At 36.8% G+C, this 71,068-nt stretch overlaps 8 protein-coding genes across 13 annotated transcripts in view; 5 read left to right on the forward strand and 3 right to left on the reverse strand.

The window, feature by feature from the left end:
* Positions 1–1,556: 1,556 nt before the first annotated feature.
* Positions 1,557–2,501, forward strand: LOC131368343 (olfactory receptor 52K2-like). The gene has a single exon (XM_058414402.1). It carries the CDS (start codon positions 1,557–1,559, stop codon positions 2,499–2,501), a length of 945 nt encoding a protein of 314 aa, XP_058270385.1.
* Positions 2,502–9,193: 6,692 nt separating this feature from the next.
* lipt2 (lipoyl(octanoyl) transferase 2) lies at positions 9,194–11,795 on the reverse strand. 2 transcript variants are annotated; one of them, XM_058413031.1, is made up of 4 exons: positions 11,679–11,757; positions 11,191–11,306; positions 9,588–10,075; positions 9,194–9,502 (listed from the first exon to the last, which is right to left on the reverse strand). In XM_058413031.1, the coding sequence occupies exons 3-4, from the start codon at positions 10,030–10,032 to the stop codon at positions 9,276–9,278; spliced, it is 672 nt and encodes a 223-aa protein (XP_058269014.1). In that variant the 5' UTR covers positions 10,033–10,075; positions 11,191–11,306; positions 11,679–11,757; the 3' UTR covers positions 9,194–9,275. The 2 variants fall into 2 exon arrangements, with proteins under 2 accessions (XP_058269014.1, XP_058269015.1); XM_058413032.1 differs by lacking the exon at positions 11,191–11,306 and having other exon boundaries at positions 11,679–11,795.
* A 4,180-nt stretch (positions 11,796–15,975) lies between these two features.
* Positions 15,976–22,304, forward strand: rnf169 (ring finger protein 169). The gene is given in 7 exon segments (XM_058414328.1): positions 15,976–16,008; positions 16,011–16,413; positions 18,514–18,587; positions 18,689–18,775; positions 19,212–19,321; positions 19,424–19,523; positions 19,704–22,304. Coding segments are annotated over 7 exon segments (1,992 nt in total). The 3' UTR covers positions 20,889–22,304.
* A 1,049-nt stretch (positions 22,305–23,353) lies between these two features.
* spcs2 (signal peptidase complex subunit 2) lies at positions 23,354–26,268 on the forward strand. Of its 2 annotated transcripts, none has more exons than XM_058414575.1 (5): positions 23,354–23,502; positions 24,147–24,230; positions 24,323–24,482; positions 24,888–25,023; positions 25,122–26,268. In XM_058414575.1, the coding sequence occupies exons 1-5, from the start codon at positions 23,464–23,466 to the stop codon at positions 25,306–25,308; spliced, it is 606 nt and encodes a 201-aa protein (XP_058270558.1). In that variant the 5' UTR covers positions 23,354–23,463; the 3' UTR covers positions 25,309–26,268. The 2 variants fall into 2 exon arrangements, with proteins under 2 accessions (XP_058270558.1, XP_058270559.1); XM_058414576.1 differs by having other exon boundaries at positions 23,429–23,502; positions 24,150–24,230.
* Positions 26,269–33,042: 6,774 nt separating this feature from the next.
* Positions 33,043–52,049, forward strand: abcg1 (ATP-binding cassette, sub-family G (WHITE), member 1). Of its 2 annotated transcripts, none has more exons than XM_058413103.1 (15): positions 33,043–33,181; positions 34,088–34,331; positions 39,186–39,303; positions 40,061–40,193; positions 40,592–40,642; positions 41,984–42,129; positions 43,678–43,801; positions 44,397–44,511; positions 44,719–44,864; positions 44,992–45,093; positions 46,978–47,146; positions 48,051–48,151; positions 48,947–49,105; positions 49,200–49,318; positions 49,512–52,049. In XM_058413103.1, the coding sequence occupies exons 1-15, from the start codon at positions 33,122–33,124 to the stop codon at positions 49,738–49,740; spliced, it is 2,016 nt and encodes a 671-aa protein (XP_058269086.1). In that variant the 5' UTR covers positions 33,043–33,121; the 3' UTR covers positions 49,741–52,049. The 2 variants fall into 2 exon arrangements, with proteins under 2 accessions (XP_058269086.1, XP_058269087.1); XM_058413104.1 differs by having other exon boundaries at positions 49,252–49,318; positions 49,512–49,753.
* A 1,457-nt stretch (positions 52,050–53,506) lies between these two features.
* On the forward strand, positions 53,507–65,479 carry pgm2l1 (phosphoglucomutase 2-like 1). 3 transcript variants are annotated; one of them, XM_058414504.1, is made up of 14 exons: positions 53,508–53,827; positions 56,192–56,359; positions 56,737–56,843; positions 58,808–58,892; positions 59,004–59,087; positions 59,263–59,456; positions 59,529–59,718; positions 60,227–60,324; positions 60,694–60,874; positions 61,312–61,405; positions 62,259–62,388; positions 62,620–62,809; positions 63,692–63,825; positions 63,927–65,479. In XM_058414504.1, exons 1-14 carry the CDS (start codon positions 53,726–53,728, stop codon positions 64,027–64,029), a joined length of 1,860 nt encoding a protein of 619 aa, XP_058270487.1. In that variant the 5' UTR covers positions 53,508–53,725; the 3' UTR covers positions 64,030–65,479. The 3 variants fall into 3 exon arrangements, with proteins under 3 accessions (XP_058270489.1, XP_058270487.1, XP_058270486.1); XM_058414503.1 differs by having other exon boundaries at positions 59,263–59,718; XM_058414506.1 differs by lacking the exon at positions 63,692–63,825 and having other exon boundaries at positions 53,507–53,827; positions 59,263–59,718.
* A 119-nt stretch (positions 65,480–65,598) lies between these two features.
* LOC131368399 (olfactory receptor 4S1-like) lies at positions 65,599–66,537 on the reverse strand. The gene has a single exon (XM_058414509.1). The coding sequence runs from the start codon at positions 66,535–66,537 to the stop codon at positions 65,599–65,601; it is 939 nt and encodes a 312-aa protein (XP_058270492.1).
* Positions 66,538–70,608: 4,071 nt separating this feature from the next.
* Positions 70,609–71,068, reverse strand: part of LOC131368311 (olfactory receptor 4B13-like) — a 939-nt gene continuing 479 nt past the window's right edge. Inside the window, exon 1 of the mRNA XM_058414329.1 lies at positions 70,609–71,068. This exon is cut by the window's right edge and continues 479 nt beyond it. Coding sequence (XP_058270312.1) covers positions 70,609–71,068 — 460 coding nt within the window.

Here is a 71,068-nt window from a genome sequence, read left to right on the forward strand (position 1 = left end):
GCGTGCTAGACGACCTGCAAGGGTACCTGACCACACCACCAGGCACAGGCGTCGGGCCAGGGAGCATTTACACTGGACGAGGGACCAGTGGGCCTCAGTGCTGTTCTCTGATGAAAGTCGATTCACGTTGAGCAGAAATGATGGCCGCCAATGATGTTGGAGACGTCAAGGAGAGCGCTATGCATCAGCCAGTGTTGTGGTGGTGTTACAGTCTGGGCAGGTGTGTCTACTCAATACAGAACTGCCCATTACCTTGTGAATGGTACAGTGACAAGCCAATACTACCTGAATAACATCATTAATCCAGTCATTGTGCCCCTGCATGAACAACACAGGCCTAATTTCATCTTCATGGATGACAATGCTTCAGCTCTTCGAGGTCGCATCATTAGGGAACGGCTGCTGAAGGCTGGGGAACCTCAAATGGAGTGGCCTGCACTTTCTCCAGACCTGAATCCCATAGAAAACCTATGGGATCAGCTGAGTTGCCATGTAGAGGCTCGTAACCCTGCACCCCAGAACCTCAATGACCTGAGGGCTGCCCTTCAAGAAGAGTGAAATGCCATGCCTCAGCAGACAATAAGTCGACTTGTGAACAGCATTGTTACAGCTTGAGACGTCGTTGTCAAGCTGTAATTGATGGTCAAGGGCACATGACAAATCATTGAGACATTGACATTTTTTGTTGTGGTATACCCACCACTGTTGTTGGCTTTTGTTTCAATAAATTGTTTGAGATGAGGAAATCACCATTGCATGCTTCTACTTAAATGCCCTACTTTCATGATATAATATCACTGTAGTGAGAACTTTTCCATAAATTTTACCCAAAAGCCAAATATGCTTAACTTTTTGTGAGTAGTGTATATGGATCAAAGGGAAAGAATGGATTAACAGGGCTTGTCCATCATAGTTCCATACAAGGTTCAAAATAAAATATAGAACCACACGGGACTGAGAACATTGGTGTACAGAGACCAAGGCAAAGTTGTTTTGCAGTGTCCAGAAGCAAAACAGGACACGTCATAAGCAATTATAAAACCAGACACATCTATGCATCAGTGCTACAGAAAGGAATCTATGCCAGATTGTCTTGTTACCACAGTTTAGAGCACATTATATGTCTAAATATATAGCTAACCTTTTTCTCTGAAAATGATTAAGAGAATTGTTACCTAGCAATACTTAACATGCAAAAGCTTTCTATAAACAACTCAATTATCTTTCAAATAGCACTGTTTAAATAGCATGAAATTATAATTCTAGATTAATATATTAATAGTTTTGGCCAGACACTGCAATTATTATGTAATTATTTATCACTTGGAAAACAAAATATTTTATGATACTGGTGAACCCTGAAGGCAGTGTGTAGCATGCAAAGTATTTCTGACAAGAAATTTAATACAAAATTCATAGAACTGTAACGATGACAAATTAGAATTTCGTAGAAGTAATTCATAAGACAATTTTCAACTTTTATGATTTCCAGATTGTTCATATATTTACATATGTGGTGGCTGATATAATTTTTTTTTATTTGCAGTCTTAAGATAATGTTGACTCCTGTACAAAATGTTTCATTCACAGCTTTTACACTTAATGGTTTTCATGATTTGGGAGAATGGCGGCCCATCCTAACCATTCCCTATCTTGTTATGTTTTTATTGTCTACTACTGCAAATCTCACAATCATATATTTAATTACATCTCAGAAGGCTCTTCACTCTCCTATGTGTATATTAATTGGTCTTATGGCAGTTGTGGATCTCTCTATGCCGATACTTTGTATTCCACATATGCTGCTCAGCTTCATATTTAACTGGAAAGGAATTTCACTAGAGGGCTGTTTGGTGCAAATGTTTTGCGTTTATTTTGTTGGTACGCTGCAATCTACTATACTGCTGTGGATGGCACTGGATCGTTTTTTTGCTATATGTAGACCTCTCTATTACCACAAATACATGGAAATGGCAAATTTTCTAAAGTTCACTATTTTTCCAGTTATCCGAAATTTGTTTTTTATTACCACAATGGTTTCTTGGGCTGGAAAATTGACCTTTTGTGCAACAAATGAGATGGATCACTGTTTTTGTGAACACATGGCATTAGTTCAGCTGGGATGTGGAGATATTTCCATTAATAATGCATTAGGACTTTTGGCTATTTTTTTTACAATAACTGCTGATTTTATTTTAATTACAATATCATATATAATAATACTTTCTTCTATCTTGAGATCTGGCAAGGCCTGTTTAAAGGCTGTTAACACCTGCATTACTCATATAATTGTCATGACAGTTAGTCTGACTTTTGCTTTAATTGCCTTTATGTCATACAGAATAAGAAACAACTTCTCTCCCTCCATCCGTGTCTTCCTGAGTACAATGTACTTGCTTTTTCCAAGCTGTTTTAATCCAATTATTTATGGAGTAAGAACCAAAGAAATAAGAGAACAGTTTCTGAAATTCATGAACCATTTGAAAGTTTTTCCAAGGTAATCGTATAATGTATATAGTATCATGTGTTAAATACCCTTTAAAACAACCAAGTTACTTTATGATAAAACATCAGTCTTGTTTTTTATAGAAGTGGGTTGTAATTTTAAAGGGTTAAATTAAATTGTGAATAAATAACTAAACAAATGAAAATGCTTACAAATGACAGTGAATGCAATTTCATGCAGTGGTTGTTGTATGTGGATTGATTGAAACACTGAAAAAAGTTCGAGAACTTGTGTTGCAGTTTCTATGGCACTGGACAACAGGTAGGGGCAACAGCTAATGTGCAGTGCATCTTTTCATACTGTTGCTTATGCATCATCAGAGGGCAACTAATGCTGGAAAAAGTCCACAAATGCCAACACCTGGCTAATGGTGTTCTAATTATGATCCATGGACTGCTGGGCACAGATATTTGTGGCATTTTGATAAGCTTGTGCACTCCCAACAAAAGGGGAATGCTCTATCCCCTGTTCTTGCTTAGCAGAATTATCAGTGAAATTACTGCATCCAAATGTGGATTATTGATTGCTGGTTGTTGAAGGGCCTGAGATCTGAAGATGTGCTGATATTCACATGCAGGACACATGCAAGAACACTGAGCTTTTTCCTCTGTTTTGCTCTGCCTGAGTGAGATGTTATCTTCTTGTTTTGTGACCACAATCTTGCTTAACATTTAAAATATGTTTTTAAATAAAGCATTTTTTTCTATCCCAGCCTCAACACATTCTTGTGTTTGGTTTGTGAAGTGTACTGAGCTTTCAGCAGCCCAGTGTAGCTACCTAATGGTGATAGCCATACATTTCTTTAAATAAGCAGACTCAGAATTAATTTAATAATAATTAATTTATATTAATAGTCGAGCTCATTTTAATACCATGATTAAAATATAATTAATATAATTTAATATAAATAAAATCTAAATAAAAATCAATCAACTGCAATTAATCAACTATACTGCTTAATTATTATTATTAATAATAATAATAATAATAATATCAACTTATCCCAAGGTTTGAATTGACATGCTCCATCACAGTACACACTATAATGTAGTCTTTAAAATGCAAGAAAAATCTGCCAAAGCAGTCATGTGCTTTATATGTGTCACTGTGCATGCAGGTCCAGACCACCAGATGGAGCCCTCGCCCGAGCTTTTAAGCAGCGTCCTCCCTCTACTGTACCTGAAGTATCGTTTCCTAGTGTCACGTACCGAGCCTTGATTATTGCCTGATTTATCTTTGATGTGTATGATCCTTGCCTGTTTGCTTAGATTACGAGTTTCGGTTTTGATCGCCTAGTGTTTTGCTTTTCCGGTTTTGACCCTTTGCCTGATTACCCGTTGACAATTCTGCCTAATGTCATCAATAAATATCTGCTTATGGATTCAGACACTCCTGCCTCCAGCGAGTCCTTACAGGATACTTCGCCTGACATGAGTCCAGCATATGAGAGCTGCTCTGTGGCGTCAGCGCATCCTCATCCAGGCCTATCAGATGGAAGTGGATATGCTAAAGGCCGCCAACTAACAGCTCCAACAACAGCCGACCAGCCAAGGTACTGCTACCACACCAGCATCCGGTTCATGCAATGAGTTACCATGCTTCGCTTTATCGGAGAAGTTTGATGGCTCCGCCGACCAATGCAGAGGATTTCTACGGCAGTGCGACAACTTTTTCCGACACCAACCGGAAGCCTATGGCAGTGAAACAACCAGGTGTGCATTTATGTTGTCCCTTCTCATGGGTAAAGCGCTGGATTGGGCATCGGCTGTCTGGGATTCAGACCCCCAGGTAAAAACGTCTGCTGATTACTTCGCTAACCAGATCAAAGTGTTCAAATACCCCGCGGGGGGCAGAGACATTTCGGTTCAGTTACTGGAGCTGCGCCAAGGCTCAGACTCAGCTGCCGAGTATGCCATTAATTTTCGCACACTAGCGGCACAATCTGGGTGGAACGCACCTTCACTCATGGCAGTGTTTCGGGAAGGACTTAACAGAGAGTTAAAAGCTGACATGGTGTGTAGAGAGACCAACGTCTGTCACAGTATATTACCACAGCCATCCGCCTCGATAACCTGTGTCGACAGCACCAACTCCCTGTCGCAAAGTCACGCCGCACGCTTGAACAACACGTTTCTTCCAGATTATTCTGAACCAATGCAGTTCGGAAGGGCATGAGTTTCCGCGGAAGAACGAGAACGGCGTGTGCAGCTCTGGCTATGTTTCTACTGTGGGAAAACTAGCCACAGGGAGATTCAATGCCCTGAAAAACCCACCACTTCCAAGGTAGAGACCCAAACTCTTTCATGCAAAGTTTCGCTCCCTGTTTGTTTATCTGTCACTGATTCCTGTTTCTATGCCACAGCATTAATCGACTCTGGCTCCACCATGAATCTCATAGACCATAACCTGGTTCAGCAATTCCATATCCCCATCATTCCCGGCACACCTCCATTGAAAGTCACTGCTATTAATGACCAGCTGATTGGAGAGGGCCTGATTCACTACCAAACTACTTCTATGGCTCTATGGATTGGGTTATTCCACCATGAAACAATCTCGTTCTTCATCATCAGCTCTCCATCTAACCCGATCATTCAGGGGCTTCCCTGGTTACAACACCATGACCCTCTGATCTCCTGGAGAGAGGGGGACATCCAGAGATGGTCTGCATATTGCATTGAGAACTGTTTTTTGTCTCGCCCATCAAGTCCGTGCAGATCTACCTCCATAGAGAGCCCATTCGCTACTGCCATAACTACACTCCCCAGGGAGTACTCTGATCTCCAAGATGTGAAAAAGCAAAGAAAAAGCAGCCAAGCTACCTCAGCACGAACCCTGGGATTGTGCCATCAAACTCCTCCCCAATACCATGCCTCCCAAGAGCATAGTTTATCCTCCCTCCATACCTGAAAAACAAGTCATGGAGGAGTACATCCAAGAAGCGCTCGATGCAGGTTATATCCGTCCTTCCATGTCTCCCACCGCCCCAGGGTTCTTCTTCGTTGACAAGAAAGATGGAGGCCTCAGACCCTGCATAGATTACCGGGGACTGAATGCCATCAGTTCCCTACCCCTATCCATTACCACTGGTACCTGCAGCCCTCGAACAACTTCAAGGAGCCAAGGTCTTCACTAAGCTACGTAGTGCATATAATTTGACACGGATCAGAGAGGGGGATGAATGGAAGACAGCTTTCCACTCAATGCCATACGGTCTCACGCATGCTCCTGCCGTGTTCCAGTCCCTCATCAACAAGGTCTTCAGAGACAAGCTACACCGCTATGTAATCGCTTACATAGACGATATCCTAATCTACTCCCCCAACCTGGAACTACACGTCACTCATGTTTGAGCTGTTCTCCATCATCTGGCCGCCCATCACCTGTATGTCAAGCTGGAGAAATGCGAGTTTCTCCCTCCATCTGTCCTCATAGCCCCTGTCCAATGGAATATACTACGGGAGATAGAACAGGCCCAAAGCTCAGAGACACCACCGTCCATCTATCCACCAGCCAAGATGTTCGTTCCCACGGCTCTTCATACTCGTGTGATCCAATGGGCTCACGAAAGCCCCAGCACCAGGCACCCAGGTATACAGCGGACGACGCAGTTACTAAGGCAAAGATTCTGGTGGCCATCCCTTCCCTGGGATGGCGAAGAGTTCATCTGTTCCTGCGCCGTATGTGCTCAAACACGAACCAGCCGCCAACTACCTGAGGGCCTCCTTGAGCCATTACTTATTCCCCAGCATCCATGGTCCAACCTCTCTGTAGACTTCTTGATTGACCTTCCAGAATCCAATGGTTTCACTACAGTCATGGTCGTTATTGACCGGTTCTCTAAAGGCTGCAAACTAGTTCCCTTGAAAGGGCTTCCATCATCCATGGAGACTGCTCAGGCTGTGTTCCAGCATGTGTTCCGAAATTTCAGCCTGCCAGAAGACATCGTGTCCGATCGTGGAACACAATTCACGTCCCATGTCTGGCAAGAGTTCTGCCGGCAGCTGGGTATCAACATCAGCCTGAGTTCTGATTACCACCCACAATCTAATGGCCAAGTGGAACACCTCAACCAGGAGCTTGGGTGGAGTGAGTTCCTGCCCTGGGCTAAATATGCCCAGAATTCCCTATGTCACTCCTCTACTGGGCTGACCCCGTTCCAATGCATGCTGGGTTACCAACTGCCGCTCTTCCCCTGGTCAGATGAACCCTCGTTTGTCCCTAGTGTGGATGAATGGTCCAAAAAGAGTCAGGAGGTCTGGGAAAGGGAGCATGTGAGACTCCAGCTTGCGGTAAGAAGGCAGGAGATTCAAGCTAACCGCCGGTGACGCCCTCACCCTGCTTACCAAGTGGGCCAAAAGGTATGGCTTTCAACCAAGAACTTGAAATGGAAGTTACCCTGCAAAAAACTCAGTCCCAAGTACATCGGCCAAGTTAAAAATCATCTGGCAGATTAATCCTGTGTTTTACCGCCTAGATGAACACGTTGGGTGAACGCCACTGATATTCTGGATCCTGCGCTCACCGAGGAGTTTCATCCCGACTTCCCCAACAGACCTGCCCCTCGCCCGAGGGGTCACCCACAGTGTAGAACACCAGGTGGTGTTCCTAGAGGGGGGAGTGCTGTCACCGGTTTCTAGGGCTTTTAAGCAGTGTGCTCCCTCTATTGTATGCGAAGTATCATTTCCTAGTGTCACGTACTGAGCCTTGATTATTGCCTGATTTATCTTCGATGTGTATTGATTCTTGCCTGTTTGCCTAGATTACGGGTTTCGGTTTTGATCGCCTAGTGTTTTGCTTTTCCGGTTTTGACCCTTTGCCTGATTACCTGTGTTAAGATGTGTGATATGTCCTTTAGAGCCACTTTTGCCTAGCAAAAGATGTCTGAAGTCAAAAATCACACTAACCTGACTTTAATTTTGCTTAAAAGAAGGAAACACCAAAATCATGCCAAATAGCAACTTTACACAGCTCATCATCATCAAATCTCTGGCCATTTAGGACAAGACAAAACACTAAACCATTTAATGATCCATTTGCTTTGTCCAGGCATTTGTTGAAATATACACAGGTGGTATGTACATGCCACAAATAACAGCTGGTGAGTGGTCCAGGCACCTCAAGAGCAACTGCATCCTTTGCCACTAATCACGGTCCCTTTTCAAAGACATAGCATGGACCTCTTCGAGTTATTAGGATACTCCTAAGATGGATTGTCTGGAACCAGAGGTGCCTAATAAAAAGAATCCAATTCACAAAACTTTCTACCTTCTATCAAATGAAACTGTAAACAAGCAATGTTTCAAAACAGCAATGTCTTCCAAATCAAGATACTATTCAACTGATAAATGTCCCGTCTAATAAAATCTGATCAGATTTACTTCATTTTTTAGACTTGTTAATTCGAGCAAGATCAGAAGGCAGTAAAGCAGTGTTATTATTAGAACTTGGCAAGTAAAAATTTCAATTATTACAAAATGAACTTTATTACTGACTTTATTCCAAAACTTATTAAGACTATTTCTATATATTTTTCACTCATTTCCTTAATCCACACTTTGAATTGTCTCATTCTATTAATATAATTAATATAGAATATAATTGTGAATTTTATTCATTAATAATTTAATGAAAATCAATAAAATTGTGAATGAATTGTGAAATTAAATCAAGGAAATTTTGTCATCTTGTTTGTTGGAATAGCAATAACCTACAGTAGTTGAAGTCTGGAGGAAATAGCACTCTGGTAGGCATGGGCAAGAATAAGAACGTTTACAATTTATTGTACTGCTGCGCAATAGAACCCAACACTCTCCAGAAAACCTCAAAGAGGAAGAGCCCTGATCATTTGTTGCACCAAGTTTTTATAAACATAATTCAAACACAGACAAAGCAAGAAAAACATAGTCACTCACTGGCTAGACGGTTCAGGCCTTGAGTCTTGCCACCACGTCTCCGGAGCATTCTGACCCTCTATCAGCTCTCACAAACACCTAGTCAGAAACACTGATGGTCCAAACTTCTTCCTTTAAAATTTTCCATTACACTACTTCAACCTATTTTTTTATGATTTAATAATTACTTTAATGTCACAATCATAAAAAATAGTTTTAATGTATACATAATGTTAGTGACAAAGAATCTCCTGAATATATTAGAGAGCATGACAAGAGAATAAAGTCATAAAGTGTCACGATGACACCACCAGAGGTGAAGATAGAACAAAAGCACATGACAAAACAAGCACAAAACCATGACATAAAACCTGTCCGCCAGATGGCCCTCTGGTGGTCAGACGGGAAAATGTCCAAGCAGTCCCTGACATAAAATGACCTCCGGTCACATATCAGATGGGAATCTGTTCTGTATGTTTAGATAATCAAGGCTCCAAATAGATAAAAACAACAAATACGCACAAACTACTAGGGGAAAAACAGAAACCTTAGTAGCAGTAATAAGTCTTGAGTAGTCTCAAGAATTTTGGCTTGTATTCAAAACAATAGCACTTAGAACAATATGCATACTTAAACATATGCATAGGTACTGAAGTAACTACATAAAACCAATGTATGAGAAGACACACTACTTAATGATCCTACCAATACAAGTTAAAATATTAAATAACATAAAATATGTTCCCATTGCAGCAGATGAACACTTAATCATGAGATAAGAGATTTTCACAGGTTTGGCAAAACATTTAAAGTTTTATTTGGGTTACCCATTAGAGAAGGGTCCTACAGCATTTATCAGTTTAAAGTCAGTGGTTTTATAGAAGCTCAGCTTTACTCAGAGTGCAGTTGAACTGTTCACTAAAAGCCTGTAGTAACACTGGAGTCGCCTCTTCGATCGTGACATCCCGGCCGAGCTCTTGACTGAGTGAGGTAACTCCTTTTCCCATAATACCACAGGGCACAATGTGGTCAAACCAGCTCATGTCAGTGTTGCAGTTCAGTCCCAACCCATGAGAAGTGATGTATCTACCACAGTGGATACCTGAGAATATTTGGCAAGTTACCATTCTTTTATTATTTTTAGAAATCAGCCTGTGTAAAACAATGCAGAACAAAAAAACAATTACCAATTGCACATATTTTGTTGTTTCCTACCCAGACACCAGTATCCGGAGAGGTGGAGGCTTTAATCCCGAACTTGCCACACATCTTAATCACTGTCTTTTCTAGTTCACATACATACCACCTCACACTCTTCTTAAAGCAGCCCAGGTTAAGAATAGGATAACACACCATCTGCCCAGGCCCATGAAAGGTGATAAGACCTCCACGGTTCGTCCGAAAGAATTCTGCACCCAGATCTCTCAGTCTCTGCTCTTCTTCAGCAGGGTACGGTGCTCTCCGAATGCCAGTGGTGTAAACAGGATCATGTTCACACAAGAGTACTGTGTTTGGAGTTTGGATTGAAGAATCAAAATGTTGTTTGATATATTGTTGCTGTATCTGTAGAGCACTGCGGTAAGCAACTCTTCCCAAGTTCACAATGTTGACTGAGGTCTTTCCAGGTGACATCTTGATATTAAAAATTGCAGGCTTGGACCTTCTGCTGTCTGACCTGATGAGATTAAATAAAATAACATATAATACACTATATTGCCAAAGGTTTTGGGACACCCCTCCAAATCACTGAATTCAGGTGTTGTTTTTCAGGGGTTGGACTTGGCCCCATACATCCAGTGAAAGGAACTCTTAATGCTTCTACATACCAAGACATTTTGGACAATTTCATGCTCCCAGCTTTTTGGGAACAGTTTGGGGATGACCCCTTCCTGTTCCAACATGACTGCACACGAGTGCACAAAGCAAGGTCCACTCTAATTCATCCCAAAGGTGTTCTATCAGGTTGAGGTCAGGACTCTGTGCAGGCCAGTCAAGTTCCTCCAAACCACTCGCTTATCTGTGTCTTTATGAAACTTGCTTTGTGCACTGGTGTACAGTCATGTTGGAACAGGAAGGGGTCATCCCTAAACTGTTCCCACAAAGTTGGGAGCATGAAATTGTCCAAAATGTCTTGGTATACTGAAGCATTAAGGAGTTCCTTTCACTGGATGTATGGGGCCAAGTCCAACCCCTGAAAAACAACACAATTCAATAGCAATTCAGTGGCAATATAGTGTATCTTAACATCTGGCCTAAAGTGTGGTAGGTGGAATAATACTGTGTCATCGGAAATTTTTTATTTGTGAAATATACAATCTCTTTGTGAACATAAATCTAAACCAAAGCCCTTAATCAGAAACTGAGAGTTCTTTGTATTTACATTGACCCTTTTTATATGTAGCTAGCTTTAGTCATGTAAGATCGCACTATTCCGTATATTCAACCTTTTATTGCTAATAAAACAATAAAATAATGAAGTACACTTATTCAGTTGTATTGTCAATAAACGCTGAACACTGATAAAACCGTGTGAACACTAGCGCCTCTTACCGACAAGGCAGATTTATTGTTCTGTCTACTGTAAAAACTATTGGTCCAAATTCTATTAAACAAACCGTATTTTGTTTACAAAGCTTAAACCATCTGCACTGATTAAATCGGATTATTCCATAATATACATTGTAGGGCAGAACATGTCTGAACGGTATTCGTCTCTTAACATTATAAGGACAACAGAAGTCATTAATCACACACTGTTTAATGGCAAAAAATGACTTTGAATTGCATTACCTTCACAACTTAATCTTTCTTCATATCGCTTAGAGAGATTCCACCGGTGAAAATAATTGATCCTATTAATTTATTTTATGTTACCAGTACGTCGCCATTTTGGCCAAAGAGCTCAACTAAGAAAACAAGAGGCGCACAAATAAATAAATAAATTAAAAAAATTAAAAATTTAACTTCCTGGTACTTCGTCCTATCTCAATGGACACAACTTAAATACTTTTAGAAATTCGTTTCCGTAACTATCAGCATTTTATTCTAGTAAGCATACTTGAGAATGTGATAAAGAAACATGTATTTTATCAATACTGTTTTTTACCCGCACAGATTCACTACTGTCGAATGTGCGTGGATGAATTTAAAATTTCATCGTCGAAGCGTTCAATTTCGCCCCGTAGCGCATCAACTATACTACTTAGTATACTGCTTAACACAGTAGTACACGTTTAGTAATATAATGTATAAGATATTTGAACATACTAAATACTTACTAAGTACTAAGTATTAGAAGCAGCAATATTATTTGCTTGCACATCTTCCTTGTTTGTCTAGCATTTTTGGTGCTGTTCCCTGTGCAAGACTCGTCACTCCGTGCCATCTAGTGGTCCGGAGAAGTTGTTACGCAACACGATAAGGATGATCAACACTATATTTCCAAAAGTTTTGGGACACCCCTCCAAATCATTGAATTCAGGTGTTGTTTTTTCAGGGGTTGGGCTCGGCCCCTTAGTTCCAGTGAAAGGAACTCTTAATGCTTCAGCATACCAAGACATTTTGGACAATTTCACGCTCCCAACTTTGTGGGAACAGTTTGGGGATGACCCCTTCCTGTTCCAACATGAATGCGCATCAGTGCACAAAGCAAGGTCCATAAAGACATGGATGAGTGAGTTTGGTGTGGAGGAACTTGACTGGCCTGCACAGAGTCCTGACCTCAACCCGATGAATTAGAGCGGAGACTGTGAGCCAGGCCTTCTCGTCCAACATCAGTGCCTGACCTCACAAATGCGATTCTAGAGGAATGGTCAAAAATGCCCATAAACACACTCCTAAACCTCGTGGAAAGCCTTCCCAGAAGAGTTGAAGCTGTTATAGCTGAAAAGGGTGGGCCAACTACATATTACATTCATGTGCATGAAAAAGCAGACGTCCCAAAAATTTTGGAAATATAATGTAACTACATGACAATTCATGCTGAATGACACAAATGCAGAATGGATATAACATAATGCCAGCAGAAAAGGTAATCACTAATTAATTACATGTTAGGTAAGTATGTATGAATGATAAAACACTGATCTCTGAACATTACCCCAGGAAAATGTACGCAGCTTCTTTTTTTTTTAATCCAACGCAGAAGAGTCCCATGACTAAACTATCCCACAGGAAAGCTTCTGAACTAAACGTAATTATGCACCATCACATGAACTCAATTTTATTACTGTGTGCTCTAACTTAATTTCTAAAAGTGCATTACTCAATTTGGAGTACAGGAATTTGTTCAGACTCCTCTTTTGCTCCTCCTTTGAGAATTAAGAAGATAGTCGTTCAAAGACCTTACAGCATTCTAACAGAGTAAAGGCAGCATCAAGGAATGACCATGATCCATCGAAGAATGATACTCCTGTGTTTTTTGCTCATGTTGGCAATTGCTGGTAAGTGTTCATTAGTATTTGATAATTTTGTTACTAGCCAGTCACTGTTTCACACAAATCCTAATACTGATATGTGATGTATGATGATGTGTGAATAAATCAGTAAAGAGAAAGTTATTCTTAAAATGAATGTAAATGTAGCATGAATTTTATATTTCAGGTAAAGGCAATGCAACGGCATTTCCCTGGGGTTGTACAAATTACAGTGGTGTGTGTCGTCCGATATGCCTGCCTACAGAACTACCCTTTGGACCTTTTGGTTGCTCAAAAGGATTTGTGTAAGTTTAAACATTTTATTTTAAATTCAGGTTTTATTTATCACATACACAGTCATATGCAATAAGACATGCAGTGAAATGCTTTTTATGACTATCCTTGATATAATAAAAAATAGACCCAATTAACACTAAAGGTAAAGAATAAAATAAAAAGAAAATAAAAAGAAAATAAAATAGAACATATAGGGATAATATGGTGGAATACTTGCAATAGAAAAACAAATAAATAAATAAATAAATATATATATATATATATATATATATATATATATATATATATATATAGAGAGAGAGAGAGAGAGAGAGAGAGAGAGAGAGAGAGAGAGAGAGAGAAGGTAGGTTTTAAATACAGTGATTGGATCTGAATATGGTACAGTGATGTGTATGAATATGAATACAGATTGTTATATATATTTACTATATATTTACTTTTGGTACTGCTACTATATATTTTTACTATTAACTAGCTAATCACTAGCGGTTCTTCTCTATTCTTGAATCAGTTAAGCTGTTCCTTTCTTTATAATTTCAGTTGCTGTGTCTCTCACATTATTCTCTGAGGAATCGTCATGTTACCTGTCAGTGTGCAGTATGCGTCTATAACAAGTCATCTTCATCATTAAAAACTGTTCAGTAGTATTATAACACGTCTGCATACTTTATTCAGTGATTTATTGTTTTTAACAACACACACAAACCAAATATCATAACCTGTATACATATGCAATCTGGAAAAACTCTGTTTAGACATTTTGGAAGTGTAAAACTTTACTTTACTAACTTTGTCTTATTGTGCTATTAAGTGTGTTTTGCTATAAATATGGGAGTGGTGTGCTGCAAGCTGTGAGCCAGACCCTCACCTCACACACAGGAAACATTTTAACAGTGTCAAGATCATCTACACAGACTGCACATCATTGTGTTATTATGCGTATAAATATGAATGTCATGTGTAATTACAGCAATCAGTTAATACATTAAATATAGAGATTGGTTTATTTACACTAGTTCCAACAAATGCTACAACACTGGTTCAAAAGCTGGATCTAAGCTGATGATAACTTGCCTATAAAAGTGTGGGATGTTGCCTTCAGTTGAGAGGAGAGATGTTGTATCTTGACATCTTAATAAAAGAAAGCATTAAACTGACAAACTGATGAGGTCAGCAGGAGTGGTGTTTCATCTGCTGTCACTCAGTGTGTGCATTTTTGCTCGCTTCTCCTTATAATCGCAGTACAGACTTATTTTATAAACTATAAAATGCATACAGAAATAATTCTGAGTAATTTCTTTCTATTTAGAATCTTGAAATCATCCACAGAAACAAAAACCTGTGTATAACAATTTATTAATGACACAAACAATGGGAGTTGATTACCTCAGGCACTAAAAAAATCATCGGCTAAGATTTTTGGATAAATCTATATCTGCATCTACAACATGTCTACATTTAAACGGTAGCAACAAAAAGGTCAAAACTTTTATATTTGCAAAATCTTTAATTCCATCTACTTCAAATCACATCATACCATATATCCCTGAAAGGTTATAAATATCAAGTCATGTCTTTTCTATTGCAGTTTCATTTAAACCTTAGAAACCAATGTACAGTGACTGGAACTACATGTAATCACATTTATTTTAAACTTGTTTTTTTTCTTTGTTCAGTACCAGAAATCTCCATTTCTACCTGTATTCATGTAACTTCTGTATGCATTCCTTTACCTTTCTAGAGCAACATTATTCGGGAATTTGTCAAAATCTTGATGGTTGGATATGTGATACATTTTCAATAGAAAAAATGACAAAAATTAAAATTTCTTTAGTAAATAATAAATAAATTTCAACAAACTGCTCTCCAAATTTTCTTCTTACATGCATTTACAGTGGAATTTTCATTCTAACATCATCATTTATGTCATTATTTATGCATATTTAATTAAATTAATCCTTTTATTTTGCATTTTTTAAAAAGAGAAATATTTGTAACAGATTAGCAATCCATTGGCAAACACTGATTGATTTATACACTGATCAGGCATAACATTATGAGCAGTGAGAGGTGAAGTGAATAAGACTGATTATCTCCTCATCATGGCACCTGTTAGTGACTGGGATATATTAGGGGCAGCAAGTGAATATTTTGTCCTCAAAGTTGATGTGTTAGAAGCAGGAAAAATGGGCAAGTGTAAGGATTTGAGCGAGTTTGACAAGGACCAAATTGTGATGGCTAGACGGCTGGATCAGAGCATCTCCAAAACTGCAGCTCTTGTGGGGTGTTCCCGGTCTGCAGTGGTCAGTATCTATCAAAAGTGGTCCAAAGGAGGGAACAGGGGGTGAATCAGCGACAGGTTCATGGGCGGCCAAGGCTCATTGATGCACGTGTGATCCGATCCAACAGACGAGCTACTGTTGCTCAAACTGCTGAAGAAGTTAATGCTGGTTCTGATAGAAAGGTGTCAGAATACACAGTGCATGACGGGTCAGGGCTGTTTTGGCAGCAAAAGGGGGACTAACACAATATTAGGCGGGTGGTCATAAAGTTATGCCTGATCGGTGTATTTTTGTTTGTTTGTTTGTTTGTTTTAAATACCAAAAGTAGTTTCATTATAACTCCCAGCTGTGCTTCACTGACTAGTATCCAGGATAGGAACCTTACATTAAACTATAAGCTTAAACTGTAAACTTTTTTTTTTATTTATTTACCACCCACAAACCAATAAAAGTGAAAACTTTACTGTATTCCATGAATTGTAAAGAAGATTGTAAAGATTTGTAAGAATGAACAGAACTCAAGTTAGAAATCTTCACATTTAAAATAAAAAATAAAAGCGCGAATCGCTCACAGTCCCCTGATGCAAAAAGGGGCGGGGTTTGTTTTCAAACCGTACAAGTGGAAAAGCAGCTGAAAATGGCGGCGGCGGGGTGCGCCGGGTCTGTCAGCGGACTGGGACAGCAGCCTAAAGCGAGGCCTGGGGCCGTTTCTAATCACCGTCGTGTGCGCTGTCTTACTCTGGAAGAAGCTCGGTGTCCGGTTTGCTTGGAGATACTACTGGAGCCCGTGACTATGCCGTGTAGACACTCGGTTTGCCTCCACTGTTTTAAGCGGACGGTGGAGTGTAGCGGGCTGTGCTGCCCGTCGTGCCGGCTGCGTGTGTCCAGCTGGGCCCGAAATAAACAGTCCCGAGAGAAAAGCCTGGTCAACACCGAGCTCTGGGACATGGTGCGCCAAAGTTATCCGGAAAGATGCGGCCGTAGACTGGAGCAGAGGGACCGAGTGATGGCTTCGGAAGGTGATGTAAACAAGCTGCTTTAAGTTAAACTCATGCTAAACACACAGGGATCCTTTTAATTAAATAATGGGGAAAAACGTTGTTTTTACCGCGAATTATACAGTTTGAAGTGTTTTAAACCGTAGGTACGAAAAAAGACACAAGATGGTTTAATTTATGGCTAGGAGTCGATTCTTCAAGGAATCCGCTCAAAAGAATCGACTCTCCGATTCCAGCCTGAGTGGAGAGTCGACTCCGAAGCTTTCGTCTTAAGACGTTGATATCTAAAATGATAGTCCTTTATTATGAATGGGAAAATTATATGTTGATATACATCCCTTTAAGTATTGCTGTTAATAACACCACAATTCTGTGTCGTGTTCTGTTTTGAATATTTGTTTTTGGAGTCGAGTAAATGGACTATTTGAATCGAAAATAACACTGACAGCCCGTGTGTCTGGGTTAGAGTGATCTGAGAGTGTACATATTCGCACCACATTTTAGTTCACTTACATTACACTGTGCTAGATGTACCGTGGTAGAATATCTGTAAGTGTTCCTCTAGCTTTCAAGCAAAATCCGGAAAGGAAAAACATCCCAAAGGCCAGCGAACGTGCGCGTGCCTCTACAGAGCCATTAAACACAACAGCTCAAGAATTTGTCACTTCAGCAGAAAACCGAGCAAATGGCCAGCTGCAGAGTAACAGCGGGATCCGACTGTTGAATTGAGTATTTATCCTTACGTACACTTCCAGCATGTTTTTTTTAATTTAATTTAATTTAAAATTTAAAGTTCAAATTATTTCAAATCATACTAGTAGAGTAAACATTTAAACTGGAATATTTTTATGACATTAAAAGCCATGTCTTAAATATGTAGTCAAATGTGGTGAAACTTTGTTCTGCTTATGTGCAAACTGGATGAAAAGTTTATAAATGTGTGTTTTTCCCCCGTCTGCCAGTGAAGCACGCGCTCACTCTTGCGTAATATTCAGACCAGGCAGCATGCATGCATGTGTTTTGGGGGCGTGGCTTCAGCTAATTTGTGTCACTGTCTACACTTTTTACAGTATGCACAAAATGACTTAATACATCGCCAGCTTTTGTTTTCTGCTGTCTTTCAGTACCAGTAGATGCGAGCTATAATGTAAACGTTTCTAACTTAATATTTCTAACTTCAATGGTGGATGACAAGAGGGGAGAGCCTCTAAGAAACAAGTGCAGCTTTCTGAATATTGGGATGTGCCAAATATGTCCCACAGCTGTGAATACTTACCAGCAAGTATCAGTTACACCATATTGCCAAACGTTTTGGGACACCCCTCCCAATCATTGAATTCAGGGGTTCACTTTCTGCTTTAATTCATCCCAAAGGTGTTCTATCAGGTTGAGGTCAGGACTCTGTGCAGGTCAGTCAAGTTCCTCCACACCAAACACACTCATCCATGTCTTTATGGACCTTGCTTTGTGTAGTCATGTTTGAACAGGAAGGGGTCATCCCCTAACTGTTCCCACAAAGTTGGGAGCAGGAAATTGTCCAAGATGTCTTAGTATGTTGAAGCATTAAGATTTCCTTTCACTGGAACTAAGGAGCCAAAGGGTGTCCCAAAACCTTTGGCATTATAGTGTATTTTGGTTGTTGTGCCCCTTAACATAGAGGACCAAAGTGGCTTGATTGTGTCATGGATGTATTTGTGTACAAGAACATCTAAACTGAATTTTATCCTGTAGAGAAAGGTAAAGTGATTGTGAATAAACACTGCACATAATAATTAGAATCTATTTGAGAAACAAATGTAGGTTTTTACAGAGAAAATACCTTAGAAATACCTTAAATTGGAAAGAAAACAGACTAACAACAACTATAATAATAATATCTAACTCTTGTCTTCAACCATATCCTGATTCTCTGGGGAATAAATATGATGTTTCACACCTTTAAGATGCCTTTGGTTTTCATTACATTTGGGAAAAATTTGCACACCAGTTTTTGTAATTGGCTATATAATATATAAATAATATTTGCCTAGTAGATTGGTTTTGCTATGATTGATTTTGCTTGGATCTCTTAAGTTACTGATATTGTTTTTAAAATGTTTTTTATTGTTCTGTCTTCCACAGATGTTTTCTGTTCGCCTATACAGATATGTAAGCCTGGAGAAATGCAACATGAGTATGATAAACAAAAGAACAAGGTTGGTTGATCTTTTTATTTAGGTCGATAACAAATATTATGAGATGTTAAGATATGTTATATGGCTGATATACCACAGTGATCTAAACATTGTGCTTCCAGATGATGGATGATGAAACTGAAGAGAGAATGAAGAAATTACCCTGCCGTAAGAAAGGGGAATGTGGACTGCAACAATCTCAAGATACTGTATGTTTGTTAGTTTTGGTTTCATGTTTGTTTAATAAGTGGTTCGGCAAGAAGTGTTGTTCCCTCACAGCTCCAGAGCTTGAGCTTTAGTTCTTTAATTACTGCCTGTGCAGCGTTATTATTTTCCTTCTGCGTCCAGTAGCTTTATTGGCTACTCTGTATTTTCCTAGTGGTGTGTATGTCAGGGTTGTTTGTCTGTCTTTTGCCCTGCAGTGAGTTGCGTCCTGTATTGCTTTCAGCTTTCCCACGGCAAAGACCAGGATAAAGCAGTCGCTAAAGATGAATGAATGCAAAATATTTTATATGCTGAAAAAGTAGAATGAGTAGAAACCAATACTTTTAAAAATACTCAAAAACCCATACAGCAGTAAACATTTTAGCTGATTCATCAGTCAAGCCTTAACAGTCATTCCTAACAGGTAGTTGACTTTTTCAGTCTTTAGGAGTGCTGTCAGACTCTGAGAATGAAGAACCTATGAGAATGAAAACCAGGCATGCATCAGCATTTGTGCGCAGATCAAGGTTTTCACCAGCTTTATGCAGAAGGTATCAACACAAGTCACAAAAAGGATCAGCTTTATACATCAACTTGTTGTATAGCATGTGCAAATTATTTTTCATATCCCCTAACATTTTGTGTTCATACAGTCTGTACAACATCAATGTACAAAGGAGCCAAAGCTGTACTGACTCTGAGGAAGGAAGAAGAAAAGTCAGAGCTCAATCACACCTTTCTTTATCAGAAAAAGTATGACAGAACCTGCAAAATGATTTCAGCTCAGATTGTTGTCATGCTACATATACATCAGTTTACGATGTACATAAGCAGAATTGTGTTCTATTGCAATCTAATATAAAAGCATTTGTTCATTCTTTTCTGTTGTGGTTGTTGTTAGAATAATAATTCCTTTATTTCCTCTCTTTATAGGCCAGTATTTGTCATAGTTTCAATGCAGGGATACTCCTATCCTCTGAGAACAGTCGTTCCTTCTCAGCACCAGTTCTTCCCCTTAACAAGAGGCATCACTGGCGTTCCATCTTGGCCTCTCCTCCTTCCTCTTTAGTGCCTCACACTAAACCTGAGCGGTCCGTCAGCCCAGAAAGCAATGACAGCATCTCAGAAGAGCTGAACCACTTCAAGCCCATAGTTTGCTCACCATGTACACCACCGAAGAGACTCCCAGATGGACGGTTAATGGAACCCACCATAGTAAAATCCACACCAAGGAACCTGACCTACAGCCTGCAGAAAAGCACCAGCTATGAAGCCAGTCCTAGTATCCTGCAGAAGTGGAAGCAGGTTGAGCTAGATCGGCAGCGTGTCAAGTTTATGTCTAAAGGGACCATCACCAGTCCAGTGGTGGATGATTACAGCATCACACAGAACTCTGAAGAAGACCAAGAGAACAAATCCTGTAACTGTGGTCCCTTGGAGAAAGGCTTGCAGGGTCAACATTGCACTTGTAATGCAAATACAAACTTGTCTAGAAAGCAAAAGTCTTTGCTGTACAATAAGCGGCAGTTGATTTTTGATCAGTGTAACAAAGATGATGGTTCACAGTCTACAAATGAACATCCTACATTCATGGCACTTGGTAATTTTGATACTCAAAAGCAGTGTGGTGATTGTGAACCACATTGCACACCTTCAGGACGAGTTGAAAACTTGAAATCACCCATAGTGGACAAACATATGGGAGTTAGTCATAATCAGGGTATAGAGGATCTTCAGGACTTAAGGAATGAGCCCACTGTCAGAAGTTGTGTACTTAACAGACCTACCTCAAGAAGGGGAAAAAAGAGGAGCCAGAAGACCAAACATTTAGAAGAGACTAAACGGATAAAAATGTCAAAGATAGAAAGCTGTGATAGCTGTGACCCACAATATCAACAGGATGATTTATATGTCGAACGGATCCATCAAGAAAGAATGGACAGAGAACTGGCATTAAAGCTACAAAGACAGTTTGACAAAGAAAGCCAGAAAGTAGAAAGGCATAGGATGAGTTCTGATAAATATCCTCTACGGTCCTGGATTTGTGTAGATGGTAGAGCAGCTCGTAATCCACGCAGGTCAGGAAGGATTTCTAGGAAGATTAAACACTTTAATTAAAGTCTTAAAGTTATTGACCGGGGACAAAAGCAAACCTCTATGACCCTATCTGTAGGACAGAGAATGCTGATATCTTTTGAGTGGTCTTAGTGACTGGGACCGATGCTTAAGCTTGTCATTTCACTTATTTCATACTATATATCTCAGAGAATTGTACCAAATAGCTCTTTTCTCAAATGAAAATATTGCAGAATCTTATGCCCTTACTATATTTCTTTTTAATTTGGCACGGTGTAATCAACCAGAAACTCCCTGTAGGACTGTTCTTCTTTGGGCATTAAACATAAATAGTACAAAATAATGCACTGTTTTATGCAGTGCATTATTATTATTATTTTTTAGAAATGTAATAGTTAATGTTAAAAAGAAAATGTTCAGTATTAATTGTAAATTTCTTACTTTAACAGGCAGTTGGGTTTATATTAGTGCTCAGTTGCTTGAGTGTCTGCCCAAGAGCCTCTTAAAGTGCCTGTCTAAAATTAGATTGATTTGGATAGCACTATAAAAAAAGCTTTACATTACCCAACTCACTGCATTTATTCTTAAAAGGTGTTCTTGTCTTATCTTGCTTTGAAAGAATCTTTTCTGCTTTGTCTTTAATTTAATTTACATTATGAGTTTCCCCCATGTCCATTAGGTTTGGACATTGTGTATTTTTTCGTGTCTTTCATGTCTGTTAGAATCTGACATGATAAATTTTAAGGTATTGCAAAAGTTTCGGCCAGCTTAACTTTAATGAGAAATATATATTGCACTATATGCTTGAATAAGCACACACATATTGCATTTAATCATTGTAGACTTCTAAAACGGTTATCTTTTCTTTTTCTTTTTTTAAATTGAATTGATGAGGTTTTATTCATATGACAATTTTTTCATCTATTTAAATTTATCATCTATTCACACTTCGCCCTTATGTTTATTTTATGAAACACATTCGATATTTCTGTTCAGTACTGTATGGGCGCTAAGTAATACTATTAAAAGAGCTTGGGTTTTGACTGTATATTAATGTGGCTACATGCGCAGAGAGTAATGGATGAGGCTTCTCATCTCACTTCTTTGATTGTTAAAGGTGTTGGTTGTGTTTGACATGCATGTTTGAATGGCATTTGGAGAATGTTGTTTCTGATTTGAAAGATGCGTGAATGATGGGTCCGAATGCAAGCATTCTTAATTTTCTTTCAATAATATTCCAATCATGACATTTTAAGCCAGCGGATTATGTGCTTATCAGTTCATCTTAACACTATTAGTCTGCATTGCAATGTTAATAAATTAGCAGTACAATTCAGTTAAAGTTTATGTTAAATTTTTATCATGCATAAATTAACAAAAGTTAAATGTTATTGTTTCCACAAGAAATCATGAAATACTGGAGTAAATAAATTATAAATACCAAATAAAACACTATTTTCTTGCTTGTCTGTGTGGATATTCTCTGGGTTGTCTGGATTGGTGACTATATATCATTCCTAGCCTAAAGATAAAACAGTTACTGAAGATGATTGAATAATTTTGCTGAAGATTTTTAATAATTTTTTATTGCACTGTGTAAAAGACCCATTAGAAATAAGGGAAATTTAACCAATGGGGCATAACACAGTGTGGTGTTAGCTGGATATAGTTTGTCAGTTCAGAATAAATCGGGTTAAGGTAAGTCTAACTGAGATATTAAGATGATGTCATTATCACTAAGGACAACTATTTATTGTAAAATGTGAAAAGAAAAATAGAATGCAGTAAACTTGATAGTATACAACATTTTTTGGGGGTGGGGGATAATACTTTGAATAGAAACATTTGCTATTCATGCAATTTTCCAATCAGCCAAACACATGACAGCAGATGCACGATGAATGTATAAAATCATCCAGACATATGAGCTTTAGTTAATGTTCACATTGGACATCAGAATAGAGACTCTGGCATAATTGTTGGTTTGAGTTTTTCAGAAGCTGCGTTTTGTCTGGGATTTTCATACTCGGTCTCTAAGCTTTACACGAATGGGTCTGAGGAACAAAATGTCCAGTGAGGGGTGGTTCTGTGGGCCAGACTGTGTTGCTGTTTAGACTGATCAGAAGAGACTGGTTTGAGTTGAGGTGAGCAGAAAAGCATCTCAGAATGCTAAAGAAACTGAACTTAGAAGCATGGGGGTTGCAGCTGCTGCAGATGGTTATCAGGTTCAGTTCCTCTTAAGCAACGACATAAAGCAGAGACTATAGTGAGCACCTGAACGCTCAAATTTTCAGGTGATCTTCAGTAAACCTGTCTGCCGAGCACCACCATTCATGATGGATTTTTACCATACTGTAAGAGATGGGTGTGCCTAATAAACTGGCAAATTAATTTAGCTGTAGGTGGACCTAATAATATAGCAATTGAGGTTATATAGTTTAGGACAAAAGCTTTGAGAAGCATTTGAATATAAGCGACACCAGAACATTTCCGGTAAGCTGCGACTGGCGGAAATCAGGCAGCGCGAGCTCTCTGAGCTACAGTTTGGCTGTGTGCGTGGCGTATCAGCTCAGCCAATCAGAGTGAGCCAGGTCACACGCATGACCAGGAAGAGAAGATGGCTGCAAAGAATGGAAAGAATGGTCTGCTACAAAAAGTAAGTATTTATTATTATATTTCCCAGGTCGTGTGGAAACTGTTCGGTCAACCCTAGACTTATTTTTCTTTTCTTTACAATCTTTATAAAGGACTTTGTTTGTCAGAGCTGAGTGGTTTGCACTAGCTAGGAGCATGCTAACAGCTAGCGGCTCAAAACGGAAACCTGAAAGAAAAGCACTCGTTGTGGAAAATCAACAATTTTTTATCTCCGCACATATTAGTAAATCTGAGCTATATTATTTATAGGCATGCTCGAAATATCGATACACATTTAAGCTACGTTTAAAGTTTGTACTAAGGCTTAATCATACGGTGTAATACATGCCATAAGGTGCGCCGAATGAACGGGCTGCACTGTCTCTCTATAACGAGATTTAACGGTTTAACCCTGCAGCCCATGTGATCCATATTATTACACCAGGATATTTAACTCCATGTCCTCAACTTAAAATCACTGGCTAGAATTTATGTTCACAATGCGTCTTTAACTCTTAAAAACAAATCTTTTATTTTCCCTTTTATGTGTATGTCTTAACTCATGATGCATGGCGCTGCATATATGTTTAGTATTGCATTTTGTATATGATGAATTTAAAATGGAATTGACTCTAGTCATTCTGCCACTCTCTGCATCTTTTTCAGTGGAAGATTGACGAAAAACCTGTCAAGATTGACAAATGGGACGGTGCAGCTGTGAAGAATTCTCTGGACGATGCAGCTAAGAAGGCAGGTGAAACTGTTCATTTTGTGCTTTGTGTTTTCATTAGGGTCCTGTTTCATTTATGCCTGGTTTACTCTCATTTCTTTTCTATTGCTAGGTACTCATTGAGAAGTATGGTTACGTTGAGAACTTCAACCTTGTAGATGGACGTCTTTTCATTTGCACAGTCTCCTGCCTTTTTGCCATTGTAGCCTTAATTTGGGACTACCTGCACCCATTCCCAGAGTCCAAGCCAGTACTAGCATGCTGTGTTGTGTCATATCCTTTACAACTTTAACAGAAGTTATATTTAAAGTATGTTACTTTAACTTTTGACCCAACTTTTGATTATTAGTTATTAGCTATAATAACTTTTTTTTCAAGTTTGTTCCACAAACTTTAAAAATGTAGTTTAATCCTGGGGTGGTGGTAGCATAAGTGTGTTAAGGCTCTGGGTCGTTGACCGGAAGAGCGGGGTTCAAGCCCCAGAACCGCCAAGCTGCCACCGTGGGCTCTTGAGCAAGGCCCCAACCCGCGCTGCATCATGGCTGACCCTGCACTCTGAATCCAACTTCCAAGTAATGTATATGTGACAAATAAAGACAACTTGACTGGAATTGAATATAATCTACAATAATGTCTAGCTTCAGTACGTTCACTGTTTTTTCCTTAATGACCTCGTACATATTTCATAATGATGGGCATCCTAACTTTGTATACCTCCTACAAAGAGAAAAACATCTTTCTTGTGGCCGTCCAAAAAGACCCAACTGGCATGGACCCGGATCACATCTGGCAGCTTTCATCAAGTCTTAAAAGGTTTTTTTTTTCTTCTTCTTCTTCTAACCCTCACCCCTTCCTAGATTTTAGATGTTTGCTTGGAAATATGTACTAAATGATGGAACTGTCTTTTGCAGGTTTGATGATAAGTACACTCTGAAAGCATCCTTTACAGATGGAAAAACCAAGCAGTCTAGGACAACCGAGTTCACAAAGTCAGTCGGTGCATTTTTTGATGGAAACGGAACATTGGTGATGGACCAGTATGAAAGGTGTGTGTCAAAGCTTCATGACACATTGGCAACGGAGAAGAAAACGAAGTAAAGTTGATCAGAAACTTGTGTGTACCAGCATTGCCCCAGCAAACACTGATTTTGGGAGGGTGTGGGGGGTATTTGAGGAGTTGAATCTTTCACTGGGAAAGAGTGTGATGTTAATGTCCCTCTAATGTTAGCCTACAGTGAAAAACAAATGTTTAAAGTTTGTCCTGATATAACTGTTTTCATTTGGCATCACAATATTTGTAACTAAAGTTTCAGTTAGAGTACATGTCTTGGTTGAACATTCTGTGTGAAGCTAAAGTTTCTCAATGATTCCTTGTGACACTGGCCTGATCCTCTTTATGGAGAACATGTGAGTGGTTAACAAAATATTAAATATCTTTCAGCATCTGTTAATAGACTGTTTTATTGAAGTACTGATGTCTCAGAATTGCATATATATATATATATATATATATATATATATATATATATATATATATATATATATATATATATATATATAAATTTCAGTAAAGTGATTGGTGTCTAATTTCTTGGATGTTTTTTCTGGGAAACCTCTAAGGGATTGTTTATTCAGAAAGCTGAACTGTTAGAATAATTATTGTGAGATCTGTTCCTTTTTATTGCTTTAAAGGTCCAAAGGAACTTGGTGTTATTGTAGCTTCTACAGGTCTCATTGTGTTAGAGAGGCAGTCAAGTGCCAGTTTTTTTTTCTTCATACCTTGTTCCGAGTCTGCAGGTATGAAAGGGAGCCCAGATGACTACACACAGCCATGTGTGTTTTCTTCAGTCTCAACAAATTAATCAAATTAAATGGTTAAAATATTTATTTTATAATAGTTAGTCATCTCCTTATACAGTTTTATTTGAATTGTAAAGTTACAGAATAGCTACAGTCTGCCATAAAATTCACTGCTTTAACCATTATTGTGCTGCTGTTTGTCAAAAAAGCATACAATTAAAATAAAGCTTTTATCATTTCTTTTTTTTTTTTACAGTTTACTGTGCCTTTGTTCTATTGCTTCACTTTGCCATTTGCCAAGTGCCATTTTGAGGGGGGAGGGGGGATTGTAAGCTGTACAGTGGTTAAATGTGCTATGTAGCTAATATTTAAATAATATTAACATTAGCATTTCTATGAAAATAAACACAATACTTTTGTGTCTACATAATCACGCCTGAATTTATGCGACAGATAAAATATTTGTTCACTCTAGTTAACGTAGAGGATTATTAATCTGATTTTATCCACCATAATTAATGTGTGTAATGAATACAATGAATACACATTATTACTAAATTCAGATAATTTAAAATATCTAAAACTAAATAGGAAAGTTTTCATGCATCGTAGTGGGTTTTACAAATTATTTTTAATCTATTAAAAAAGTCTTCTTATTCTTAAAATGATCTCTGAATATGTCGCTTCAGTTAGTCTTAGAATGGACCCAGTCTGTCATTTGTATCATGCAAAATGTAGGAGCAGGCTGCAAGTGTGTAATAGTCATGTTTAATAGTGCCACTCCAGTCCTCATCACTGTTATACCTGTCTGCAATTAATCCACCGATTTATAAAACAAAGGATGAATCAAAATGTAAATGCAGTCGATGTAAATCATAAATAAAATAATTAGTGAACAAAACAACTCCAAACTGCTGCTTAAATGCTGAACAAACATGCAGTACATCACAAAAGCTGGGGAAAAGGAATATGAAACTGAGTAAAGGGAAAACAGATATGTGGGCATGATTGCTTGAGTGTGACCTCAAGACCAAAGTTTTATTTAGTCATTTTGTCAGTCAGCTTTGTTACCATCCTATTGTGTTGTTCGATATAAGACATGAGTAGAGCTTCTCCACTCATAAGCATATGCAAATATTTCCTCTATTTAAACATCAGCACAATAAGCCTTTTAAATCAGAATTTAATCAAAGTTTTTCCTATCATATGCAGTCTAAATATGTTGTCTTCTGTAAAAAAAAAAAAAAAAAAACATTTACATGATACCTAGTATGTATAAGCAGAGAAACATTCATTGTGTATGTATGCAAATATGTTACCTAAAGCTAAGAAAACTTAAAGCAAATATGTCACCTAAAGCTAAGATTTTTTTTAACAAGCAAGATGTACAGAGGAGGAGTAAGAGCTCTTCAGGAAAGGATTGGGTCGCTAGTTGTTATAATCTCAAAGCACAGCATCTGGAAATGAGCAGAGATAAATGCAGTACATTTGAGCTTTTGAGTCTGTTTAGCATAAACAGTGAGGTTTAAGGAGAAATTGATTAATTATAAGGGTAATATATTTGTTAATAAATTTTAGCTCTTTAAAGTCAGGAACAGGATAAGAAATGAAATTTAATGTAATATTAATACATTGTTAATGTTTACTGTATATTACCTGTATTTTTGAGGGCAGCCATGGTAACCCACCATATATTCCTGGGCATAGCACTGCTTTCTGCAACGCCCTCGATGGCCACATGTCCAGCCATGAACATTTATATCATTAGCTGAAAAACAGAACCATCACACAGTTAATGTAAAGAATCATTTCATCCAAACATAACATTCTTCTAACATAAGCCCAGTGGGCAGCATCTGATCCTTGCAACTGCAAACATGTCATGATTTACCTTTGCAAGCTGTCAGCAGCAGAATAGTAAAGATGATCAATCCCAGTGCTTTCATGCTGTTAAACCAATATTTGAGAGAAGAAGGAAGAGAGAGTACCTTTATTTACAATCTCAGGCATCAAAGCAGCCTATGCCAGGCTCTATTTATATACTATTACACCCATAGAAGGGAGGGGTGGGTAGAAGAGGCTTAGTTATAATCTCTCTCTTACAATTAATTCAGAAACTCTGAACTAAACTTGGAGAAATTGCAGAGAAAAAGCAGTAGACACACCAAAAAAGAGGTTAAAAATAACATGCATGAAGCTTCACTGCACATATAAAAGTCTTATGAATAGAGAGGACAAGCATGAAATTATATTCTGATGTACAGATTATGTAAATGATCTGCTTTTGTTTATTAAAGATTTGTATAAATATCATATGCCCTTTACCCCACTATCTCCCTCACACATCATTATATGGATTTTCTTTTCTTAGTTTTTATTGTCTCTGTGTTAGTAAAGTTTAATCTGTTAAACTTATATAAACATGCAGTGGTGTTGATGTAGTGGACGAGACGCTTTGTCAGCAAAAATGATTGAGATTCCACAGCAACAGCAAAAGAGGCACATGTGGTCCCTTGTGACCAGACCCCCCCACCCCCCAAACTCATAAACATGGTTGGAAAACATAGTTGTATAATGGAAGACGTAATCATGGATTTTCATCCCATTTCACATTTCTGGTTAAACTGAATAAAATATCGTAAAATATATGAGTAGAACATAGTTTGCTTTTGTTTAGAACAATCTAGAAAGTCTACATTAAACTTATTCTGAATTGATGATATTTGGGTCAGCATCCTCTTCTGCCTCCCCCTGTCTTCATAATAATAATAATAATAATAATAATAATAATAATAATAATAATAATAATAATTATTATTATTATTATTATTATTATTATTATTATTATTATTATTATTATTATTATTATTATTGTATATTTTCATACATATTTTAATACCCAGTCTTAATGCCCAGTGTTCCTTGGATATACTCTGATAGATCTACTACCATGCTGACTAGGATAAAGCAAGTACTGTAGATTAAGGAATGAAAGAATGAAAAAAGGACAGTTCATTCTTCTGGCCGTTTTGTGTTAAAAGGTCCCCTGTTGGAGGAGCTTTTTACATTTGTGCAATCAAAAACAACAGCTTTTGCTGAAGGGTTTCTCGAGATTTATTATAATAATATTATTTTTTTTTTTTTTTACAAAGATTACAATTTGTTTGTATTTTTTTTAAATGTATTAAATGATAGATAATAGTAAATAGTGTGCAATGTTTTTTTCTTTTATTATTGCTCAAATTCTTGTGTTAAATAGTTTTCTAATAGTTTGTAAAAAAAAAAAAAAGAAAGAAAAATTTACTTTTACTTTTTCAAAACAGTTTGTGACAAAGTTGCATGTAGAAAAGGTAAATTTCAATGGAATGGGCTTTTTTCATGTCAGAGGAAGAGCTTCCACTTTACTCAAGGATGCTACTGTATTTGGTCTTTATTCTTCTCTCTTGCAGTAGACAAATATTATTTCCATTGAAGTCCACAAGGGGGCGCATACACTAACGTATGGATCTGACCTGCCTCCATCTCTGCGACTAATAAGAGGAGGAGCAGGGGAAATTTCTTAACAATTATATTCCCGTTGTTCACATTTGTATTTACTGTAGTGCTTAATTTCTATTTACAAATAATCTGCCCACATCTTTACAGATTAACCAATTACACAATATAAGTATCACGTTGCATGCTTAGATCTCAAATAAATGAAGACCCTCACCAATTTAACAGAACCTTAATAGTTGAAGTGTTGGAAACAGGGAAAATGGTCTAGTGACATTGACAAGGGCCAAATTGTGATGACTAGATGACTGGGTCAGAGCACTTTCCAAATCAGCAGGTATTTTGGGGTGTTCCCAGTATGCAGTGGTTTGTACAAAAAGAGGTCCAAGGAATGACTTCAGGTGAATTGGTGCCCTAGGTTCATTGATTGTGGCGAGAGATGGGTAGCCTGTCTGGTACAATCCCCTCAGAAGAGCTACCCTTTGCAATGGACACTTTCAGCAGGATAATACTCCCTGACACACTACAAAAATTTTCAGGAATGGTTTGAGGAACATGACAAAGAGTTGACTTGGCCTCCTATTTCCTTAGAGCCCAAAACCACAGCACAACCTCAGAGATCTTTTAGTCCATACCTTGACGGGTTAGAGATGTTTTGGCGATAGAAGGGGGTCCAATATTACGTGGTTGTTATTGCTGATATATAAATATTATGATCATCTTCATCATCATGCGTATACAGTATCTATCTTAATGTAGATTAGAACATTCTTGCTATGAAAATTAGTTGACTTTAAACCGCACATTTTCTCTCAGCAATGTATGACAAGCAGACTCTGGATTCTAGTTTAATGTTAGACTCAATATGATCATAACTCAGTCTTTTTTATATCAGAGGACAGATGAGGTGGATACATGGAGAGATGGGATTGAATGGATAGATGGAGGACAATGAAAAATGTTCTTTATATTAAAGTTACTTTTTTTATGTTTGTGAAATTGTGTGACAATCTTGCATCCTGTGTACCAAATTAGTATTGCATCTATTGTATTATCAATTTTCCCATCCTTTTGGGTTACAGAAGTAAGGATTACAGATCATTACTTCCTACCCTGCTATAATACATTGTTGGATGCATAAAAATGATCTACTTTAGGTTTTTGTGCTGCACAGAAAATTAGCAGCAGGAATTTAAATATTTTTTAATTTGTTCATTAACTAAGGGTGGTTGTTTATGAGTGAAAAACAATTATTAAAGTAATGATCAACATTTTCATATAATTACATATTAATTTTGCTGCTGTCTATCTGCAATTGATATTACAAAATAGTGATTCAACACACACAGTTCATAAAAGCTTTTTGCTTTTTCTATTCTAAACCACTGCAGTTTGGTGGATGTGTCTCTGACAAACGTCCTGTGCAACAAGTGATTTATTTTACATTTTCAGGTACAGCGGTAAGTTTAAAATAAAAGTTTGTTTAACAGAGGAAATTGAGTCTCACATTATTTACATTTTATTCACACATAAACTATTAAACAATAAAGAAATTAAGACATCTTTTATATACATAGTTTAGTAGCCTACTATTCTTTTTGGCAGAATTTATCATTATAATCAACTTAATTATTTCCTGGATTTTGTATCACCATAGTCCCTAAATATACTGTATGTAAATGCAGAAAATGGGTTTCAAATCAAAAACATTTCCCAGCAGTTTGTGTCTTCCCCCCACACTTCTCAAACCCAAGTCACACCCTTGGGACTTGGTAACTCATACAGAATAACTAATATGTGCTGGACATGCCTATGTCCTGGGAATCAATTTTAAACAAATGACAAGCGAGGATCTATGCAAATTGACTTTAACAGAAACTTCTGTGAAACAACAGACACACACACACACACACACACACACACATTATAATTATTAAAAACTCTATTCAATAAACTTTCCATGAGGAGTGACTATTTCTGCACATGCACTGGGTCATCTAACAGGAAGGTGGACAGTTTTAACCATTTTAAGGCAGCAGGATCAGAAGGCATCATGGCTCAGCTCCTTACGGCTTGTACTCGGCAGTGGCACTGGTGTTCAGGGGGATTTTTGACCTCTCCCTGGAATGGTCACTAATCCCCATGTGAAAAAAACCCCCACTGCACTACTCTTCCTGTCCTGAAGAAGCTCAACAGTGTCTTTACCACCATAGACCATCCACAGACTTTCAACAGAACTGAAAATGGAAGAAAAATTTAATGGGGCACCAACAATATGACAAATGTATATAGCTCGTGTATGTTGGAGAGACATGTGGTTTCTTCCTTCAGGATCATGGTGTAACACATAACGGTACAAGATGTGACCTTTGTTTTTTTTTTCTTTGTTTGCAGTTGAAAGGAAAAATAGTAGTACAGCATTGCTTCATATAAGCTGTGCCACATGAAAGAGCAGCTTTTACTTCTAAACTTTAGGCTTTTCTTGAATTCTCTTTTTTAGGAAGCACTTTCTCTTTAAGTAAATTTGAATTTCTTAAGACGATAGCCCCTCGAGGTGTAGTATCTCCTTTTCGAGGTTGTCCTAAACACAAGTGGGCTACGAAATGCTAAAACATATACAAAGGAAGCATCAATAAATAGCAAATACACAAAGAACGAATACACAAAAACAAAGAAGCAGGCCACAGCCATCAGGGAATACCGTTTCCATGAAAGGGTGTACATGGTCTGCACCAATGCTTAGGTAGGTGGTACATGTCAAAGTAAAATCCACATGGATGGCAGGTGTCAAGGTTTCCCAGCAGAACACTGCCCAAAGCATGACACTGCCTCCGCTGGCTTGTCTTCATCCCATAGTGCATCCTGGTGCCGTGTGTTCCCCAGGTAAGTGACTCACACGCACCCGGCCATCCACGTCATGAGACCAGGCCACCTTTTTCCATTGCTCTGTGGTTCAGTTCTCACATGCCCATTGTTAGTGCTTTTGGAGGTGCACAAGGGTCAGCATGGGAACCCTGACTGGTCTGCAGCTGTGAAGCCCCATACTCAACAAACTGTCATGCACTGTGTATTCTGACTCCTCCAGCATTAACTTCTTCAGCAATTTGAGCAACAGTAACTCGTCTGTTGGATCGGATCACACGGGCCAGCCTTCGCTCCCCACTTGCACCATGACCCTGTCATCGGTTCACCACTGTTCCTAGGGACAACTTTTGATAGATACTGACCATTGCAGACCGGGAACACCCCACAAGAGCTGCAGTTTTGGAGATGCTCTGATCCAGCCGTCTAGCCATCACAATTTGTGCCTTGCCAAATTTGGCTCAAATCCTTACTCTTGCTTATTGATAATCAGTGTTATCCACGTCGCCTGTCAGTGGTCATAATGTTATGCCTGATCTTTGGAATTATATACAAGAAATCTTAAACAGTTGCGGATGATGATCATGCGACAACAGTCTTTATCTGCCGTCAACATCCAGCGAGCCAGTGGGTGACGTCATCGAGCCGCGGGTTGTAAACAGAGCGCGTGAGAAAGTGAGAGAGCGCGCGCTGAGGGCTCATGCGCGAGATTTCTTCTCACCTGGCCAGTTACTAAGGGGTGCACTCGGTAGGAATGGCATATCTTATGGCAGCCTTCTCAGTCAGCAATACTGTGACCAACTCTATCATAATGGTAAGAGGCAACTAGTGTTTATCTCTATGGCTGTGTATGTGTAGTTAGTTAAGACCGTCTGATGTGCACTATTATAAGATACCTGAAACGGTGAAACAGTAGCTGTTTCGATAGCGTCTGTGCTGATCAAATGAACTTGAGTTACCTCCTTCAAGACTAGAAATAAAGAACAACACTAGAGCTTTTAGAAAAATGCATAGGATTATATAACTGCTTATTGTATAAAGAAATCGTTTTATTTTAAAAGTAATTGCACTACAGAATATGACTTAGTATGTGTGTGCAGGGACTAAAAAAGGTAATGTGTCACCTCACATCTTGATATAGTCAAATATATTACATTGTTGTTGTTTTGTTTTGTTTTGTTTTTTTAACTTACTAACTGTATACTGTCTTTGCTTGATTGGTGATATACATAGAAAAAGACAACACCTCAGTTTTCATTGATCCATTTTGTGATATGACATGGCAGTGTCATGTGTACATGATATTCATTTGATCTTAAGCTGTAGACTGGATGTTTTCCTTCTGCTGAACCACAAGCAAGCTTTGACTGATAGTAACCCCATATGTCTTCTGTAACCAGAGGGACAGGGATTAGACACCTGCATGTCTCCTTGCAGTTAGTCATCCACTCGTCCCGGATAGTGTTCAACCTGATAATACAATGTAAAGCATTCTGAATTTAAACATATCAGTATCTATTTTAATTGTTTACTGGCATTATTAATGCCATAATTAAAGGTTTTACAATGTGACATGTAAGGAATTTTATTGCTTCTATATCCATACTGAATATTCATAGTATATAGTATATTTATAGTACAGTTTATTTTTTTGCCCTGTTTTATAGGTGCTGTTTTATTGCTGTTTTATATACCATGTTGTATTATGTTCCTATCTCAGAACACCAATGGACCTCCTGATCTCATGTTGGATACAAGGACAGTGTGTGTTTCCATTGATAATGTGATGACCAATCACACTGGCAGCCAACAGACCCCACTGTTACATGCACACTTAAAAAAAGTAGAGAACAACCTAACAGAGGCACAGCGATTCTCGTACCTGCCCAGAAGACCAGCAGTCAATATTGAATTCAGAGACCTCTCATACTCAGTTCCTGAAGGACCATGGTGGAGAAAGAAAGGTACAGTTTAATTTTGATTATACAAACTGGGTCTTGAGTGATAGTGACTTTGTGGTGAGTGCTTAATTTAGTTTGATTTTAAAGTTACTTATTTTATTTATTTTGAACCACCATTTTTATATTGAAACATACTTTAAAAAATATTTTGAATATTTAATCATTATTTGTATGACACATCCTGGAATGTGAGTGATATAATGTTTTAAATGTTTTAAAACATTTCAGTCTGTGTATATAAAATTTATGGTGATTTTAACCTCAATCTGTACTTTTTAAGTAATAATATACTATTAAGTAATATTAATATAATATAGTAATATAAGTAATACTATTTAAGTAATAATATTCTGTAACCTACATATTGCACTTTGTCATTTGATAGACTCAGTTGTCTAAAATGACTTACAAGTAAAGCAAGATAAGATCCCAGTATATACTGTAGTTGAAAAGGTGGCTTTGGCCATTCTGGTATCTAAACTAGGGCATAAACCTGCTAAATAAACAGGAAGAAGTTTGTTCAGGCTTTCTGTTTATACTAAAAGTGAAGTTAATGTAAGCAAATAGATCATTCTGTTTGGTGCTTGATTGGTAATCCTGACATCTAGTAAATACAGTGTATTAATGTCCAAGTCAAATAAGCCAGAAGATAAAAGTAAGAAGCTAATTATTAAAATAAGTTGAACAGGGCTTTAAATGATTATGTGTTTTGTCCATTATATTCACTAATATAAATCTCTTTGGGTGCTGAGATGTTTAGGATCAAAAGTAATGTCTTATATTAATGATTTAGCTTTTGAAAAGTGATTTATTTACAATGCTTTGTGAATCACAGAACTCACGATCTCCAGTAAGCATAGCTTACAAAGACTTACAGAGGAGCTGGTTTGCACACTTTTGATGTCTTTAAAATGTGTTGGGTGAATGTGAGTGCTGTTCATCAGCACTGATTGGTTGAGCATGAGAGATTACATTCGTAGAATTTATGTTAGGATGAGACCCAAATGAGATCTAGTGTAGCAATAGTAAAGATGAAAAGAAAAGGCTATCTTGAAAACATTACAGGAACTGTGAGGATACAGTGAATGTTTGGCAGGAGCCAAGGTGAATAGGTAAAAATGAAAGGCAGTTTGATACAAAATTCAGTGTAATATTGCTACAAATGCTCAGTACAGTGTAACCACATACTTATTTACATACATTCATACTTACTGACTTTTTTCTCTACATTATAGTTTAGTACATGGAACACCTCTAGTAACTCTTGGCCTCTAGTAACCAAGCTGTTTTCACATATATACAGTTTCACATATACAGAAGTATAATTCATCTCTAATATAATTACCAACAAGTGATTAAGATTAAAAAACAATGACATGAAAGCATACATAATGTGCCCTCATGTTCAGTTTTCCCTTATTGCCCTGTAGTTTCTGTGCCTCCAAGAATGTGGACACCTTCGGGTATTTCTCATCCCTTTAGTCATGTTGCGATTTAGGTCTTGTTCAAATATACTACATGTACAGTAGTCGTACTATTACTGAGTACAAAATCGTGTTTTTATGAAATATTCATGATTGTGTCCCTGTGACTTTTTGGCTCACACAATTGGCTACAATTTGACTGTTCCTCACCCTTCACAGATGGCTATCGTTTCTTTTGAACATTAGGCAAGAGGCCAGAGATAAAGTGCTGGGGCTGGTATAAAGCTTGTGTAAAAATGGTCAGGAATGGCAGTAGATAGCATGGTGTTTATATGTGTATATGACGGTAAACCAGTTTTATAACCAGCTTTATGCCCATTCAATTCAATTCTTCAAAAGTTATCTAGCATAATGTTATATTAGCACATAGGTGTTAAGGGAAAGATCCTATGAAAAATGGCTCATGGAAATATATGGAAATATTATTGATAGGTAATTATTTAATTGGTCCAAAACATCTAAGACATCTGTCCTTAACTGGTTCCTCATCCATAACTGACTGCAACTGTATCCAATGCCTTTGAGCTGTCTAACAAATCTTTGTAATCCATACTTAGTGGAAAGTGAGATCTGGCTATAGTATTGTCAGTGACCCTGATCCATGCTCACAGCTCAGTTGGTAACTGTCGGTCAACAAACTGTATTAACCCCACTTATGAGCACAGAGGTTTGGGTTGGGCCTGTCCAATTAGAATGAAACTATCAGTTATGGAGATGAGAGCAGTACAGAGTGATGCTGTGTAGCATGGCCTTTGTCAGTTGCCAGGTAGCTTGATGTTGCCCTTACGTGTGCTATTTTTTTAGTATGTGCATGTGTTATACTACAGTGTTTAAAATGAGACAGTCAAACAATGATTAATTGTTCAATGGGCATTTTACATTTGAAATACACATGCTGCTACATTGATATTGTAAGAGTTACAACTTATGATTTTCAAGATTTTCATCTGAATGCATATTTTAATTATAGGTGGTGAATACTGACATTTTGGGCAATTGTTTTCATAGTTCTTCAGTAAACATTTAAAAATACACACGCTGCTTCACAGATTGTAAGGGGCAGTGGTGGCTCAAGTGGTTAAGGCTCTGGGTCGTTGACCGGAAGATCAGGGGTTCAAGCACCAGCACTGCCAAGTTGCCACTGTTGGGCCCTTGAGCAAGGCCCTTAACCCTCTCTGCTCCAGGGGCACCATATCATGGCGCGCCCTGACCCCAACCTCCAAGGATGGGATATGCGAAGAAAGAATTTCACTGTGCTGTAATGTATATGTGACAAATAAAGGCTGTTTCGTTTCGTTTTGTTTTTCATAACATTCAGATTTTAGGATGTTTATATGCATGCATGTGACTTGGGTAATATTTATATAATCAGTTGCAACAGGGTTAATGATCACCTGACCTGCTTCTATTTTTCAGAACATTACCAGAGGTTAATGTCTGTCAATTTACACAAAGTTTTTATCTCCAATTGCCCTAGATATGGGCCTTATGTTCAGGACATTAGCACCACAGATGTGCCATGTGTTGTTGAAGGACGCGGAAAATTTGATTTATATCAGAGGACAGGGCTAGAAAAGGCCTACTCTCCATATTTTCATTTACTGTAGGCCCACACTCTATCTGTTAAAACCATTTTATCACTTTTTAAATTGCTTTCCAAGCTATATTAAAGGTACTAGAAAAATGAAATTGTGTCAGTGGTCACTAAAGTAATGTACTTGTATTACTAAAGTAATATAAGTGTAGGAAGCTTCGGTCAATGTGATCTTCATCCTTACCAGTAGTTTATGCCATCTAGGACATCTGGGATGTCAACTTATTTAGCATTGATGTGGCACAGGGAACCAGATAATGTAAATAGCACAGAAGAAGTATTTACAGTAGTGTAGTAGAATGTGCATCAGAAGAGAGCAAACAAGCAGTCCAATAAGAAAAACAATTGCTATTAACAGTCGCACACATCCGCTGAGGTAATCTGGCTTACAGTATTATTTTTTTTAATAAGAGGATTAATTAGCTTGCACAGGTGACAGATGATCAGTTCAGAATCAAGAACATGAGGTCAGTGTTTACACAATGACAAAACCTAGTAAAATAAAATTTCTTAAAAACTAGTCTCCTGCTAGCACAAAACACAAGAACCTCAGAGTTAAACATATCAATAAAAAATAAAAGCACTGGTTGGACTTAAAAAATATTTTTTCATGTTCTGTAGAGAAGAACTCAGCTTATAGCTGAAATGTTGGCCAATGACTCAATGACACATGATACCTTTGAAAACTTCATGAAGGAATCAAGAGACTCTTTTTTGGAGCGGCTAAACACCTGTTGTTGGGACTGTTTGCCCAGCCACCAATTGTCCAGATGAAGAAGTATGCATAGACTTTGGCATTGCAGGGGTTCTAAGGTTCATTGTAGCCCTTCTGCCTCAAAACAAAAGCCTGCACTATTTATTTCATACAACATGCTGCTTGTAAATACTGAGACATTAAATATATTGTCAATAATGTTTTGTATGGTGATGCAAGGATATGAGTGTGCAAGCCCATCCTCCTAGTATGGGGATCCCACACTAAAAGAGGACAGCGAAGGACAGAGATATTTGTGTATTACTTGGACAGATTGAGACTACAAATCCAATTAAGCTTGCAGTTTCTGAAATCAACTGGATTAGTATTTCAGCTAGACAAATAACAGGTTACAATCAGACATTTTGCCACAAACTGGAATTGTTTTTATTGGATTTTTTAAATAGTTTTTATTATTTCTCTCCTGTTTAAACCTATTGACAGAAAAAAATACATTGAATGAAACAATGATTATGAGGGGGATGATAAGAAACTTTATTGTTTTACTGTGGGAATTTTTTCTTGGGATTTCCAACCATCTGCTTGTTGTTACATATAGAAAATAAAAATATATATATTCATACAAAGTACGTATGGCATACCAATGTAAATGCACTTTACAGGAAAATGTGCATTGCGAAAAAGTCTTTAGAAATGTCTCAACACCCAACACCTTGGATCAAATTCAGAATGCATTGTCAAATTGGACAAAAGTAAGTGGATTAGTAGAACCAGGGGGAAAAATTGCAAGGGTCATATGACAAGTGAGAATGAACATTATCCTGTAGGAAAAAGGCAAACAAGAGCAATCATGCAAAAAATTTGAGAAACACAAAAGGTTTATAACAAATGCTTTCTTTCACCCAACTCACAAAGAACCATTTATGTGAAAAGGAGGTGCTAAGTGAATATGTTTTATTCAGGTAGAGCCTGACATGGGGAAGAAAACAGCACCCTGCTGTGAACACTGGGAAATGTTTCTCACACGTACCCATTGGCCTGTTCTCTTTTCTCTTCCTTCTTAGGTTACAAGACCCTGCTGAAAGGTATCTCTGGCAGCTTTACCAGTGGGGGTCTAGTAGCCATCATGGGCCCCTCAGGAGCAGGGAAGTCAACGCTTATGAACATCCTGGCAGGATATAGGTGAACACACACACACACACACACATACACACAAGCCTATTCAGCGTGCGTAATGTATGTGCTTTATTATGCACATGTGAGCAAGTGTTGTCTGCAGTTTTCTGATTGTGAGCACTAAGAGTAATAGAAGCATTATTTAACTTTTTAAATTCCTTTTTAATGGATTATTATTCATTGTGTTTTTTCATGTATTGATTGTTGTAAAAGAATAATCATTAAAGAAAATACATTATAATCGCCCTCTCTGGTGGAAAATATTGCTATTAAAAGCTATTCAGAGAAGAACACTTTGTTCAGTGCATGGATTAATCTCACTGCTGCAAAGTGCAAAGTCAATACACATTATGAATTTAATGAATTCAAAGCTGTGTTCCAAAAAGCATGCAGCATAATCTGCTACTGCTATGGTAATGGTATTATGGTAATACTTCCTTTATCATGAAAAAAATGTGCATATTCATATCAACTTTGGCTAAGAATTAAACAAAAGAGTTTGCTTGTGGGAAAGTTTTTTACCTTAAGCACTGGAGTCCATCACATTGTACCAATAATAATGTAGGGTATATTAACGTCTAGTTCAGCCATTCGTGTGTGTGTGTGTGTACACTTCATTGCCATCAATAAACACATTAAATTAATTATGACAGTTGTCATGACTGAACCGAATTTATATTAGTAATGCACATTTTAGTTTAACAAAAGACACAGGTTAAAGTTATGCCCCCCCCCCAATTTTTTTATTTTTTTTGCTTTTTAGGGAAACAGGAATGAAAGGAGATATCTTGATAAATGGACAACCCAGAGATCTGAGGTCCTTTAGGAAAGTGTCTTGTTATATTATGCAAGATGACATGCTTCTGCCCCACCTGACCGTACAGGAGGCCATGATGGTAAAGAGCTACTGAAACATTAGTGTATTGTCTATGAAAGCAACAAAAAGGTTTTATTTGTATTCAGCTGCTTGTCTGAGGTTTATTGTATACATGAAGAATACAGATGCACAAAACATAGTATGTGCAGAATATGTAAATTAATTAATATCCTTTCCTATATGTTTCACCTTAGATTTTACATTTAGTTAAAAATTTATTTTAGATGTATGATTAATACTTTACCTCTACTTATTACTAGTACAGTTTTTAGCAGCAAATATACTCTCAGTGGCTACAGATATATGGATTGCAGGCCTTTATAGGTATTTGACAGAAATGAGAGTGTGAACCATCTTATAATGTATAATCAAAAGATGATTTTGTGATTAAAAATCCTCTGTACTCTGTCTGTTCAGGTATCAGCTAATCTAAAACTTCAGGAAAAGGAGGAGGGCAGGAGAGAGATGGTAAGAGAAAACTGTGTGAAACTGTTTACATACTTTAACTGTTGTCTGTTGTCTGATTCTTATCTGATGTTAGAGAATGGGAATTTAATTCAATTCAATTCAACTTTATTTGTATAGCGCTTTTAACAATGGACATTGTCTCAAAGCCGCTTAACAGAACATAGTATACATAGTACAAAAGTCCACATTTAATGTTGGACAAAATCATCCCTAGTGAGCAAGCCTGAGGCGACTGTGGCAAGGAAAAACTTCCTTAGATGGTAAGAGGAAGAAACCTTACGAGGAACCAGACTCAAAAGGGAACCCATCCTTATTTGGGTGACATCATAGAGTGTACTTGTAAATTATTATAAAAAACTGGAGAGTGTGATTATAAATAATGTCCTTTCTGCAGTCATATACAGTCAAGGCACAGCATATGTAGGATGTTATTGTGTGTACTAATAATAATAATAATAATAATAATCAATTCTCAAAGTCCACGTGTGGTTGGCATCTTCGCTTTGAATACCTGAAATTTTCATGACGTGCAATCCAACTGGAGCTTAATGCCTCAGGATGCTTGCAGGGTTGGCCTCTTCTCACTGAAGATCTGAAATCTTCATGAAGCAGAACACAACTGATGCTGGCAAAATCTCTAGATGCCTTGGGATGGGTAGAAAAAGGGAAACAAGTGGAATTAGCGTAGCTGCCGTTCATAATATTATCAAGCACTAGATGGTAATGTGCATTTAATCAGATGTACTGGAGCACAGGGTTATGGGATGTATTATGTGTCTGAGGAGATATGTCTTTAATCTAGGTTTAACCAGGAGACTGTGTCTGAGCCCCAAACACTGTCTAGAAGTGCAACAACTTGCGTATGAATCCATAAAGAAACGTAGTTATTTGCCAGCAAATATTGTCAGCTGGAAATCAATGTCCTGATTTTGATTTCTGTGAATTTGATTTTCAATTGCAGAAGCTGTTAAGTAACTACCACTTCTTTAATGGACATTAGTAATGTCATAGCTAATTTAAATCTGTAGTAAATTCTGATGTTTAAATGCAGTGTGATTTAGGCATATGAACAAGGCCACTGATATTTAATACAACAAAATAATTGAGTGTGATATTGTTTTTTATTCAGAAAACTCACATTTCGGACCTAATATGGCCAAATAGTTTGCTTATTCTTGCTCCATCAACAAAAATGTTACCCCAAGAAGCCATTGCTGGATAGACCATTGAATGTTGCAATTGTTTCAATGTAATGATAATAAATATGAGCACTTTTGAAACATTGCTTGATCAATTAATCAATTGCTCTGAACTTAATACTTAATGCCTCTGTCTTTGTAGGTGAGTGAGATCTTGACTGCACTTGGCTTGTTGGAATGTGCTAAAACACGCACATCTAACCTCTCTGGTGGCCAGAGGAAGCGCTTGGCAATAGCCTTGGAACTTGTCAACAACCCACCTGTCATGTTCTTTGATGAGCCCACAAGGTGAATTCCCCATGAAAAATTCATTATAATACATGTTCTTTTGTGCCCTCACATGTACTAAGGATTATTTGAATCTCATTGAGCATCAGAACATGCAGTAGACCCAAATATAGAATTTTTAATACCAAATGAGAATAACAATAAATATGAACACAGGCTGTTTCTATAGTTAGCTGTGGTGAAAGGTTTGGTAACCACACAGGTCTCTAAGGGGATGATTAAGCAATCTATTAATTTCTTCTAGCTATGGGACATTCCTATGGGATTAAGCCATATAATTGATTGCTTAATAACCCATATAATTAAAAGGTTTTTCTCTCTAATAAATAAACAATCCCCTCTGAACGTATTAGAACAGCGAGGCCAGTTTTTTGCTATACACTGAATACATTTGTTGTTTGAGATTAGTATGTGTGAGGTGATAGATGATGAGCATAAAGTGATACATGAATATTGTCTGATATTTATATCTGGATATGTTAAACAACTGAGAACATCATACCTTTTGCTTTAACCCACCCATTTTTGAAGTGATCAAAAATATTGGAACATTAGACTGACAGGTGTTTCTTGTTTCACAGACCTGCCCTGGTAGATAGATTATAACAATTAATGAGCTGGCTTAAACAACACAAAGACTAGAGAAACGAAAGCTGGCACAAACACTGTGTATAGCCAGTGCAGCAATTTGGAATGCTCTGATAAATAAAAAAACAAAAAACAGTGGTGTATTAACTGGACATTGAAAAGGTTGGGCAAGGAAGACAATAGCTAATGATAATAGTAACATTCTGAGAGCTGTGAGTAAAACAAAACATCAGTGACATCACCAACAATCTCCAAAGGTCAGGGGTGAAGAAATCTAGAGCCCATCACATAAGATACTAACCATTCATCCGCAGTAAGAAATATATAAATAAGCCATAAAAGTTCTGGAATCAAAATGGATTCAGAAATCTACAAAACCATTCGATATGCTAGCTTACAGAAAAGTGCATCCAATCTAATTGAGAGAAACTTCATTATGCCTCAGCACAATGACTTAAATCACACTTCCAACACAACAAGGGACTTTATCAGAGGTAAAACTGGAAGGTGTAAGACTGACCAAGTCAATCTCCAGACCTTAATCCAAGTGATTAAGCATTTCACAGCCTGGAGGAAGAACCCCCCCAACCCAAAAAACAAGAAAAAATTGAAAGAAGCTGTGGTGAAAATCTGCAAATGAATAACAAAAGACGAATGGAGCAGTTTGCTGATATCAGTGGGTCAACTGCTTGATGGAGTTATTACACAAAATAGAAATTAAACCAAATATTAAGTGTTATTTACTGTAAACTACTTTAATTCTATCTGTTCCAGTATTTTTGCTCACCTAAAAATTTAACAGTCTGCTTATATTCGCTGTGTATGTACAGTTTACAATGTTTATTGTCAATAATTTAATTGATTTGAGTTAATGTCAATTATTTAACTGTTTTTAGTGGAATAAATAGGTAGTCGGAAAAGAAGAGCTCTTCTTATTTATGCAATTTTCCTTCTTTTTAGTGGACTTGATAGCTCCTCCTGTTTCCAAGTCGTCTCTTTAATGAAAGCTCTGGCTCAAGGAGGCCGAACAGTTATCTGCACCATTCACCAGCCCAGTGCCAAAGTCTTTGAGCTGTTTGACAAAGTAAGCTATAGAGACTTTGACAAAGTAAACTATACTATGCTAAGCATTGGTGTAATAACCTAATATTAAATGGGAGGTTGTAATAAGAATAAAATTATGATAAGTGAAAATAGCATAACAAATATTGCAGATTTTTTTTTTTTTAATTACACTTTATTAAATTCAACATTCCTTCACCATTGCCAGTTCTGGCATATTTGGCAGCCTGGGCAAAATAATAAGACAGAAGCACCCACCACCATCATTTTAACCCCCCCACTTCAGACGTCTAAGCAGTACAAACAGGAGGGATGGTGTGTAATGCAATACAAGAAACCAATTCTTATGGGTTAAATGTTAAAATGTAAATGCCTGATATGGTCACATGACATCATTGACATGCACATGAGGGATTGTTACTGCATATTTATTTCTGTATCTGACAAGTTTGTGATACCACATGCTGCCCAAACAGTGGCAAACAGTGCTGGGCTGACCAGTCTTCCAACTCACCCATGCCAAGATTTTTTCATGGTCATAAAGAGTTCACTCTAATGCAAGGATAAGATATGAAAGCAACTCACAATTTAAAAGCTGTTTTAAAATTGTTTTACAGCTTTATGTACTGAGCCAAGGCCAGTGCATCTACCAGGGAAAGGTGTCAAACCTAATCCCCTACCTAAGGGAAAATGGACTCAACTGCCCTACATATCACAACCCTGCTGATTTCAGTAAGAAATTACCCTTGCTGTTAAAAAGCCTAAAGCAATTATTATCCATGCCAAAGATTTTTTGGAATTGTTGTTTGCACAAAATGGGTTAGACACCCTACACTACATGCTTTATATTGTAAATAATGCATGTTGTGTGTGTTCCACGTTTTAAAAAGAGATGGATTGTACTGTAGTATATATTGAACTTTTTTTTTTTGCCTTCAGTAATGGAAGTGGCCTCTGGAGACTATGGTGACCACATGGTTCGGTTGGTGAAAGCTGTTAATGAAGGAAAGTGTGAGAAAGATTACAAAAGTGAGACGAATGGTGATGTGGCTATGAACTTCTTTTGGCATAAACCATCTGATGAGGTACAAACACAGACAATGCTGTATATCCTACAAAATGTGATAACCAAACAAATGGGCTAATGTGAGCTTATGTAAATAAGAATCTTATGTTAATTTGTGTTATAAGAGGTACATTTATTTTTTCTAGGACTCTTCTTCCACTGAAGGCTGTCACAGCTTCTCTGCCAGTTGTCAGACTCAGTTCTGTATCCTCTTTAAAAGAACATTCCTAAGCATCATGAGGGACTCGGTAAACAAAACTGCTGATCACTGCATAAATGTGGTAACACATTTGATCAAGGAGTATTTTATGAAATCGCCACATTCATTGTCATCCGATATGTAGCCTAATAGATCAAGTCAACTTATTACATTTTTAGAAAAAAAAAATTTCTTTAAGAAACAGAGCTCCAATGAGCATGAGCACAGTGCACAGGGCTATAAACTCAAATATGCATTTAATTATTAAGTATACAGTATCACTTTCTTTAAAGTTAGCCTTTATATTTTGCATTGTTTTATTTACTGTACAAATGCCTTCCAGGTAGTGAATAGGCACTACTACTTCTATTCTGTATACATTGTTTAAACCTCCAACATTAAGATTATACTGTAACTTTAAAATGTGTTGGTTTAAAATAAAAGAAATTTTACAGTATGTAATACAATATTTCTTAATGAACTTAGTGAACACACCATGAGTAAACACACAATTTCTTTAAATAGTTATTTCACCAAGATGCCAAAATGTTCAGTAGTTTTGCAGAAATTGTTATAAATAAAGAATAGCTATAGACTCAGAGGTTAAACCTTTGGGCAACTGATTAGAAGGTTGTAAAGTCAAATCCCAGCATCAACAGGTGGTCAATATTTGGTCCTTGAGCAAAGCCCTAAATCTTCACCTGCAAGCGTTTGAATATAAATGAATAAATTGATGAATCACTGAGATTCTCACACAGTTAAAATCCAACTGTAAAATCCAAGATAGAATGTCTTTTAAAGTTAACCAAGAGTCATTCAAGAGTTCAACCCTTTGGGTGTACAATTACCAGTTACAATGTATGATGTACAAACAATAATGAAAAAGAAATACTTCTGTAGCTAAAAGCAAAAGGTGTGTCACTGAAATTTTAAATGTGTGTATGTGTGTGTATTTGTCTGTATGCTTGTAAATTACCCAGGGAGAACATGCGAAACTCCACACAGACAGATACCTAAGCTCTGGATTGAAATCAGGACACTGTTGCTGGGAGACAAACATTTAGCTCAGTATAAACAAATCTATGTAAATACCACAGAACTATCCACCAGCAGTAGGTAGAGAGAACCAGTTCATGCTGCAGTATGTGCCAAGCAGACTTCATCAGTAAATTGAGTTTGACTGACTACAGTTCCCTCCAAAAGTACTGGAACATCTAGGATTCTAGGATCTTTGATTGTCACCAAAGCCACTTGGATTCAAGATCAGAACAAGCATATGAGACAAGAGTTTAGTATTAGTGCTTTTATTTCCTGGTATTTACAGTTACATATGTTAAACAACATAGAACATAGAATCTTCTGTATCAAACCATCCAGTTTTTAGATGAGCAAAAATATAGGAATGAATAAGTCTTAAAGTAAATTACAGTGAAAACCACCAAATGTTGCATATCTCTTGCTAGCATTTACTGCATCATGGCTTGCTTTTCTCCCATAGACAGCTAGAAAGAATTGGGTTTGCCATTCCAATCATTTTAAAGGTCTGTCATGAATGATAACACAGCTGAATCCAATCTAAACAGAATCTAGAGTCCACTATAGTGCTTTTGCCATGTTGCTATGAAATAATTTCCAAATTAGCAGAATTTAAAGATAAAAAAATGTAATTATGAGGTCCAGATTTAACAAATGTTTGGTAATCAGCAGTACAATATCACATTCTGTTGACCCACTAGCACTATCTATACACATAATAACATACTGAATGCCGCTTGGGTGATTTTGCTATTTCCAAAAGATCACTGAACATAAATTGCTTCTTAATAGCACAGTTGATTGTTTTTGTGCCTCATCCTTCTATTACTATTATACATACTTGCATAATGAATAATACAAAAATAAAACATCATGTACTGTTACTCTTTTTGACTAGGTGTTGACCCACCTGCGCATCACCTCTCATATTGGAATTGGGCTCCTGATAGGGCTTCTGTACCTTGGGATCGGAAATGAAGCCAAGAAAGTCCTAAGCAACTCTGGTTTCCTTTTTTTCTCAATGCTCTTCCTCATGTTTGCTGCTCTGATGCCCACTGTGCTTACCTGTGAGTGAATTAAATACAATCTCTATTCTATGTATAGAAACATTGATCAGGCATAACATTATGAGCAGTGACAGGTGAAGTGAATTAGACTGATTATCTCCTCATCATGGCACCTGTTACTGGGTGGGATATATTAGGCAGCAAGTGAACATTTTGTCCTCAAAATTGATGTGTTAGAAGCAGGAAAAATGGGCAAGCGTAAGGATTTGAGCGAGTTTGACAAGCGGCCAAATTGTGATGGCTAGACGACTGGATCAGAGCATCTCCAAAACTGCAGCTCTTGTGGGGCGTTCCCAGTCTGCAGTGGTCAGTATCTATCAAAAGTGGTCCAAGGAAAGAACAGTGGTGAACTGGAGACAGGGTCATGGGTTCATTGATCCTTGTAGGGATTGAAGGCTGTCCCGTTTGGGCCGATCCTACAGACGAGCTACTGTTGCTCAAATTGCTGAAGAAGTTAATGCTGGTTCTGATAGAAAGGTGTCAATATACACAGTGTATGACGGGTCAGGGCTGTTTTGGCAGCAAAAGGGGGACCAACACAATAACAGGCCTGGTATAATTGGTCATAATGTTATGCCTGATTGGTGTATGTGTGTATCTACAGTATATTTGCTACACATCTTTTCATTTTCTGAAATATCTATAGCTTTCTATTAATCTGTAGTAACTATTGTTTATATTTATTTCCATATCTTAAAGCATAATGATACGAAACATCATATCTTATTGCAGCCAGCATGGATGGTTTTGTATCATGATTTTTGTATTGTGCGTAATATATAGCATGTAATCAGATGTCATCAGTGATCAGTCAAGCTACATAATTCCGTGTTTAAAAATATTGTCAATACTATGTATCAAGAAACATTAATAGATATCTGTTTATTTGTCATTTTAATCCTAGTTCCTCTTGAGATGGGTGTCTTTTTGAGAGAACACTTAAATTACTGGTACAGTCTGAAGGCATACTACCTTGCAAAGACTATGGCTGATGTCCCATTCCAGGTAACAGCTTATGTTATCATATGAAATATGTTATAGTTATTAAATGTTGGCTGTAAGATTGTATTTTACACACGTGTTAAAAAGATGGTTAAAGATCATATTTTCATGGCACCATGAGAATTAAAATTATGGACAGCTTTGGCACTAACATGTTCTAAAAGCTCAGAGGGGATTTACTCAGGTCAGAGAAGGGTGCTTCCAATTTAGGAAAATCCAGCAGTAGCATTATATAAGCAGGCTGTGCTCCAGTGTTGGAAAGGCTTTTCTCTAAAACTAATATTCACTAATGGTTGCAACAACTGTGAATATAATCTTTTTCATACTGAATTATTTTATCATAGCTGAGTTGTACACATTTTGTTTTGTTTTGTTTATGTATGTTCAAAATGTTATAAATTGATTATTTAAATTATGAGTGATAATATGTTAAAGACCTATCTGATTTTTTACTGTACAATATTTAGGACTTTTATAAAGATGATCTTGTTATATCAGACTTTGTGGGTTTTGAAATACTTTTGATGGTACAGTCGTATATTGTTAGGCATGCCTAAAACAAGGAAACTTGTTAGTTAATTGTTAGAAATGTTAGATAATTATATGCATAATTCTTGTCATGAGCATGTCATGAAGTGCACCAGGTTTTAAATACTCCAATTTGTTAAAGAATTACAAGTTACTTAAAGAGACTACATTATATTACATGACTCCTAAGAGTTGAGTACTAAATCATTTCTTACAACAATAAAATGTAACATATAATGTATCATTTATTTGACTGCTTTTGGTTTTTAGATTGTATTCCCAGTGGCATACTGCAGCATTGTTTATTGGATGACCTCTCAACCATCAGATGCTGTTCGGTTCATCCTCTTCTTGGCTTTGGGTACGCTGACATCGTTAGTTGCCCAGTCTTTGGGTCTCTTGATAGGGGCAGCGTCCACATCATTGCAGGTGATCCTAAATTTGGGTTTCCTTTTCTAGAATGTGTGTAATTATGTAATTACTGACTTAATAATGCATGTTTTTGTAATATTCAATTTCTTAGGTGGCCACTTTTGTTGGGCCAGTGACTGCCATACCTGTGCTGCTATTTTCAGGCTTTTTTGTCAGTTTTGACACCATCCCAAAATACCTCCAGTGGATATCTTACATTTCCTATGTCAGGTAAGAAGTCTTGGACATATTTTAATTATATTTGGTAGACAAATACAGACAAAATGCTACTGTAAGAGATTCTTATTTTAATTCATGCAAGCATATATATACAGTAATTTTATAATTTTACAGGATTTAAAACAAAAGTCAGCTGAATATGTCAGTTGGCACTTGTCTAATGTAGCTGTTTTATGGTTTTCAGGTATGGTTTTGAAGGAGTTATTTTGTCCATCTATGGGCTGGACCGTGAGGACCTATACTGTGAAAAAGATGAGACATGCCACTTCCAAAAATCCAAGGCCATTTTGAAGGAGTTAGATGTTGAGAATGCTGAATTGTATCTGGACTTCATTGTGTTGGGTATCTTCTTTGTCTCCCTACGTCTTATTGCCTACTATGTCCTCCGCTACAAAATCAGTGCAGAGAGGTAAACAACAAGACAGCAACAACTTTGACTCTTACACCCTAGAAATGGTGAGCAGGGAGAACAAAAGTTCTAAAGTGCTAAAGGCCCTATTAGGACAGCAATACACTGAACAGTTTAAACTACTTACATTTGGTGCACTATTTTGCACTTAAAAAAGGATATGGATATCCGTGTGGATCGACAGTATAAGTATAAATACCTGTGACAATCCATAGTTGGTTTAAACAGTTATCAGGGAGTTGGACTCATGTCCTGTTTTGTTTTATGCTGTGTACCTTATGTATGTATAACATTCTGTCTGCATGGGTATGATGAATCCTATACTTAATATATAAGATACAACAATCATATAAATAGGAAATGGTTTCACAATTTTAAGAGCTGGTCTCTACTAGGAGTGGCATGACTATTAAGGATTAGTCAGCTTTCTCATAGTTCTCAAAAACTGATTCAGGACATTGTTATTTTAGGTTATTTTTCTAGCTAGATGTTATTAACAGCACTGCAGAGAACACACAACTGCAATTTAATTAACAGCCACACAAAAGCTATAAAATACCTTTTTTATATTCAATTCAATGAAAGAAATCTGTACAATAATAAATCTGTGTATCATATTACACTATTTATGGTCATACAAATTCTTAATATGCACTTATGTGGATGAGCTGGCAGCTCAGCTAAAGTCGTTGATTCTGTACTTAAGACAGCACAGTGTGGAAGTTCATCAACAGAACTCTCCGTATAGCTCAGTAACCAGCCTTCCTTGGATAAAGGTTGCTATAGGACTGTCTGGGAAGTTTTTCCAGGTTGATATTGACTTGGGAGTTGCTACAATAAACCCTCGCCTTAGTAGCCTTCAAAAGCAAGTCTGAATTCAGCCTTGGAGCTGGCATGCTCTGGCAGACTCTACACTATCTGTGACTAGTTATGCTGTGGTCCAAGTAGGACTGGGTAGTGTGAATTCCAGCCCATGGCAGCTAATGTGTTGTTTTATGGAATGCACATCTATAGCCATGCAAATTTCCATTGCCATTGCAATTCAGTGGCTGGATCCAAATCAGCATATTGATGACCGTACAACTAATCAATATCCTCAGAGTCCAGAAATAATGAAATGCACAGTATTTACTCTTTGTGCTCGTAGTTTGCTATTTTGAGTTTTCAAATAAATGAAGATCCACAATAAATGCACACAATTAGGGAAAGATTTAACCTCTCACTGGTGAAATAAAATATTACTGATCTACACAAATATTTCTTAACTTGCTTTTATATAAAAAAAAGCTGCTTACATTTAAACAAATGTAAACTAGTCCTGTAAGCCACTAGCTGTTTGCAAATTGGCATATGTTCATATTGATGTTGAATGATCCCTAGGTTATTAGTATGTTGTTTGTTAGTTTTTTGTCTAATGTATTTTGTCTGCTAAAAATGCAGATGGATCTTATTAAATAGGTATCTTAAGTACATGTTTAGTGTTTGCCAGGGTGCTGACATTCCAAATGTCCATGTTATGTCACAGCATTACAACATATGGAAACACTGATCTAGAAAAAATTATGTAATGTTTTTCTGATATGTCTGTAATTTTTTATATAAATTAAAATGCTAGGTTCTTTTGACTAATTCTTAAAACAGAATAGCTTTGACAAAAATGGCATTTATTTATCACAGTGAGTAAAAGAATTGAATATGAAGTAAATATGAACATATCAGCATATTATCTAACAAGAATCTTTATACCACTCTTTAAAATTTTGTATGTATTTCATCTTATAAAAAGCCTTTGATTAATAGACATAGGATATCATACGTGGTAATCAATTCGGAAAAAAAGTTGACAGTTCTGGTAACTGAAAAAGTTAAAATATGAATATTCAGGATATTCATATTTTATTTCAACCAAGTATTACAATTCTTACATATACATGTAAGTTAGAATATTATCGCTATGGACCTTTATGTGGAGAAATTAATGCAATCTTTGACTTTACACTGGTCTTTACATTGGTCTTTCAGTTTTACTAGGTTTCAGTTTTTGTCTAGAAGGCATCAGTCTAGCTTTTTCTTTGTATAATGGCTGCATATTATTGATGTTGTTTTCCCCATTTATTTAGAACTTGGGGCTGTATTTGGGGCTGTCAGATAATATTTCAAGAGAATACATTTCTTTTTTGTGATGTTTTAACTTGGTAGAGCAATAATAAATTTAAATGTTTTAAAAAAATACATGTCTTTAACAATGTTCCTTGTAAGCTTTAATAATATTATGCAAAATACAAACCTGAACCTGACATAGGTAGGACCCTAATGCAACCCTAATATCAATTACAATTATAAACAATAAACTAAAATTGTGCATTCATACTTTACATTCCTTTATTGTTTACTTAAACTTTTTGCATACAGTCAACATATAAACTGTCACTAGTTTGATATTTAACTGCATATGCATATACACTGGTCAGGCATAACATTATGAGCAGTGACAGGTGAAGTGAATAAGACTGATTATCTCCTCATCATGGTACCTGTTAGTGGGTGGGATATATTAGGCAGCAAGTGAACATTTTGTCCTCAAAGTTAATGTGTTAAAAGCAGGAAAAATGGGCAAGTGTAAGGATTTGAGTGTTTGACAAGGGTCAAATTGTGATGGCTAGATGACTGGATCAGAGCATCTCCTAAACTGCAGCTCTTGTGGGGTGTTCCCGGTCTGCAGTGGTCAGTATCTGTCAAATTTCTGAAGAACTTAATACTGGTTCTGATAGAAAGGTTGCTGCATATGGGGCTGCATAACCACAGACCAGTCAGGGTGCCCATGCTGACCCCTATGCATCTCTGAAAGCACCAACAATGGGCACGTGAGCATCAGAGCATGGAGCAATGGAAGAAGGTGGCCTGGTCTGATGAATCACATTTTCTTTTCCATGTGTATGTTACTTTGACATGTACCACCTACCTAATCATTGTTGCAGACAATGTACACCTTTTCATGGAATGGTGTTCCCTGATGGTTGTGGCCTCTTTCAGCAGGATAATGCGCCGTGCCACAAAGAAAAAATGGTTGATCGTTGTATTGATGTAGTCATTTGTGTACACTTTTCACTCATATGTGGCACCTGACTGTTGGTGGTTGATGGTATGATGATATCACAAGTCTGGTTACTGCTGAATCACTACATTTTGAATTGTGTCCAAATTTTCTAACTATAACTGTAAAAAACGGTTGAACTTGACCAGCTCACATAAGTCCAAAGGAACACGAAAAGTCTTTAAAAATGAATTCAAAATAGCTTAAAATATCAATATAAAAAAAATTATATCTGTTCTTAAAATGTGCCAAGCTGCGATAAATCCCACTTACAATAATTTCAGTGATGGTATGTTTTGTACATAAAAAGTAAATTGCCAGTTTGTGCCATTGTATGTTAATAGCATTTATTTATTAATTGATGCATAATAATAATAATAATAATGATAATAATAATAATAATAATAATAATTATTATTATTATTATTATTATTATTATTATTATTATTATTATTATTTTATAATTTTATATAATAATAATAATAATAATAATAATAATAATAATAATAATAATAATTATTATTATTATTATTATTATTATTATTATTATTATTATTATCATTATTAGCCGCCGGATAGGTTTTATCTGCCGCATTTGCCCCTCTAGCCGGACACGCCCCTCCGTTAAACCGATCGAACGTAACAGAAGGGGAGCCTTCTCGTAAAGTCGTCTCGCGATATTACTCGAGATTCTCGCACTGCTAGCTGAGGGGTCAGTATTTAATGTCAGCTAACGCATTCAAGCTTGTTTGAGAACCAGTGTCGGAATGTTTACCTAACTGGTTTCGAGTGTTTGTACCAGTGTAGCGCTTGTACGGGGTAAATAAACGTTCAGTTTAACGTGAGAGAGACTGGGAAGAGTACGTTTCGGTGCACAATTGTGTTTTTGTGCAGCATGTGGTCAAATACAGACCTCGACGCTAACGCCAACGGTCTACTGACCACTGGAGATGCCACTTTAGACAAACTGGTTAATCAGTGGATCAGCTGGGATCAGGTGAGTGTTTATTTTCATTAGACCAGTTTTGTATTCCAGCTGTTATGGATATGGGTATTGGATCAGACTTAGTGGAGATACTGTTATCTACATGTATATGCTGTGTCATAGTTTAACCTCCCTTTAAAGCAAAACTTAAAGATTTATATTTATTGACATATTACAATTTATGGAGTTCACACCACATAATTAGTATAGATGTAAGTAAATTTCTTAAGTTTCAGAGCGCTAACAACAAATCAGCAAAATAAGAAATATAATGTAGATGTACAAAGACTGATTTATGCATAAACTCTTATCTGGAACATGCAGTCTGCAGTATTTTTATGTATAGTACAGGGATGCACATTATTTAAATACATTTGCATCATACTCGGTTCACATAGAGCTCTAAATGGCAGTCCTACCAATTTAGAATATGACAGCACTCACTTTCTGTTGACGTTGTTTCTCATCAGTGGTCAGTATTTTTATATGGCTAGAAGCTGTTGGATCATTGCAGCTCTGTGTATGAATTCCAAAGGCTTTCCTTATGCTTCATTCAAGTAAAATACTGTAAATTCATCTGACCACTAAACTCTAAAGGTCTGCTGCTAAATGTCCACTTCTAAAGTGGAAAATTAAATTTCAGATGAAAGAAAATAGGCTATTTTGTATGCAGTTGAGCCAGACATTTAAATTAGTCTGCAGTCTGAATTCTACTGCTGGGGAGTACATCTGCAGCAGCACATGCAGGATTCAGTGCTTTGCAAGGGCACACTGAGTGCTAGGTCTAGGTTATCAAGCATTACACACTGCAATTACAAACTAGCAATTGCATAAAGGTTTCTTGAGAAACAGCATTTCACCAGTCATCAGTCACATACTCATTTTGAAGTTAATGAAGTGACCCATCGGCATCTGAGTCTACTGGATCTTTCTTGACACAATTCATTTTAGTCCAGACATAAGGGGTGTCTGAATCTGCCTCTTTGTGTAGATGATATTGTGTATCCATTAAAATGTATCTCATTAAATAAATGCCCAGAGCAGTTACACAGCCTGTTTGAAAGGTCACGTTTACATTTTTAAACCAGGTAAAAAACAAACATATTTTAGTGTTTCTTCACTTGCCACCATGTTTCTATATGTGAGGATTAATTGTGGATTTTCTTAAACTTACTGGAGACATGGATTAGCTGTGATTATAGACAAGATGTCTTAATGATCTGTCTAGCACAGATATTCTAATATTCTGTTTATTCTATGGTGAATATAAAAAGCTTTAGGGAAATGTTGGTCTTAAAAAGTTCAACAGGCATTAAATGTTTTATTACTGATATTAATTACGTGTTCAGAGATGCTAAATTAAACTGGGAATTAACTCATGCATCATATGACTAAAAAGGCATTTCCAACTATTGTTGACCTGAAAGGGAAATGTACATTGTCTACTCTAAGTAAGCACATTATGTTTTTCTGTACCCACCAGGATGAATAGATAAAATGCATTTATTTATTATTATTTATTAAATTAACACAGTGTTTGCATCTTGTCCCCATGTTACAAGCCTTGTGTGCTACACCCTATAGATGTGTGAAGGTCAATGCAAATTTGTTTTGAACTGTGTAAGTAACCATGATGCCACGCAGACCTATGGTGAGACATGCAATGCAGCTGTTTAAAATGTGGAAGCAGCTGCAGAATTTCTTTTGTCTTCTATGGGGTTCTGAGTGACGTGAGCTTTAAAAGGAGTGCTTTGTGTAAGACACAGGAGTATAGTACATTTGGTTGTGCTAATTGGCCTAAAATTAAATTGGAATGTGAAATGTTAGAATATATGAATCTGATTACAGCTGGTACTGTGCAAGTAATAACATACCTTAGCAATGTCTAACAGTCAAACTCATAGAGTGATTAAAGATTAAACAGCAATGGGAAATGAGAATGATTTCTAGCTCTATCCAGTTCTGATCTCTCTCATGTTTCTTTTGATTCTCTCTCTCTCTCTCTCTCTCTCTCTCTCTCTCTCTCTCTCTCTCTCTCTCTCACTCTCTTTCTCTCTCTCTCTCTCTCTCTCTCTCTCTCTCTCTCTCTCTCTCTCTCTCACTCTCACTCTCCCCCTCTCCCTGGGTTGTTGTTTAGCCTGTATTATATTTTTAGATGGCTTCTGCTTTGCTGTGACATTTTTATTGTACAGTCTGCACAGTCTAAGCATTACTGGCCTTCTGCAAAAAGCAGACACAGTTCAGGAAGCCTTTTAATAAACAAAAGTATCCCATTGTATCTGAAAAATGTAAACAGTTATCAAATGAAAAAAAGGAAATAGGTTCAGTGATGACACAACACTACTCTGATATATGTGTGTATTTTTGTGATGCTAGAATGTAGCAACACTTGCACAGATTAAAAGTCTGGTCCAGGAAACCCGTATAGAGGAACTCCGGAGAAGGCTGTGCTCACGGATGACTTTTGGAACAGCTGGACTAAGAGCAGCTATGGGAGCTGGATTTTCTCGTGTCAATGATCTCACTGTCATCCAGTCATCACAGGTTTGACTTTAATTATATATATTTACATTCCAGAATGTATAGTTTTCTTTCACAATTTCCATATCTACATAGTTTCACCTAGAATTGTTGGTATCTGTAACTTAATATTGACAAAAAAGCTTTATAAAATTAGTTATTTGCAGCTTCTATTTTTAGGGACATGAGTCACTGCAGAGTTTATGAACTGATCTTCATTTTATATTTTTTATTTTGAAACCTCCCTGTGCTGTGTTCTTTATTTTCTGATTCTTGGGGGAGTTACTTTTTGTTTATTCAGTTTGATTTGTACTGTTGAATTTTCAGTTTTAAGTGTTCACATTTTGTGTTCTCTAAATCAGTACTGAATGTCATTAACCACCTGTGCAATTTCATTATAGGGGATGTATGTATACTTGGCTAAATGTTTTCCTGATCTGAGGACCAGAGGTTTGGTGGTTGGTTACGACACACGAGCACAAGAATGCAGTGGCTGCACCAGTGAACGGTAGACAACTATGCAAACATTCATAATCTTTTCACTTGCACAACATTTAAGGTTTTACATGTAGAAATGTTTTTTTTTATTGATTTATTTACTGATAAATTAGTAGATTGTTCTTTGCTGTATTCTGAAGTTCACAGAAATTAAGTCAGACGTTTACAGACAATATATGAAAACAAAATTATATTAATCCATTAGGCAATTAGTTTCTTATATGCTAATTGAAAGTGAAGGTGTATTTTAAGGCCTATTTTCACATTTGGTGCCTTTAAATTTCTAAAAATCAGACAGGTTTTAGAGCTTTGCATTGCACTCAGTCAGTTGTTGACTCTCTGTCATCTGCTATCTTGATATTAGATCTGAGTGCAGTTTGATGCAATCGATAATGAGATTCTCTTTAAAAAGCTTGAGTGTGTAGTTGGTGAAAAAAGGCCTGACACTGCAGTGGTTTGCTTCTGTAAGCATTGGGTCCTTTTTCTCATCACCTGCATCCATTTCTTATGGTGTTCTACAGGGATTCATTCCATGTCCTCTTTTTATGCTTCCTTTACATTCCATTTTTTAAAAAAATATATAACATTGTCATTGTTATGCTGATGCAGTTAAATGAAATTAAAAATGAGCTTCTCTTGTTAAGCTCTCATGTATCCAACAACATTGCATAGTCAGCAGTAACAACTTGCATAGTCATTCATAAAATCTTGGTGTTTGTCCAATTTGACAAGTAAATCAATGTTGATGTAAAGAGTAGCTTCTTCCAAATTGGATCTACTGCAAAGTTAAAACACTTAATTTCAAGAAAAAGCTTGAAATTGTGATCCATGCACATTTTTTCTCTGTTGAATTACTGTAATTCCCAGTATGTCCGCCTGCTTCAGTCCACTGTGTCTTGGTTGCAGATGGCTCACAATGCAGCAGCCACACTTGTAATGGGAACAGAGGAAAGGGATCATATTTCTCATATTCTTGTCTCATTAAATTGGCTCCAGATTAAATTTAGAGCTGATTTTAAGATTCTTCTGCACAAAATGCCTCCTGACTGTATCCATGATATTCAGCCTTATACAGCCCCAAATATTATTGAACCAAGTTAAACAATTTAAAGTCATTGCTACCAAATACTAACCAAAAAAGCTGAAATAAATAATTCTCTCTACTATTATTTCTATTATCAAATTTTTAAAATACAGTAGTGATCCTAACTGACCAAAGATGGGGGATGATTTCTACAATTAAATGTCAGGAATTGTGAAAAACTGAGTTTAAATGTATTTGGCTAAGGTATATGTAAACTTCTGACTTCAGCTGTATGTTTATGATGTCTTTTTAAATATTTCTTTTATAGTCTACTTAATTTGGGCTTCATTTACAAATGCATTTTTATACCTGCCAGTAACATCTTATCCTTAATTCAGTGAGAAAATTTGTTATAGCCACCAAAGCAGGTGGCAAAACTTATTCATGTAGTTTCTGATTATTACCAAAATGTGCCCTTTGTCATCTTTATGCACTACCTCTGTCTGTACAGAATAATTTAATTAATGGTCTCTACAGAAAAAAAATTCAGCTATTCAGGAAAGTCAGCTAGTACTAATCAAATGAATTTAACTAATTTTTAAGCTGGTTTAAAATGAACCTGTAAACAATCGGGACTGAAGATGGTACTATTAGCATTTGTTTTGATCCCCAATTGGTGTTGAAGTGTTGAAAAGCATGAATTCAACTGTTCTTTTTACATGCACACCAAAACATTCGATAACATTACACCGAAATTAAATGTGATGACTCGGCAGTATGCAGTTAAAACATCCAAGAAACAAAAGTTCCATGGATGTAATGTGGAGATCATGCAACATTGATGGTTTTGATTTAATATTCGGTATTGCAAAATCCACAATTTACAACACTGTATTAGTAATCATTTGGTCTGCTTTGGTGTCCTTATGTTACTACCTTTTTGGTTGCAGGCTTGCAAGTTTGACTGCAGCAGTCATGCTTAGTAAGGATGTTCCAGTTTATCTGTTTTCAACATATGTGCCTACCCCATTTGTGGTAAGATACTGTGTTAATAAGAACTTGCTTTGAATTTGAACCTAATGTGCATAGTTTACTCATTTTGTTTCACTTGATATATACATGATGATAATAGTGTTACGTTTGCAGCCATATGCAGTAAAAAAGTTGGGAGCTGCTGCAGGTGTAATGATTACTGCCTCTCACAACAGAAAAGAGGATAATGGATACAAGGTAAGCAGTGCTATGGGAAATCAATGACCACAATTTTCTACATTTTAAATATAAACTCCAGTATTTTAGACACTTGATTAAAACATATTCATGTTTTATAAGTACATACCATTTGATTTAAGTATATGCAAAAGGTAAAGGGTTTTGTTTTTCTTGTTTTTTTTTTTCTTTATAGGTGTACTGGGAGAACGGTGCACAGATTTCTTCACCTCATGATAAGGAGATACTACATTGTATAGAACAAAATGCAGAGCCCTGGGCTGAGTCTTGGGATCAAGACCTGGCTAAGAGAAGCTCATTAAGGACTGATCCACTGAAAGATATTTGCTGCTGGTACATGGAGGAGCTCAGTACTCTCTGCTTCCACAGGTACTGTCTAACACCACTGCTGGAAAAAGTTTATACAGCATGTCAATTAGAGTTGTACATCTTTTGTTCTAGAGAGCTCAACACACAGTCTCCCTTGAGGTTTGTGCATTCATCCTTTCATGGAGTTGGACATGCCTATGTCCAGGAGGCATTTCAGCAATTTGGCTTTCGACCTCCTATCCCTGTACCAGAGCAGATGAACCCAGATCCAGACTTTTCTACTGTCAGCTGCCCTAACCCTGAAGAGGGAGAGTCAGTTTTGGTGAGAACATGGAACCAAGTTAAGATAAACATGAAGGCTGTGAGGTCTGATTATAACCAAAAACAGTTTTGTTTCATTGGACAAAACTGTGTACAGAAGCATGAATTTCACCATACAGTTTCAATCTGTAAAAGGCTCCATTACAGACATTACATTTCAGGATGCAAAACCTGTATAGAATAGAGAAAATCAAGTTATGTAGTGGTCCATAAAAAGTCAGATCCCCATTATTGAGTAAATCATTCACCAACAGCACAGTAAGCTAAGAATCAGTCAGTGCAGCTAAAAGCATTACACCAAACTGTATCACAGATCCGCTAGCTCTCACAATATTGACTGCACCCTTAAAATCACATGCCTGAAACCCCAGAAGTGTTTGTTCTAATTGCATCCTGATCATTCCAGTAAAATAATGCTAAATAACTAGTCCTATCCCCAAATTTAGTATTTATGGCACATGCTACAGTGCCGGGTTGAAATAATTCGCTTCCTTATTTGCTCTTTGCAGGAGCTGTCTCTTCGCCTGGCTGAGAGAGAAGGAGTCAGGATTGTGCTGGCCACAGACCCTGATGCTGATCGCCTGGCTGTTGCAGAGCAGTGTGACAAGTCAGTCATTCTTGGTTTTAAGCATGCATAGTTACTTGATATGTCTACTAATATTTATGTAAAGATAGCACTTTCTTTGGTACATTAGAGAAAAAAAGGCATGAACATTCCATTAGTAAGATTTGATTCATAGCAAAAAAAAGAACTTTATTAGAATAATAAGGCTCAATATGACCTTTAATCCATCCTTGGCAAACCATGTTTTAAAGAACCCAGCTTTGTGGACAAGGTCATTGTCATGATGGAACGGGTTGGAAACTTATCTTCCTCTTCCCAAATAAGTATTAAGGATTGTAAAGACCCATGGCTAATGTGTCATTATTGAGTTGATAAACTAATATTTACAAATAGTGATATTTATGTGAGCAGATGTGGCTGGAAATTTTTTACTGGAAATGAGTTGGCTGCATTGCTGGGCTGGTGGATGCTACTAAACTGGAAGGAGTCTCACCCAGATCCAGCTGAGATTGAGAGTGTGTATATGCTGGCTACAGCAGTCTCCTCTAGAATCCTCAAGACCATGTCGGAGAAGGAGGGCTTCCATTTTGAGGTTAGTTAAAACAGCAAAGGAGGGCAATCGTCAGTGGGAGTGGGAAACCCTTCTGGTTGTCTTATACCAGTGTCTGATGGGTAACATCCACAGCTGAGGAATCTTAGCTGTTTGTATGCATATATGACACCTTGTGCTTTTCTGTGTTGGTGTCAGGCAAACACTCAAATTATTTACAGTAATATAACTGCAATTATAGGTATACAGTCATTTCCATCAGTCCAGTTTCAATATGCTTGGTAAAGTTTAAAGAAGGTAAAAAGCTACATATAAGTAATCAAAACTTGAATAGAATAGCATTTATCCAAAGAACATTATAAAACATAAAATACATATTATAGATTTGATTCATCTTTGTTACATTCTTGTACTCTTGTCAATTGAAAGGCTGCCTGTGTCCTGTTCCATTTGTCCTGTTTGACGTTTCACGATCTCAGGAAACACTACCTGGCTTCAAATGGATTGGAAATAGAATCCACGAGTTAGCTAAAACAGGAAAGGAGGTCATTTTTTCCTTTGAGGAGTCCATTGGTAAGTAGACATGCATATTTGTAATTAAATACTCATTTAATAAGCCTGAAGTATACAATATTTCATTTGATCATGTAATTTCTTTATTATTAATTTGTTAATGTCAAAAGCATATCGGGTCGCCAGCAAACATGTCTCTGCTTTCGCAGTTTTTTTGTTCAGTCTTTAAATAACACCATGTTCAAATTTTAGAAGTATACACATTTACGTATTAGGTGCGGTGGCATCATAAACTATTTTTGATGCCCCTCAACCATGCTGCTCCAAGTGGCTATGGTGTGCTTTTGGTGATGTGCTATTTTTGCAACAAACAGCTTTTTGGTTTTGGAATTGGTATTTGGTAATAAAATTATTATTATGAAAACTTTTAGAACTGGTCTCATCAGATGCTAATACAATTTGCCACATAGTTTGGGATGATAAAGCTGAACCAGCATTAAATTACTAATGTGCTTCTTCACCTTAGCATTCATTAGTTAAAAAAAAAAAGCGGATTAGACTATAATTACTTTTCTGCTAGTAATTTTTTTTTTTCCACATCAACTTTATTTTACAGGCTTTGTTGATGTAGCTTTCTGGCAAAAATGAACTATAAAACATTTAATATAAGAATTGCTCGGTGAAGAATTACTAGTTCAATGCTGGCATCTAGTGGTGCAATGGGGGAAAAGCTGAAATAAATGCAATGTCTTTTATCTCTTGTGGAAATTATGTATTATGTGTTTGATAGATACCCTATTTTATTTTTTGTCCTCACCTCTATCTCCTCATAATTGTCCTTTTAAACCAACCAAGCAGTATTTGTAGTTCGGTAAATTTGTTGTTACTTAGCTGTGCTTGTGTTTGACACCAGGCTTTCTGTGCGGGAGAATGGTCCCTGACAAGGATGGAGTTAGTGCTGCTGTAGTTGTTGCTGAGATGGCAGTGTATTTGCATACCAAACATGTAACACTTAAACAGCAACTTCAAAACATCTATGAAACGTGAGTCTTGCTTTATCAGCATTCTCCTATCAAACCTGATTCTTGCATAAACAAACAATATATGCCAGTGCATGACTTCAAATTGAATTATTAATTCTCTTAGCCCTCTTAGCCCAAAATTGTTGATACATAGATAATATTTTAAGCTACTATTCATTTTTATTTACATACAATATTTTATTTATGCTGTTATTTGTACCATGACCACTTCTTTCACTGTTTTTGCTGCAGTTACGGCTACCACATTTCAAGAACTTCTTATGTTATCTGCAATGATCCCCCGACAGTCAAGAGAATATTTTATCGTTTACGCAACTTTGACGGCGAGGGTGTTTACCCGAAGAAGTGTGGTGGATACAACATCGCACACATCAGAGATGTGACTACAGGTTATGACAGCAGCCAACCTGACAAAAAATGTGTATGTATCAACTAAAATGATCTTACAAGATGCAACTACTAATCCAGTCTGCTTAGATGAAATTATCCAGCATGTACATAAGGGTGAGAGGCAGTCGCTACAAATCAAAACAAAAATTAATTGGAAATGGGTCTGTGTCATGATGACTCCGCCACTTCCACACAAGCTTACTGTGAATGTCATATGCTATGGCTTTTACATATCACGATCCAGTTAAACATTTTGCAGTGAAATGTTAGACACTTTTTGCAACTTTTGTACAGTTCTAGTACAGTTTTATACCAAGGTGCATTGTGGGCTTTATTTGGTCATCCATCTGTATGCCACTCTATTTCATACATTAAAATAATATACCAGGTATTTATCTTTTATTCAAATTCTGTTTGTGGCACTTTAAATACCTCTATATGCAATAATTCTTTTTGCCAAAAGCCTAGTTTTTCCATTGTTCAACGCATTATTCAAGTATTCGGTACAGTCTTTTAGAAAATATATGTAACTGCAAAACACAATTTACTAAAAGTTCAAGTTAAAAAATGGTGCAAACTTGATAACAGACTTGTAGGGTCTGCTAGCTCCAAGGTTCCCAACTCCAATTCTAGAAGTGCCATGCCCTGCACAGTTTTTACAAATTTTTCCATACTCAGTTATGTAAATAAATATTCAGTGGAACAGTTTATTATCAAGCGCTTCTGCATTTTGAATATATGTATGTGGGGAGTAGGAAAAGCGTCAAATTGACCAGAGTATTGTGTTTCCCGTACTGGAGATGAGAACTCCTGACACCAAAAGACAATTTCTCTTCATGTGGTGATTTTTAAGGGGAAAAACTCATACTAAGTAATATTAAGTAATCTGTGTTGGTATGATGTCTTTGCTCAGGTCCTACCAGTATCCAAAAGCAGCCAAATGGTGACATTCACATTTCAGAATGGTATTGTTGCCACCCTTAGGACTAGTGGCACAGAGCCCAAAATCAAGTACTATACAGAGTTCTGTGCACCACCTGGAAAAAGGTATGTTTGTGTATGTGTGTGTGTGTGTGTGTGTGTGTGTGTGTAAAATGTATTTTTTGTTTTTTGGTAAAAGTAACCAATCTTTTTTCTTATCCTTACAGAGATATCTCAAGTCTTGAAGAAGAGTTAGCAAATGTGACCTCTGCTCTGCTGGAGGAGTATCTGGAGCCTGAGAAGAACAATCTGATCCTCAGAGCAATATAGCTCTGCAGTTCAAAGAGCAATTGTGGAGGTGTCTTTGCGGGTTAGTTTCATCTTAATATTATTTCAGTGTCTGGAATGTTATCTCTTACTATAAAATGATTTCCAGGTTTATTTATTTTATTGTTGCAAATGTCTTAGTTTTGAAACATTACAGGCTACAGGCATACATATTTCTGCCATTATGATTTATGTATCTTGTCAGTTATAGTGTCATTATGTTGAAATGTGTCTTTGTTCAATAAACCACAAGGCTTTATCCCTTCCATAATATTTTGGTTAATTATAAGATACAAACAAAGCAATTGTCCTGATATGAAATGTCATTTTCTGTCTTATGATGTGATGTACCTGTGGTTGTAATAATGACCTAGGTGATTTGTCATTCACAACTTAGTGTTCCACTGAAATTAAAAGCTGATTCATTCTGCCATAACTGGCCAGCGTGCTACTGCGACAATATAATATGACACTACGCTGCTTTGCTGCTTTATAGACTGAGCCCATTTTTCAGTGGAAACATCTAGGATTAACTAGTAAATTTTAATTCAGTGATGGTTGAATTAACATATTTTTTATCCCATACTAAATACATGAAAAGTGTAGATTTTGGTTGCAAACATTATCCAATGTAGTATACTGTAAACTGCGTGCACCAAGGATTTGGGATAGTCAGTTCCAGAATGTGATGGAATGCAGGGTTAAATAAATGAACAGATTTTACTTCACTGTCCCAAATTCCTAAGTATACATTTTGGTGTTATTAATAATTCTTGGACAGGTACAATTTTGTAGAAGACTGGGTATGTAGATTAGGTATAAATTCCTACACAATTCAGAAAAGGGATGACCCCAAAATGTGTTTACTGCTGTTAAAGAACAAATGTGAAATTGATTCCTTATCAGCACTCGGGTGATTATTTGAAATGGCACTGTAATGGAACATGTTGGTTGAGCTTGATGTTTGCATACAAGAAATTAATAAGGCAGGAAGATTGTTGCTGCTTTCAGTGTCTTGAATTTTTTATGTAGTATTCAGCTTGCACTACAGATATCTATTTTTTTTAAGCCACAAATAAATATGGCCAAGAAATGTTGATAGACTGAATATTTATTTTGTGTATTCTTCACATTATACATATGGGCAGAAAGAATGTAATGTTGGCATTGTAAAGTGTTTTAAGCAAATCAAGAAAGAATATTTTCTTTATAGTACTATTCATGAGTACAAATTGAATTATTTATTTGTGGTGATACTCCAGATATATTTAATATATTGCATTTGTTTCATTTACCAGTTCAAGTGAACTGTATTGAATTAAAGAAAATCTCCAAATCAAACTGTAGTCAAAGAGTAGGTTTTTTTTTTAAAAGTATATTACAGAACCTGCGGAAATGTATTTTGACTCTGTTTTACTAAAACTTTAAATAAAACTTTAAATATTACAAAATATGTACATCTAAAATTCAATGTTATTTCACAGACAGACAGACAGACAGACAGACAGACAGACAGACAGACAGAAAAACAAACTGACTTTCTGTTTTTTTCTGTCAGAGGTATTAGAAATATTAACTGTGTTGCAAGCATTTACGTCTGTGTCTGTAGATTTTCAATAATGCATGTCGTATTTGGGTTATTTTCATTCCATATATTATGGGGTTCAGTAGGGGTGGACCAACAAGAAACTCCATACCCAAGATATTGCGCAGGGCTTGATGTCCCTGACCACTGCAGTAGCGAGCACACATTACATCAAACAGCTGAAATGCAGTGAAGATAAGCAGGGTTATTAAGTGGGGCAGGCATGTCTGCATGAATTTACCCCACTGTGTCTTTGAATGCAAAGATGCTCTGATAATGTGAAAATATGAAAATATTATAACAGCAGCTTGTGAAAGATGAGAAACTATTAGAACATACAAATACACATTGTTTAAAGTGACATCTGTGCAAGAAAGCTTTACAACATCCCAGTTGAAACAATAAATCTTGTCAATATTATTTCCACACATGGGTAGGCGTGCTGTTAGTGCAATCCCAACTGATGTCTCTAGTAAAGAGAAGAGCCAAGTGAAAACAAGCAATTTCATCACCTTCTGTTGTGTCATAATGCAATGATATTCCAGAGGCAAGCAAATAGCTATGTATCGATCATATGCCATAATTGTTAGACATGTAAATTCACAAAAAGAATAAGAATAAATTATATACATTTGTAACATGCAGCCGCTATATGAAATAATGTGAGAATCTGAAAAAAGATCAGCAAGGATCTTAGGATAGAAAGCAGAAGCACCACATATTCCATTTACATACAAGTTGCATATGAGAAGATACATAGGCTCATGAAGTGTTTTATCAAGAATGACTGTAATAATTAGTGTTATATTTGCAAACAGAGTTACTAGATAGATAAGCAGACCAAAGGAAAAGTAAATATGTTTGTTTGTTCTTGTATCATTCATCCCATGCAGGATGAAAATGAACCCTCCAGAGGTATTTTCCATTACTCCTCAGAACATTGTGGTGAAAAATCAGATACCAAGCTATCTCCAAAACAAACTTTAAAGAAACATTGATAAAAAAAAATAAAATAAAATCAAAAGCAAAATAATCTGAATGGCTTAGAACTGCTACAAAAGTTCTCTATATGCTTTAACAGGTCCACAAAGTCCAATGCCTAGTCTCATACACACACACACACACACACACACACACAAATACATATGTATATATTTTCTGAAGTGTGCCATGTGATCACACATTATGAATTAATGAAGTTCCCAGAAGGAACAACTGAAAAGTACTCCAGCTGGATTTAAGCCTGACATTTGTGAATTTACAAGGTTACAGACAACCACTGATGCCCTAAATATGCACAGACACTCTGAATTAATGATGAAAATGATAATACTGATGATGTATATGATGTGTATCATATGTGTTACAGTAATTGCAGAATGAAGCCATTCAATGGCACTAGTAGCTTCTCTATCACATACTCTATCACTAACCTGACCCCTATACAGACGATGCAGATAAGAGACCCTTTCTTAGTCTCTGCTCCTTTTATCAGTGATTAACTATACAGTCTTACGTGAATAAACTTTTCCTTTGCCTTACAAAGGTGCGCAGTTTGAACTGTAGAAACTGGTCAACATTCATAAAACATTCATAAAAATTGCATAAAACGTAAAATCCACATCTGGCAATCCCAGTCCCAATGCAGAAATGCAAAGAGCTCTTCTAAGAAACTAAGTGGTTAAGTTTACCTTTTTAGTAAATGAGCAATTGAGGTTGAAAGGTAACAAGTTATCATTAGTTAGCCTTCACACAGCTGGTAGCACAAATAGGTTTTGGTGCATTTAAGACCAGCAGATGAGTGTCCCCTCAACTCCCAAATAATATATATGGCATCTGTGAAAACCCACCAGATGTCATTAACTCAATTCTGGAAAAAATATAAAATGACATAAAATAGCTACAAAATAATGCAGCTGTTCTAATTAGGGTTACTTAGCATTGGCTGACAAAGATAACGTTTGGTAATGGGCAGTGGTGCCTCAAGTGGTTAAGGCTCTGGTTCGTTGACCAGAAGATCAGAGGTTCAAGTTGCCACAGTTGGGCCCTTGAGCAAGGCCCTTAACCCTCTCTGCTCCAGGGGCGCTGTATCATGGCTGACCCTGCGCTCTGACACCAACCTCCAAGGCTGGAGGCTGGGGTCAGAGGGTCATATGCGAAGAAAGAATTTCACTGTGCTGTAATGTGTATGTGACAAATAAAGGCTATTTCGATTTCTAGTTTTACAAATACAGTGGTAAATTGCTTTTAAGTCCACCAGGTGGTGCCATCAACAGAATGAGTGTTTATCTAAAAACGTGACATTTTTTTAAAATTTGTGTGCCATTTGGTGAATAACCTTAAATTGTACTCATGTAAGCATGATAATACTTTTTTTTATTTAGGTCACTTAGGTGGTTTAGCAAAGGGATGTTGGATAACCATATAAGGTACAAGGTAAGGTGTTTGTGCATGTCACCTAGAGAATTTTGAATTTAGAATTTGAATTTAGAATTTCTATTGATTGTAGCTAACCACAAGACAGCTCTTTCATGTTTTAATTTAATGCTGGTTTTATAACAAAGGAAATGTAAAATTATTAGGTATTAATGAAGTCAATAGAAGGTGACTATTTTTGTTTCTTTTTGTTTAGCCATTGTGGGTGTGTGGAGCAGAATTCCAGAGTCTAGCCCATGTGTGTCTGGGAGTATCACGTGTACAAAAGGAGTAGAGATATAACAGACAGATCATTTAGAGAGATGAATTGAATTTGTGAATTTTATTTTGAATTTGAATTTTATTTTGCTTGTTTGTTTTGTAGACTGTATATGTACAGGTTTGTTGTTAATTCTCCCAGGTACATAAAAGACAAACTTTCTATGTTTGCTGTTCATCAAAAATATTATAAACAGCTAATAAATTGATGTCCAAAGTCCTCAGATTAGGTTTTTATATTGACAGGCCTTGGCTATTCTAAATAATGCTAGGAAACCAAATCTAGAGAGAAAGATTAATCTATGTTCCTAAACAAGATAATTATGGAATTTCTAAATCTGAGAAAAAAAGAGATGGAAGAATAGTCTGGGAGTAATATAATTTTTCATGGATTAATTCTTTCAGTTGTGAAAGACAATTTATAAGTAGTGACACTTCTTATATTCTATTCTTGTAATCTTCTAATCTTCAGATACTTTTCTTCACACGTTTCTCACAAACTATATAGGTTTCAATTAACACTGTTCAGTAGCAATAGATTAGGATATACTAACAATAGATTTAAGAGATGAAAAAGAAGAGGAATCTCATCAAATAATAGCCAGTTTACATAATGTATGTCTATAACATTTTGACAGACAGAAAACATTCATGCACATAGGTGACTGTGTTCTTGGCAGATGAATGTTTTGATATGGGTCCCTTCTATTCCCAAATAATATATAAGACAATCTATGAAAACCCATCGGATGTCACTGAATTCTGGAACAAAGACAAAAATGACATAAAATAGCTACAAAAAAAGGCTAACTGCCTGCAAAGATAATGTTTGGTAAGGAGCTAGTTTGACAAATACATTAATAAATGTAGTCAGTCTACCTAAAACCTTGTCAGCCAAAAAGCGTATTCTCATGATTCTCTCTTTTTTTTTTATACTGGTGGTCAAAATGTCCACTATACTTCTATGTTATCATGTAAACAAAACAGAAAAGCCTACACACTCTGTAAAGATGACAGATTAAAAATGTTTAAATGAATTAATAAAAGTAGATTAATAATACATTTTGTCAACAAAACAGTTCTGAATAAATTAATCATTGATTAATTTCCTCATCAATGTAAGAGAGTAAAAGAGAAAGAATTTGGTATGTCATACACAAATACAAATGATTTACCTCAGGTGATGAAACTTAATCAACTTGCTCATAATCAAAGAGATAACTTGTTTTGCATTGTAATAAATTTTAGGAAAAGTGAGGAGTTTCACTTTTTAACCCAATTTTAAAACACTACAACTTTACTTCTGAAGAGTTAATTGCAGAAGGGACATATATTTCATTCAGGAACACATGTAGATCTGAGAAATATATATTAGAACTAGGGCTGTCAGTCGATTAAAATATTTAATCGCGATTAATCGCATGATTGTCATGAGTTAACTCGTGATTAATCGCAACTTAATCACACATTTTTTGTCCATTCTAAATGTACCTTAAATTAATACTTTTATAGTTTTTAATACTCTAATCAACACGGGCATGGACAAATATTGAAATGTATGTTGTTTATTATTAGTGAAACCATATTCAACATAGAGCATTAAGACTAGACATGTTTCAAAGGTCATAGATATTTTTCTTGTTCATGTCTATTAAACATATGAAAAAAAGAACATAGAAAACAATGACTTCTTTCTTTGCACTGAGCGATTTACTTACACAAGCCTGTTAACATTTTCAGATCACTTCTTCTAAACATGCAAAGTGTACATTTATTACTAAAACCACCTTAAATATAGAGCATAAGGAACATAGACATGTTTTTCAAATAACTTGTTCATGACAATTAAACACATGAAGAAAAGAACATAACACAGGTTCACATTACATCTCCGCTGAAAACAGTGTTGTTGTCTGCCTTTGGCGAGGGGCAGGAGAGCTCTCTGCATCAGCTGTATGCTTCGCCATCAAGTGATATTTTAAACTCGACGTGCTGCAGTGATAACTTAATTCACATCCACAATAAATGCAGACTTTTGTCTTGTCGACAGAACCATCAGACATCATTTTATATATAAAGAAGATGCTTTTCTTTCTCAATTTCGGCTTGCTCCCATTTCCCATACTACGGGCAAGGCCGAGGGTCAAACAGAAAATGCGCACTGCGTTAATCGTGCGTTAATAAAATTAGTGCCGTTAAAATGAATTTGCGTTAATGCATTAATAACGCGTTAATTTTGACAGCCCTAATTAGAACATATAAAATACATACCATTTGAGGGTTTTCTCTGGCCTCCACAGGTATCACCTATGTTGCAAAGCTTTACATCTATGTCGGTATATTTTTAGAAGTCCTTGTCTTATTTGGGTTAGTTTAAATCCGTATATTATTGGGTTTAGGAGAGGAGGGACAACAAGAAATTCAAGACCCAAGATATTGCGCAGAGCTTGCATGGCCTGGCCTTTGCCATAACGGGCATACATGACATCAAAGAGCAGGGCTATAGTGAAGTTTGTGAGTGCTATCAAATGGGGAAGGCATGTCTGCATGAATTTTGCCCACTGTGTCTTGGACCTTAAAGAAGCTCTGATAATGCAAATATATGACACAATGATGAACACAGCTTGAAATGTATGAGAAAGTATTAGAAAGTACCCATAAACATTGTTCAAAGTCACATCTGTGCAAGACAGCTTAACAACTTCCCAGTTAGAACAGTAAATCTTATCAATGACATTACCACATAACGGGAGCGGGGCAGTT

Source organism: Hemibagrus wyckioides, linkage group LG17, assembly GCF_019097595.1.
Source record: "Hemibagrus wyckioides isolate EC202008001 linkage group LG17, SWU_Hwy_1.0, whole genome shotgun sequence".
Classification (NCBI taxonomy): domain Eukaryota; kingdom Metazoa; phylum Chordata; class Actinopteri; order Siluriformes; family Bagridae; genus Hemibagrus; species Hemibagrus wyckioides.

Bases quoted from the DNA above. Each gene is read 5' to 3' on its own strand.
- LOC131368343 (XM_058414402.1), top strand. From the start codon at position 1,557: ATGTTGACTCCTGTACAAAATGTTTCATTCACAGCTTTTACACTTAAT.
- lipt2 (XM_058413032.1), bottom strand. From the start codon at position 10,032: ATGTCACCTGGAAAGACCTCAGTCAACATTGTGAACTTGGGAAGAGTT. The intron at 9,503-9,587 runs GTAATTGTTTTT...AAATATTCTCAG, and splicing joins CAACAAAATATGTGCAATTG to GTATCCACTGTGGTAGATAC.
- spcs2 (XM_058414575.1), top strand. From the start codon at position 23,464: ATGGCTGCAAAGAATGGAAAGAATGGTCTGCTACAAAAA. The intron at 24,231-24,322 runs GCAGGTGAAACT...TTCTATTGCTAG, and splicing joins TGGACGATGCAGCTAAGAAG to GTACTCATTGAGAAGTATGG. The intron at 25,024-25,121 runs GTTTTTTTTTTC...TGTCTTTTGCAG, and splicing joins CTTTCATCAAGTCTTAAAAG to GTTTGATGATAAGTACACTC.
- abcg1 (XM_058413103.1), top strand. From the start codon at position 33,122: ATGGCATATCTTATGGCAGCCTTCTCAGTCAGCAATACTGTGACCAAC. The intron at 43,802-44,396 runs GTAAGCTATAGA...ATTGTTTTACAG, and splicing joins TCTTTGAGCTGTTTGACAAA to CTTTATGTACTGAGCCAAGG. The intron at 45,094-46,977 runs GTAAACAAAACT...CTTTTTGACTAG, and splicing joins TAAGCATCATGAGGGACTCG to GTGTTGACCCACCTGCGCAT.
- pgm2l1 (XM_058414503.1), top strand. From the start codon at position 53,726: ATGTGGTCAAATACAGACCTCGACGCTAACGCCAACGGTCTACTGACC. The intron at 56,844-58,807 runs GTAGACAACTAT...TTTTGGTTGCAG, and splicing joins AGTGGCTGCACCAGTGAACG to GCTTGCAAGTTTGACTGCAG. The intron at 62,389-62,619 runs GTGAGTCTTGCT...TTTTTGCTGCAG, and splicing joins CTTCAAAACATCTATGAAAC to TTACGGCTACCACATTTCAA.
- LOC131368399 (XM_058414509.1), bottom strand. From the start codon at position 66,537: ATGGAAAATACCTCTGGAGGGTTCATTTTCATCCTGCATGGGATGAAT.